At 38.4% G+C, this 57,358-nt stretch overlaps 2 protein-coding genes across 3 annotated transcripts; one reads left to right on the forward strand and one right to left on the reverse strand.

Annotated features, from left to right (window-relative positions):
• Positions 1–2,837: 2,837 nt before the first annotated feature.
• LOC134741469 (uncharacterized) lies at positions 2,838–18,608 on the forward strand. 2 transcript variants are annotated; one of them, XM_063674255.1, is made up of 3 exons: positions 2,838–3,016; positions 17,264–17,641; positions 18,412–18,608. In XM_063674255.1, exons 1-3 carry the CDS (start codon positions 2,867–2,869, stop codon positions 18,565–18,567), a joined length of 684 nt encoding a protein of 227 aa, XP_063530325.1. In that variant the 5' UTR covers positions 2,838–2,866; the 3' UTR covers positions 18,568–18,608. The 2 variants fall into 2 exon arrangements, with proteins under 2 accessions (XP_063530325.1, XP_063530333.1); XM_063674263.1 differs by lacking the exons at positions 17,264–17,641; positions 18,412–18,608 and adding exons at positions 13,819–13,920; positions 14,022–14,590 and having other exon boundaries at positions 2,839–3,016.
• Positions 18,609–23,227: 4,619 nt separating this feature from the next.
• Positions 23,228–48,685, reverse strand: LOC134746415 (syntaxin-like). The gene is made up of 7 exons (XM_063680785.1): positions 48,422–48,685; positions 47,739–47,849; positions 34,236–34,329; positions 33,608–33,862; positions 32,767–32,840; positions 24,197–24,445; positions 23,228–23,460 (listed from the first exon to the last, which is right to left on the reverse strand). The coding sequence occupies exons 1-7, from the start codon at positions 48,455–48,457 to the stop codon at positions 23,389–23,391; spliced, it is 891 nt and encodes a 296-aa protein (XP_063536855.1). The 5' UTR covers positions 48,458–48,685; the 3' UTR covers positions 23,228–23,388.
• Between the last annotated feature and the right edge of the window lie 8,673 nt (positions 48,686–57,358).

A 57,358-nucleotide genomic window follows, 5' to 3' on the forward strand; every position in this document is an offset into this window, starting at 1 on the left:
ATTTAATAAAAAATACCAAATTTAGCTTTATTTAATGATTTTAAGTCATAAACCTTAAATTCCATAAGACACATTTGTTTTTTAAAATGATGTTGAATGTAATTCTGAACGCACAAGTTGAGTCGATGCAATTTCAAAACGCATCGTCAGAAATGTCAACATTGTCAACAAAATTTTTCTCACCGACTCCGACACGTAAAAATACACAACTTCCAGAGTTTTCTGTTATAATATCGTATTATCGTAAAAAAAAAGAGTGATTTCAGTGATGAAGATGATCTAACGCCTGTGGATGTTGCACTTTCCTCGCTATAGTGAGGGGAAAAGTTTTGTGTTACACACGGGTGCAAATGTATTTTACTTCTCGTGTGTTGAAACACTCACTACGCTCAGGATTCTATTATAGAACCACTCGCTTCGCACGTGGTTCGACTATAGAATCCTTTCGCTTGCTCGTGTTTCAATTTCACACTCGCGGGTAAAATACAACTTTGCACCCTTGTATAACAAAAACAGAAATTGGAAAACGAGTGGCGATAAATTAAAACACGACCGCAGGGAGTGTTTTAAATCGACACGAGTTGCGAATTACCTATTCGCACGTGTATCGTACAACGTTTTACAGCAGATATGGCGCTTTAAACTTTCGACATATGCACGAAAAGTGCTCTTTTACGCACTAGTGCGAGAAAGTAGCACCATATGTACTGTAAATAACTATTTCATTTCTCATGCTCTGAAAGAGGGTCATTGTTGTTCTAAAAGGTGCGCAGAAAATGATACGTGTCTGCACTAGAGCATTTTACGTTCGAAGTACGACTTTTTTAATTTTTTTACGATACGCAATTGAAATTTGAGTTTAAATGGATTTGTAATAAATTTTTCATTTTGATATTTGACTCTCCATTCCATAAATAACGATACTTTTGTCTGAATTGTTAATTGAAAGTACCCTCAAGAAATACTATAAAAATGTATACTTAGTCATGTTTTAAAAAAAATACATGCATTTTACTTTCCTCGTATTCGAAATGAAAAGTAGAGTGTTTAACTCGGGTGAAAGGCATCATTTCTGCCTCGGACTATTGGCGCTCTCACTGCATTCGAGCGCCAAAATACCTCGGCAGAAATGAGTGCCTTTCGTCCCTTGGTTAACAATCTACTATTCTTTTACAATTAGCATTTTTAGGGGTTACATAAATCGTTGTTTATATAAATATTTTGTCCATGACTTTAATACGGAAATAGTAGTTATGCTAATTTTGAAAACAATAATTACATGTATTTGTTTACTTATTGTAAAATTTATAATTTTATAATCAAATTAGATTTAAAAAAAGCGTTTTAAGGTATTTATTCCCCGCAGGCTGGAAATCGTTTTAATAACTTCATTTAGTCCTAAATGCGTATAATCTGAGTTTGCTCCATCCCAGGAGGTGTGGATACATTTTGGGAGGCTTGGGAGTTACATTTTACCTTTGATTGACAAAACCACTCGATGTAGAAGGAACCCACCATCAATTACAATGTTACTACTAGGTTGTTGTGGATCAGACACTGGTGAAAAAAAAATTCTCGACCTTCAACGTATCATTTGCTAGCGCATATAAATTGGAATGATATTTTATTATATCCTTTTTGAAGTTGGTTTAAATTTTTTTTTAAGATTATTATTTTATTAGCCGCTGGCTGGTGTGTTTAAATATTAATATAGCCCGGTAGGTAGCTTGAACATGTCATGCTCGCTTAAAAGTCTTTTGCTTACGGTGGCGTCGTTAACGATAACTCACGCTAGACCGGGCCGTGCCCGGGCCGAGGCGTCCGACATGTCATTTTCTATGACGGCTGATCGGTGATCACGTGGCGCTTTCTGTAATGTTCTGTATTTACCACAGTCAAGTGAATCATACGATGAAATGTATTTACAACGACGTAAGCGCTCGTGATGCCAATACACTACACTTTCCATAGAAAACGAAGCTCCGGAAACTCCGGCCCGGTCCCGGCCCGGTCCAGCGTGAGTCATCCTTTAACCTTTTAGATGCCGTGTCAAACACATAAGCAGTCATCCTTTTCCCGTCCCCATCCGTTCCTAAAAAAATTCCCTTAGGAGGGGTGTTGAAACATTTTTTTGTATGGAAAAAAAATTCAAAACTGATCGTGTGTGGTATTATACGAAAAGGATTTAAAAATATACTACATCATTACATTTCAACCATTTATTTTAAATTAAAAACAAAAACATAGATACAGAAAATTAATTACACAAGTAGACATTTTATCGCCAAAACAAAAATAATTTTTAAAACATACCAAATTTGGGTTCCTCCAGATACGATATGGCTGATTTTTTTTTGTACAATATACCACAAATGATACGTGATATCCCGGATACGTGATAATATGGATATTACGTATCAGCGAATTGTAGCTTTCTAGTACTAAGGATTACTAATCTAAGCCGCAGATTGACAGATAAATAGGCAGGCCGATAAACAAACGGACATTTAAAATTATAAGGGTTCCTAGTTGATTACGGAACCAAAAAAATGATATAGTGAGATGTTGTACATGTACATGGCGATAAGATGAACGGTCTGACATTCACACTATGCCGGCAGGTATTGTTGACATTAGAAACTAATCGAATACAGTGACGTTCTGTTGATGTGTTACCCGGAAGGAACAATATGTTTTGCGTTTGACAAAATATTACTCATCCCTTAGAATAGCGTAGAGCTGTCTCTACGAGGCGAAGGCCGCTTCACCTCTACGGAGCATATGTCACCCCCACACAGCTCATCCCCCCTACGAGGCGCAGGCGGTCGGACGCAACGGCTGCAGCGGCAGTCTCCCGGCTAGCACCATGTCGCGCACACGTACCGCTCACGCCCACACGCGTTTCGTGGCGCTCACACTCGCGCTCTCGCTAGCGCTCGCTGCCGCTATTCCCTCGCACCCGCGGCCGCGCGCGCGCCGCCAGCTCGCAGAGGATAACTCGCTGCAGCCAGAACAAGTGAGAACTTCGCATGTGACTCACTAACGTAGTCGATAAGCTTACTAATTCAAGTGAATATCACCCATTCATGAAGTGATCTTTATCTGCGTCATGTTTCATACAGCTAAGTTACGTGCACGCTTCCTGAGTTTGACCCAATTTTGATAAACCACATATCATTTATTTATTATCAAACTTGAGAACCTTGCACGCTACTTTCATACTTCTACACTCCTCGCTCATCATAAATCGAATAAGCAACTTCATAAGTTCAGGCACCCGGTGATAACCACAACTACCACAAGAAACATACTCCCGGGCTATGTGCGCAGAACGGGCGAGCGGTCCCAATAGCGTTCATTCTCATAATAAAAAAAATGTGTCATCAATCAGATTGTTTAATGTCTTGTTGATTTAGGAGCTTGTCCAATTTGGTATTTGAGAAGGTCGTATGTCAAGTGGGTCATGTATGTATGTCGTGTACGATGTGCTCACGCGCAACTTCGCAACGCATGGTATAGGCACCGGCGCAAGGCGCAAATACACACCTTCAATGAATAAACTTATCTTTGTTCTTGAACCATCTTCTATTAAAAGAGAGAAAAGCTGATTGTTTTCTACTGTTATTTTTTTTAATTGCTATGTAGCTATTAACATATTTATGACTCAGTATAGTTCATACGTGCATTAGTTAATGAGAAGTAACAATCCATAATTTGCTGAAGCAGGCGTATTACCGCGTGCACTGCGGTCGGGGTCGCTTGGTCACTTGCTGGTTTCGCAACTCGTTATGTATTCATTACGAGAATAGCGGCTGGAGCGCGCTTCGGTGCCGATACCGGCGACCACTATCACGTGGTACCACTGAACGACCGAACTTAGTTATTTACCCTATCAATGCCCTGCGAACTCCAGGCGCGCCAAAAGAGCCATGGGAAATTTCCGGGACAACGTCAGGAAGAGATGACGACGGTTATGATATTTTTCATTAGGTACTTATTTACTCAAATGAAAAAACTCATTAACCTAAGTACCTAACTACTCGTACCAAGGCACAAAATATGAAAGTATTTTTTTCTAAGTAGCCCTCTATTTTACAATTTCCTGTTGGGAGTCCTGGTAGAATGAAATTAGGGGCATAATGCCTACGATATAATAACTATGAGCCGACATCAACACGCGACATTCATATATGATCTAGGTTTGGTTAGGTTAGCTAGTATAGTTAGTCTGGCGGCTTAGGGGTAAAGAGCCATAAAGATAAGCTAATTAGTTATCTATTGTATGTAAAATGAGCGTAAGTGATTTCTTACCTATACCAAAGACGATATAATAAGATAGAGCGGTACTGTCATAGTAAATTTTGTAACTCATATCAGTGAAAATGTTCTTTCACTGATATGCGTTAAAATTATAAATAACAAACAAAACCGTCAACGCCCTTTATACGATAATAGGCCAAAGCTAGTGGCGCCATCTGATCGAGAATCAAATTTTCTTGATTTTCGAGGCACGTTTTTTCCTTAGACTGTATCCATCTGTGACGGAGTTATATCTATCTTTGCCTATACAAAAAGCTAACGTAGTTTGTACTAAGGCTCAATGGCAAATGAAATCAGTAAAATTGCAAATGCACTAAAGAAAACCGGCGAAGTGCGAGTTGGACTCGCGCACTAAGGGTTCCGTACCATTACGCAAAAAACGGCAAAAAAATCAAGTTAGAGCCCCACTTAAATATTTATTTTATTCTGTTTTTAGTATTTGTTGTTATAGCGGCAAAAGAAATACATCATCTGAAAATTTCAACTTACGGACAGACAGACAGACAGCGGAGTCTTAGTAATAGGGTCCCGTTTTTACCCTTTGGGTACGGAACCCTAAAAAGCTTTGGAGGTTAAGGATCCAACAATCGGGAGTTTCAAACTAGTATTTCGTTGGTACTGGTTTAGTGATAATATTATGTTGTATTAATTGACTCACTTATTACAGTTTTGACAACCCTATGCAGTGTGAAGATATATTTTGTTTAAGAAACATATTTTTTATTTAAACTTTAATAAGTAAAAACTGTCTTTAGGTCGAAAATCACTTCTTCGTATCACCTTTCGAAATAAAAATGCTATAGTACAAGTTTTGTTGTTGTTTACTCTAACGCCGCCGTACAAACTATACCTATACATACAATCTTCAAAGGCCAATCAGACGTAATACATTGCATTTCATAGCATCTCCTATGCATAGGATCCTTTCACTTCACTATTCTCTTTGTAAAAAGTGCCTGCTCACAGCAGCCTCGGCCGACGCTTCTACTTTTTTTACCTCTACAGAAAACTTAAAATACATCTAAATAATTAAACGTAATCGATTATATTGATTGATTAACGAGTTTAAAGACTAGCGCTTTAAGGATCATCCCAATTCCGGAGAGGCTGCTATGACAGGTGTGCTTGACGCACTATGCCGGCTTTCATACATGCATTCCTCATTAAATGCGGCATTGGAACAATCACACATGTAACACATTTGAAACTTTCGCGTTTTGAATACATGTAAAAATATCATTTATTGGGGTCTATTGCGAATTCATTTTGTTATCTTTATTTCCAACGTTTCGACGCCGGTTACACTTGTTCGCGAATAACTGAATTGTCCTAGCAAAATATCAAAACAGAAATTTGTGTAACTACCATACCATAATTTGGGGGTAAACATCACAAATTCAAACCACCCACCACACACATTAATTATTGTCAATAGTCCGACACGCAACATTCACTACATCTGCGCACAAATCGGAAGATAGATTTCTTGACTTTAACTTCTGGATCACCAGCTCCCAAGTTGGCGATAAGTTAAAAACATTTTCCCTAGTTATTAAGATTTTCTGGGATGTTTCCTGATTTCAATCGCTTGTCGCATAACTCGTGGATAATAATGGCGTTCAACCCAACTTTTTCGTAGACTTTTCATCGGGTCGTTACACAAATCTTAGTTTTGACATTTTTCTGGGACCTTATTTGTTGTCTGCTAACAACACCAGTGTAACCTGCGTCGCAACGTCAAAAATAATGGTAACAAAATAAATTCGCTATGGATTGATATTTATGTTCTAATATGGAACAATCATTTTCCATCGCTTGGTTAAATTATTAATAGTTAAGTGTTATCGATTCACATCATATAGCATTTTTGAGATGAGTTTAATTTCGCATTTTGTATTTTAAACTTTATTTGGTCAATTATTTATTTGTTGTATCTTTGTTTGTATAATTGTTATTTGTGTTTGTTGTAGCGGTAAATGTTGTTGTTATTATTGTTTGTTACTGTATGAACTGTATTTCTTGATGTCGACGTTCTGTCTCTCTTGCTTCTCACGCAACCGCTAACTTTTGAACAATTAGGTAATGTATATTTTATGTAAATTAAAAGGAAGTAAGGAAAGCTATCCTATGTAACATTTTGCTAACGAATAAATGATGTTCAGTATATATTTATGAATTACAATATTGATCTTTTATTTATTATACGAACGGTACGGTAGGGATATACATAAGTAAATGCTTAGTTTTAGTTACCCCTAACTTTGATTCTGTCCTGTAACTATATATAGTACTACTTACATTACGTGCCCAGAACAGATGTGATAGCAGGCTATCCGGAGACACCATCAAGGTTGTTGGTGTCTCCGGATAGCCCGATGTAAAAGGAAAGCGCAGAATGAGCAATCATATCAAAATTACCTTCAGGGGAAGTTTGCGTATTAATCATATTATTATACGTTTAGTTTGCGGGATTTGCCATTCCGAGTCTATACTTGTATTTCTGACATAATGATAATAAGGCTATTATCTTTTTCCAAATGACTAGGCACAAACACGATTAATACCTGTCGTTAACTGGAGAGCGAAACCACTTTTTGTAAGTTTGCAAATTTGGACCCGCGCGACCTTGTACGTAATATAAAACATGTTTCGTAAAATTTGTCCTTATACGAACTACTTTCAACATAATTTACTGTACATAGTATACCAAATGATCACAAGCATTGTACTATCTTATGGCACCTCTGATCCCAGAATGTCCTAGAAAAATCTTAATGTTATTTAAGTGCTCGAGGTAGCTAGTTAGGACTGTTAAATTATTTTATCGCACGCTTAGCTCATTAAGTGCTAATCGCGGTAAATGCAAAAATTATGCATTTATCCATTGATAGTGCACCGCGATGCACTCTTACGCAACTCGTCTCATCCACGCGGAGGCGGGGCGGGGACGGGCGCGGAGCTTTTTGCACGTAATGCTAGTTCCCAGCCAGTGATGCAACACAATGCAGCGCAATTATAACAACCAGCAAATGCCGTGCAGACCCCGTGGCTTACTTTATCGACCTGGGCTTTTTGCTTACAAACATATTACACTTTGAGCTTTATATTTACAAACAATTACAACAACTATTAAACCGTTTAAATTCGAAAATAAATCATTACAAGTTGAAAATTAACATTAGCAAAACTAAATTTATGGTAGTAATCAAATCTAATACAACTCCACACATTTTTAGATTAAATAATATACCAATTGAAAAAATACAAAAGTATAGGTAGGTATCTGGGCTGCTGGCTGAACGAGAACTGCGACATGGAGCAGGAAATACGTGTCAGGATAGAGATTGCACGAAACGCCTTTATAAAAATGCAGTCTATTTACACCAACAAGGATATCAATCTAAAGCTTCGTTGGAGACTTGTGAAGTGCTATGTACTATCAGTACTTTTCTATGGCTACGAAACGTGGACTCTGAATAAAGCTATGGAAGAGAAAATAAAAGCATTTGAAATGTGGCTATATAGGCGCATGTTAAAAATCTCCTGGATCGATAGAGTTACGAATGTGGAAGTACTTAAAAGAATATAGAAAAAATTAGAGGTTTTGATCACAGTAAAAAGAAGTAAAATAATCATATTTTGGACATATATACAGAAATGACAAATATTTATAATATTCTACAACTAATATTGGAAGGAAAAATTGATAGCAAGAGGGGAAGGGGAAGAAGGCGGGTTACTTGGCTTGACAACATAAAAAAATGGACGAATGTGGATAACGCAGCCATACTGGCAATAATGGCTAAGGGCAGGAGAGAGATGGCAAAGGTGGTCGCTTGGTCGCCGACGTCCGTTAGAGCATGGCAAATAAAGAAGAAGAATATTACAGTCATACATCAAGAATTATTTGAAGGTAGGTATAAGTTTAGGCAACTACCACATTGGTAATGAAACGATACGGCTTCGTACGACCTGATTCTAATTTTAATATATGTCAAAAACTAGTTCCGGATACGATATGGATTGGATCTAATTTTTGACGTAGCTAAACAAAATAACAAAAAAACCTCTTCACGCTTAAACCGCTAAAGTGATTTTGATGGCATGTTGTATGCTGATAGTTTGAGAACCGTAGAAGGACAAAGTCATCATTCGACATAGACGAAAGATTTACCTGTGCATCACTGTGACAAATTGGATATGTACTCTTTGAACACGTGGGTGTCCTCGGTTGACACCAGGTCATGTATAATGGATAGCATTGATTATATTGATGTCCCTAAGCGGCATCAACAGAATGAGGCGTTGAGAAATTCTACACTGAGAGTGCTTACTGAGCAGTATGTCCAATTTCATAAAATATACACTGATGGTTCGAGGTGTGTACAAGGTGTTGGAGCAGCTCTGTTTGATCCTCAGTGCAATGTTTCACTCATGTGGAAGCTGCATGATGACGCGTGCGTTATGTGAGCTGAACTTGTAGCTATTAAAGAAGCTTTGTGTTATGCAAATAATCTAGCTAATAGTGCTCCAGTTGTAATACTATCTGACTCAAAGAGTGCACTTCAACACCTTAATCGTTGTGTTTATGGACAAAGAGGCATGCCTGTTGCATATGAAGCTCTACAGTTGATTCATGAGTTTATTTGTAATGATAGAGTTGTTAAAATACAGTGGATTCCTTCCCACGTAGGGTTAGTAGGAAACGAGGCAGTAGATAAGCTTGCTAAAACCGCTGTAATGGATGGCTCTGTACTCGATTCTATACCATATTCAAGTGAAGTAATTCCCAGAATTAAAAAAAGATGTTTACAGAAATGGGAATACCATTTTGGAGAACAAGCTTTATCAAGGGGTGTTGGAATCTGGTACAGAACAATTCAAGATAGACCCTTGTGGATACCCTGGTTTGATTCTGCCAACCTCTCTAGAAAAGTGTTAGTCTCAGCTTTCCGAGTCCGGTCCGGACACATCCCTACAAACAAATTTCTGTGCATGATGGGTGTTAAATCGTCACCACTGTGTGCAAACTGTCAGAAGACTGATGACTTGTCTCACGTGTTGTTGGAATGCGTCCGGAATTCGGACTTGAGGAAAAGAATTTTTGGTAGTCTGGGCTCCATGCACAATGGACAGATCAATTGTTGGTTGGCAGAGCCTATATCGGACAAAGCAATCAGTGTTTACCACTTTATTGACCTCTCCCTTGAGTAGGGAACTATGATAGCACCCATGAGGCTGACATGTTCACCTAGAGTGTCCAAAGCCTCCATAAAAACCAGATAAAAAAAAAAAAAGACATAGACGAAGCCTAAACTTGATAACTTTATGTTCCTATATTATGCAATACATTTATCTGCGATAGAAATATTCGCTTAAAAGACTACAATTATGAACATCAACAGTATGCCAAAATATGGTTCTGGATTATAAAACTCTGCAAAGTGATGGTAACATTATACAATACCAAAATATGTCAAAAAACTTTCTGCAACACAATAGGGAACCCGGAGTATTAAATTCTTTATTTTTGCATTTGCACAATGCTTTTGATAAAGTGTAAAAATTAATCTAATCAGTTCTCTATGTATGCGATTTAGCTAGTAACAAATATTTCCACATGTAACATCTAAAGTCTTGTGTTGCAAACTATCTCTCGGCAGCGCATCTCGAGCGAGCGCTAGACGGGTTTGTTGGGCAATTGGGCTCGGCCACGGGCGCTCGCGCGCGCTGGTCGGCCTCGACCCGCGTCCGCAGTATCCGCCACCCATCACATACTAATGACCATCTTTAGAGATCCAATCTATTCACCAATGTTGTTCAGAAAATTGACAAACAGATTATGGATATACGGGTCTAGGAAAAGAGTGAAAATTAAATCCTTACCTTACGAATCTTAACATGGTCCATCGTTTGAAAAATTAAAAATAAATAGGTTGGATTATTTGCTAACTTCTCAGGCCTCCAAAAAAAAAGATTGTGGCCGCGGATTATTTTTTGTTGAAAAATCCTTCATGCTGACGCGTTTAAAAAGAGGAAAAGAGGAAGTGCCTCTTTTTTTATTGTAATGTGTAATTTTACACGGCTACGTATGTAAAAATTACTTGCAAGTAAAATCTAATTAGGTATCTAATTATTTTTAATAGTCTTCAAAAGTTGTCACGTGATCTCTTTTCCATACAAACGTAGTCCTCATTTTCCTATCTGGATATTAATAATATAGAAAATACATACATATAAGCTAACGTAATTTCATTTATATTTTTTTACAACACAGCATTTTTTTAAATTATTATATAAGTTTAAAAATTAGTATGCAATTTCTTATTCGCTCCTAACTCCTATAAAAAAATCAAAAAATAACAAAGGGTAGTATATAGGTATAGTTTATATACCGAGTGTTTCCTGTAACAGGAGCAATAAATTAAGCTGTAGGCTGTACTCCTCAAACTGACCAACATTTGATCCGCAACTTTTAAAAATAACTTGTGTTTTGATTTTCATTATACTTTAAAGTTTATTCTAAGACGCAATGTATTGCAAAATTTGTTATGTTTAAAGCGTGACAAGCAACGTCAAACCACAGATTAATAAATATGGTCAAACACACAAATGGCAGCGTACATTGAAAATAATAATTAATTAGCATGAAAAAGTTATAATCTAAAAATTTCATCATTTAAAAAATTTGCTGAACTGATTGGTCAGTTTGAGGCGTACAGCCTCTAGTTTAATTTATTGCTCGTGTTACAGGAAACACCGTATATGTATAATAAATAGTGTAAAAAAAATTTCATTATGTCAATATCCTCCCGAGGGTATCGGGGTTTCCCCGAGGGGCTACATTATGGGGATCTTCAAAAAAGGTGTGTATCTATAGGTTTTTAAAGGGTCGGCAACGCGCATGTAATATCTCTGGTGTTACAGGCGTCCATAGGCTACGGTGACTGCTTACCATCAGGCTTGTTTGCCATCGACGTGGTATAAAAAAACCGGCCAAGTGCGAGTCGGACTCGCGCACCGAGGGTTCCGTACTTTTTAGTATTTGTTGTTATAGCGGCAACAGAAATATATCATCTGTGAAAATTTCAATTGTCTAGCTATCACGGTTCATGAGGTCCAGCCTGGTGACAGACAGACGGACAGCGGAGTCTTAGTAATAGGGTCCCGTTTTACCCTTTGGGTACGGAACCCTAAAAACCAGGGAGGGAAATTGGGACTACGTTTCTATAGAGCGGTCATCCACTATCGTCTTAAAATTCTTAAACAAAAAACTAAGTCTAGAAGACTAGAAGTATATCTATTTTTAAAGTTGACAAATTAGGTATTAACAACTGTAATAAGTATTAACGGGTCGAGTTATAAACCTGAATGTGGCGTTTTATTTACGCTGTGCATAATATATAGTTGGTATTATGTACTTATAATTATCGTAAACTGCATGCACGACATGCACGTCCACGCAAACTTTTTGAATAGCCAATGTCATACTGCTGCACCATAGTTTGCAACTTAGCATCTCACTTTTTGGCTCTTACCTATTTTTTTTAATGTATTATAAGAAAACATACTCCTCTACTTGTACCACGAGTCACTGACAGTGTCTACACTGACATATACGCCAACGTCTACGTAATTTACTTTCTATACATCTCGCTCCGCTAATATGCCTACGAGCTACTACTACTACGAGCGAGATGCATAGAAAGTAAGTTACGTTCACGCTAGCATTTATGTCAGTGGCAAACTCGTGGTAGCTGTTCTGTACATAGGTACATTTCTTAAATATATTTAGTTCGTTTTATGTAAGTTCTCGTTTCTTTGGCACACTGAGGCGAAAAGTGAATTTACGGTAAGGGCCCGGGCACACTTAGCGTCTTTCGAGCGTCGTCGTCTAGTAAACGCCCGCGCAGCGCCGACGCAACGTTCACGTTGCGACGCCGCGACGCCAGTGGCGTCTTTCGAACGTCAGCGTCTCGTTAACGCCCGCGTAGCGTCGACGCGGCGTCAATGGCATTTGTCGAACGTCGGCGTCTTGTCAGCGTTCGCACAACGTCACTGCGACAGACAGAGCGCAACGCAATCCATTGCATTTCAACAGCTTCAGTTGAAACATTAACGCCAAAGAGAATACGCGTTACGTTCTGAATTCGGTCAGTGTGAAAATGGATTCTGACGAAGAATCTGAAGAAAGAAACACTTTTGTTAATGTTACTTACGTAAGAAGAAAAAGCAAGCGTCGCGGCGCCGCAACGTGAACGTTGCCTCGGCGCTGTGCGGGCGTTTACTAGACGACGACGCTCGAAAGACGCTAAGTGTGCCCGGGCCATAACTATCTCCGACACACTTCAAACACAATAACTTCTACAATTTATTGACGTGGAGGCTAATTCTAAATGTAAATAGGTTATGAACTTAATATGGATTTGGTCTGTCCGTGTCAAAAGTGATATCACTTCAACCAGTAACGTTACCTTTGACACTAATAGATCACATCCTAAACCCAGATAAAATTCATAAACTGTTATTACAATCAGAATAAGCCTCTTTTCGCTTTCTTGCATTGTGCAATTATAGCGATATTAGGCGGCGGCGGTTTTTATGATTCGAGTTTACAATTTTAATATCACTGCTGTTATTTACTTCCATTCAATTATTTACATCAGAAATACATTTTAAATTAACATAAATGTTGATTGCTATAGAATGATGAATATTGTTTCTCCACTTTGTCAATTTACTCAAACTATCAAAGATTTACTTTATAAGAACTAATTAACAAATAAATTTGTTAAATAAAATAACAGTATCCGTAGGTCCAATTAAGGCAAGAGCTAGATTTTTGTAGAATTTTCTGCTCTCTTGATTGAGGTGTATGTATAAAAAAAAATATATAATTGAAAAAATGTCCCTTAAGGATGACTCACGTTAGACCGGGCCGTGACCGGGCCGGACCTTCCGGCGCTTCGTTTTCTATGGAAAGCATCACGTGATCACCTGTCATGTCATAGAAAAGTAAGCGCCGGAAGCTCCGGGCCGGACACGGCCCGGTCTAACGTGAGTCATCCTTTACACTAAACTTTGTGTGTCTAGTAGCAAATCAGGGCCAAATAATGATGTTATTGATCAATTTTGTATTTTGAAGTATTCACTAATTCCCTGAAAGTCTGCCTGAAATAACACCCTTTATTATTAACAAGTGTGATGAAATTCGCACTTCAGTCAACCATTTGCTTCTCACAGTAGGCAATAAACTCATTACAACATTTTATAGGAAGTATGTTGTACCTAGTTTCGCCGCTAATCTATTATTAAAATCGTTGATTTGAATGCTGTGAACTATTTCGGTGAACAAACGCTTGCAATTCGATGGGAACTAATTTTCTCTCGGTGCGAACGGCATAACTGGTGATGGCGAAGTGCTTTATGGTGTCAGTGTAGTGTTTATGTTTGTGTACACGCACCTGTTGACGGTCGTGTGTGTCTGTGTGTGTGCAGGAGGCGCAGGGCGAGGTGGCGGGGAGACCCAAACGAAAGCTGGAGGGCCTTAAGCAGGCCTCTTTTGGCATCAAAAACGCCGTGCTCGGGATCGCGTTCGGGGTAAGTACGCCCGCTAGCCTGCCGATGTTGTGTTCAATGTGGCTTTATGTGGCTTCATCACCACCCATATATTGACACTGACTTACGGCTCTATGTTGCAGAAAATCAACTCAATCATTGACGCGAAAACGAGGCTAGTGGATACTTTAGACCGTACCAACATTGAAAAGAATCGTGCGCTCGGCATTGAAACTCCGCGCAATGACGGCCTAGCGTCCCTGGGTGGGCTCGTAAGCCAGATAGCGGGCCCGTTCTTGCAGTTAATCGGGCCGAAGATCCAGGCCGTGTCCGGATTGCTGGGCGGTCTTTCTGGAGGCAGCAGTAGCGGATCCGGCGGCGTAGGCCAGGGCACCGGCGGCGCAGGTGGAGGTGGGCTGGGCTCCGTGCTTTCGCTCGTGTCGTCGCTGTCAGGCTCGCTGTCGGGCGGTGCCGGCGCAGGCGCCACTGTTGAAACTATTGACTCCTCGGAAGAGGAGGATGACTCCTCTTAATGCAACGCACTCTCCCTTATCCCTATCCTCATCCTTTCCCGTCCCTTTAGCCGCCTGTACAGTCCGTGGCTATCCCTCTCCTCCTGCTCACGCCTGTGGCGCCCTCTCGCCGCAGCACTGTATTTATATTGTAAATAGGTTTAGGTGAATGGTGGTGATATTAAACATATTCCTTCCAACTGTTTGTTTGTCTGCACTATACCTCTCCTCATCCCAGAGCCCTTTTGCTGCACAATAGTAGATTGGGAGTGATTTATGCCTAACTGAATTGCATAACGATATATATCATTATTTTCATGTTGGTTCGTCTTTTCAAATATAGAAATCGCCATAAAACATTCCCAAGACAGGGTGTAAGTAGTATGACCTATTTAGTGAAGTAGATATCAGTATTGTAGCTGCAGATTGCAACGTTAATCAATTTAATCATTAAATAGCGTGGAATGTATGTAACTACCTTACTATTGTATTATATTGTACATAAAAGTGTTTTAAGGGGAGCGAGGGAATTAAAGTTTTTGTAGTAACTATGACTTAAAAGCAGGCTTCATCGTCGTAGATTCTTAATTTGAGCGTGTAGGTACGTTAACTGTAGTTCAATAATACATACGCGTAGTCGGTCCGCTTTAAATTCTCATAATACTTTTTTTTTATACTAACGTCGGTGGCAAACAAGCATACGGTCCGCTTGATGTTAAGCAGTATCCGTAGCCTATGTACGCCTACTTGTAGCCGAGACTAAAAAAAAGATTTATATAAGCAAATATCACAGTATGCGCTGGTATTGAAGGATACGAATACTTAACCAACATTTAACTTTCTATTGATCCAGGCTTAATACTGTATTCGACTCATGAAAGTAATAAAAGGAATTGGTGCGTCTAATGACTTTTCAGTTCAATATTTTCAGAAACGAAAATTTAGTTGTATTTAAAGATGATCTTCAACTGACGATAAAAAAAAATAGATTGCACTCTTTATAGGTACTATTTGCTTTAAATTCCTGTGGTCATTTTTAGTTCAGTTCTTCATCCCGTTTTCATATTAATGTGACATATTTAGTTCTGAGGGAACAGCGAACATTTTTGTTAAAATATTTTGATGTATTTCTTGAGTAATAGAGTTAGACCAAGACAAGTCTGCAACGATTTTGATAGCACACGCAGTGCAAGTGTTATTTTAAACGTGAAACTTCTATGAAATTATGACGTATAAATACTAATTATTGAAAGGGTGAATGTAGATTGTGTGTATATACTTACAAAGGTACTAAATACTTTATTTAAAAAAATACTCATTAGTTTAGAAATAAGATATGATTACAAAAACCACAATGAATCCACAGCTACGAGATTTGAGTCCCTTTTATGAGCAGCCTGATTCGAGTCTTACCCTTAATTCGACACCATCCAAAATACTGGACAGCAATTGAATTGACCCTCTTTTTGCATTTTTCCCAACCAGAATCTTCACGATTACCTATTGAGGGCCAAGGAGGTGGAACCCACGACTTTCCCGTTATTGTGTTGATTGAGGGGTTAACTAATCCGTCGCTTGACACCGCTAGTCTACCCCTAGTCCTATAATCTTTTTAGTTATTTCTAGTCTTTCGCTAGTCTGTTGATAGTTTCAGCTAGTCTATGTTTGGTAACCCCTTGTGTCTAGCTACCCCTAGCCAATATCTAGTCCTCGCTAGTCTCTCTAGTCCGAGCCCTCGCCGCTCACCGCACCACTCGGCCTTCGCGCAAGGTGATCCGGCACGTTCACTTTTAGCACTGCATGTTTCACAGCCTACATATTTTGTACTTCGTAACTCGACTGCACGTAAAAACGTTATGATGCGCTATCGTAAGACAGGCAAAAGGAAACAAAACTTGTATAGATTATCAAAATGTTTCAAAGCGTATTTTAGCGATACTATGTACCTATAGTATTCTTTTTTGTGTGGCTTTTAAGTGCATTCTAGATAATACCTTTGCCTAAAGCAGGCGAAGTTATTGGTAGCGTATATTTAAAAATAATTGTAAATATGTATTTATGTAGTGAGTAGGTAACTGCTTTTCTATATATTTGCAAAATAAATATGCATTAAATAAAATAAAAAATTAAATCCTAAGTTAGATATATAGCTGATGATGAAAAGGTGACTATGCCAGAATAATTAAAGATCGATCAGCTCTCGCTCGTATTGAAACAAAAGTATTCAAACAATATATTGCACCGCCTGCCCAGGGGATGGTGTGTACGTGTAATAGTGATTGTAGCTCGCACTCAAATGTTTTACACATCTCACACTTTCTACACAAATGTCGCACACACAAATCGATCCCATACACCCAGCTCTTTCTTTCTTTGCACCTGAATTCACAGAAAAACTTCCAACCGTCCGACTTCGGTCCTAACCCGAAAAATATGTTGACATTACATTGAAGTGTGTGTTCGATATCTAATATATTATAAAAATATTGTATTGTATCAATAAAATATAATATATTACAACAATAAACAATGAATCTTTTTCTTCCTACCTATCTGATATTTTCCCATTTATGTTCCTGTTATATATCTTTCTTGTTGTTTACTTTCTTCCTCTCTCTAGATTTTAATTTTTTTCATGGAATATATCTACGTACCTACCTAACCCATTCTTGTTTCAAATATAATTATAGTATGTAACAAATGTACGTGACATATGTATCTAAAGTGTTAATTAAACACATCAGAAAACATCATCAATATACATACAAACATTATCAGACAAGTAGTAGGGAGCGATTGCGTGCAGAAGTTTCAGAAAAGAGGTTAGAGCGTAAGCGAGTGCGGATCGATGCGAGCCTGTCCATTATGTGCAGAGTGGCACTACGTCGAGGCGCCTGGCGAGGGCCACCCAGGGTCTACCGCTACCCCCTACATCAGCGCGTCAACAGGCGGAGGCTTCTCCGGGCCTACAGCAGGATACGTCATTTCATCTTCGCCCTTCGAGGGCTACTCAAGCGGATCTCCTAGTGTACCCTTTGTCACCGCCTCAACACCAAGCCGGGCCTACCTCCCATCCCGCAGCGCCCGCGCGCCCGCAGCGACAGACGCCAGCCAGCTCGACGAAGACTTCGGGAGACGACATCCCCGTCTTCGACCGGAACAAAGTGAGCCTGGACTTTCCCGGGAACCTGTTTGGACCATCCGTGTCGCTCCTTATCAAGACTACTAAGATCGTTGGAGACGTCATCCAGGTAATCATTTTACAATTTTACATTAACATTAAAACCTTATAACATTACGAGAGTTAGACTGACAACGAATGGAGAAACGGGCGGTACTAACTAATTACTTGTTACTACTAATTACTAATTACTTGTTGCCAACATTTGAAATTTCCATTTTGTCTAAACAATGATACGTAACTCAATGAATAACAATAAGAGTTCATGACTATAAGCCCCCATGAATAAGTCATCATCAGATCACTACAATAGCCTTATGTATTTTGTAATATATAATCGGGCACTCACCAGTATGTTAATTATCTGAAGGTCTCTAGACACTTCTTTAAATTGTTGGTTATTGCTTATTACTATTACTAGATATATAGCCACGGTTTAACAAATTAAATAACAATACATATGTATATGGTAGGTATAGGTATATAGGTATACCTACCATATAACGTAGTAATTTAAAAGGTTAATGTTTGTAGCTTCCTCCTTGACTCCTCATCGTGTATGTTATATCAAAATAAAAATACAGTTTCTAAATACGTTTTACAAATTTATAAATGTCATGTTCCACTTATTCGATATGCGCTGCGCGCGATGAAAACTACACTAGAGTAATTGATAGGTATTGCGCCGTATAATTTTGCACGCGTGTCCTTGAATATTAAAATAAAGGATAGAGACCCATCGTAACTGTAAAAGCGCCCGTCCGTCTGAAAACTGAAAAATAGCAAACAGCAATTACAATATGCAACGTATGAAAGTGATGTTGTATGTATGTGTTGCAGAACTCGGCGGTGCGATACCAGACGTTCCTGAGGCTGTTCCAGCCGCTGTTCCGCGGACCCTTCGAGATCAAGGGTCTCGACCCGCCCACCACCACCACCACCACCGCCGCCCCCGGGCCCGCCGACAACGAGGTGCGCCGACGCCGACGTGCTTGACGCCGACAAAGAAACAGCCATTTAAAATGTTGAGGCTTTTAAATTGAATTTAGATTATTAGCAAATAATTGATAGAAACGTGGCCAATTTGTTATGGTGTAGAATTGACTGACTAAGCCTTTTCATTTTCATACTTAATGAAAATAAGTTTATAAACATGTCTTCGTATTGAACAACATTCAAATTATTTGCGTATGTGTGATTTAACTACAAAAACAATCAGCAAAGTTGTGAGAGGTGCTTAGTAATCATTAGTAGTACCCTATGTACTATCTATGCTTTAAAATACATACCTATAATAATTGATTAAGTAAAATACAGTTACCAAAATGAATAGGTACCTTGATACGTTTATCGTAAAAACGACCATGTGCCGACATGCCATAGGTCAATATTGTTGATAACTTTAGTCTTAATTTGAATTATTCAAATATTTATTTGCTCGTTAGAATGTCTTGGAGTTCATGGTACTTCATATTATAAATAAAAGTAGGTAATTCTTGTGAATGGTGTGCCTTCGCCCTTCTTAGTTAAATAATTTTATAAATAAATCATATTAAAACATATTTAGTCTGTATATCCTTGTATCGTCCCTAAAATTACACCAATATTATAAGGTGAAAAGTTTCTTATGGGAGAGAAGTTGCAGATGTGTCCAGCTGTCAGCTATAAATAACAGTTCGAAATCTCTACAGAGTGGCGCTATAGGGTAGTTATATAGGACATGCAATGAACTTAGCCGTTATTGACGGAGTGCGCTGTCAGTGATTTTTTTGTCAAATATTCTAGGTATTGTGGCGCCACCTATTTAAGGTTTTTTAACGGCTACTTTTTCATACACAGAGAGTGTTCTCCTTACCTCTACCCCTCTATAATCGATGAGATGAATTTTAAGGTTTGTTAGGTAGCTTCAGATGCCCGAAGGGAAAACCGCCCAGAATAGAAACAAAGGGCTCCGTCTAGTTAAGTTGTGTGGTTTCGGTTTTTTAAGCCATGGTCACCCTAACGAAACCCACAACGTTTGACGTTGACGCTATTAAGCGCACTAACAAATTGCCTTCGGCAATTTGCAAACCGCTTCACATTTAGATTATTACGACGCCGTTTGTAAACGGCGAATTCTTACAAAATGCCTGCGACGTATGTATACATATTCACAAATAAATACTTCGGTTGTTTTATTAAAAGTAGGCAGTGAGGTAAAATCAAAAGATAGGTAAGTACGATATTGCTATATGTATTTGTTTTCAAAAAGTTCGAGGCCGATTTAAGTAATTATTCTCAAAAAGCCCTCATTAATATTGAGATGGGATTCCAATCCAGAAAAATCTGTGAATAATTCCTGGACGTCGTTTTATTGTGGAAATGCCACATTCATATAATTGGGAAATATTTCCTGTCCCCAGTTACCCCTCTTGACGGTTTCTATAAATACTTATGATTTCTCTTCACTGCCCTATTTGGATGATACAACCTGTACGAGTAGCGGTAAAAAGATATACATACAGGCTGGCCCAAAAATACGTTGACAAAGTTTTTTATAATTATTTTATTAAGTACTTACGTAACATAGTTGGTCAAGCAAATCTTGTCAGTAAATAAGAACGAAAAAACTATACTCATCCTTTTCTTTTGGGTGCTAGTACTCGTGTAAGAAAAAGATAGTATGATTCTCTCTGTCTATGTTTGAAATGAGACAGTCCTTTGACAAACTATAGTATAAAATAAGTTAAAGATTAAAATTACAGTCTTTTTGAAAACATACAAGCTACGTAAAGCACAACTCCTTGAGGATAAAGAAGTTCGCTTGGAGAGATATCGGTGATTAAGCAACGTGCCGCTACTGAAAAGTGGGAAAATGTACTTTTTATTGATGAAAAACTCTTTTGTATTGAACAGGCCCATTATCACCAAAATTACAGAATTTACTCTTCCAGTCGCCTTGGAGAAGCCGCAGTCATTCCTCATCGCCAAAAGCCGGATTAAGTTATGGTTTGGGATGGTAGGTATTTGCAGTAGTGTGCAGCAGTGGTGCAAATATAATTTTCCCGGATTCATAAGTTCAAAAGAGTGGTCATCCTAGTCGCCTGATCAAAATACAATGGATTATTATAGTTAGTGGTTAATCTAAGATACAAGGGCCTGGCCTTCTAAACACAAGTGTAAACGCTCTAAAAGCAACACTTACCAAAAAATGGGAAAAAATATTATTATATATTATTATTATTGGAGGAACTGCGGCATATCGTTGAAAATTTTAACAAACGTTTGCGTTTGTGTATCAGAGCGAAAGGACAATTTTGAAGACAAATAATTTTGTTGTTTGCAGAAATCGCGAAGCGTCTGGTTGACGTAACTGGTGAACGAAGAGCTGGCGGCTTCCTCGCACAACGTATCAGCATTGCGATATAGCGAGGAAATGCCGCCAGCATTCTTGGTACAATGCCTCAAAGCCTATTTTAGATTTAAGCTAGTTATTAATTTCGTTTACGTAGTACCACTGTGTATTAATTTTTGTTGCATAAAAAAGACTGTATTTTTAAATTTTCAACTTATTTTGTATTAGTTACGTACGTGGTAAGTACTTAATAAAATAATTAGAAAAAACTTTGTCAACGTATATTTGGGCCATCCTGTATATAAATAAAAACAAAAGTAACTTTATTCATGAAACTACATATTATATTTGGTATCATAACGCAGTAATTCCATTAAATTAATTATCACTAAGTATAGGAAAAGTGCATGAACTGTTTATTGGCGCGAAGTGTAGGTAAATGTGGAGCACAAGATGGCAGAACCTACAATGCATAAGAAAACGTACGTGAACTATAGAGGTTAGCACTTGCTTTGGCGTGAAGTGTCAATGTACAGTTTATGTTTCCGGTTCAAGCCACAAGATAGCAGACCCCGCAACGCGCATACCACTGTAGCGCCACCTATCGGTCGCATGTGGTATAGACATAGCATGCCTTGCGTTTGCCAAAAGCGCGCGATGTTTTCCAAACCTGACTTCGTAGCAGTCGCAATTTAAAGTGCTACCGATAGATGTCGGTAAGGCCATCTAATCTAGTTCGCTTTTTACGATTAGTTTTTTCTTTAACCCTTGAATGATGGTCCCTATGATAGTTCGTTTTTATATGGAGTAACTGACACCTAAAATGTTTGTAGAAATTTTTTGGAAGTTTTGCACATAAACATAAAAATACGGTAAATACATATTTTATTCTATTAGTTTATTTTCGTTTATTTAATTATTTTTTAGGATTCCATACCCAAAGGGTAAAAACGTGACCCTATTACTAAGACTCCTCTGTCCGTCTGTCTGTCACCAGGCTGTATCTCATGAACCGTGATAGCTTCGACACTTCGACACTTGAAATTTTCACATATGATGTATGTATTTCTGTTGCCGCTATAACAACAAATACTAAAATTACGGAACCTTCGGTGGGCGAGTCCGACTCGCACTTATCCGGTTTTTTATTAAATTAAGCCCAACCGAAAGAGACTTGATCATTCTACGCGAGAGGTACCTTGTCCGGAGCTTCGTGTTCAGTTCAGATAACGTGACTTTTTGTTTGAATAATGTATCATCTCGATACATTTTTGTTATTTTTCGACTGCCGTTTGTCGGTATATAATTGTCATTTTGGCTAGGTTAGGTTATATCAAAAACAGATTTTATCATACATGTTCGTTGGTTTATAGTTTTCGGTAGGTATGGCAAGGGAGCAACTTGGCTGGGTATACGCAAGATGCACTGTCGGGCTAGCACATGATTGGTGCGACAGTATCTCGCCGCGAAATAGACTACCGGTCCCTATTTAATTAATACAGTTAGAAAAAGACGGATAGTCTTATCTCGCGGCGAGATACTGTCGCGCCAATCATGTGCTTGGCCTACTGCAACCTGACGGTCATAGTCGTGTCAAAACAAATTTTAAATTACCGAGTTGGGTTTTGATTTCGACCACTTGCGCCAATTTTTATAACTGTTTGTTAAATTTTGTTTCTGTTTCAATTTATGTTTGCTGAAAAGTATACATAATATTATTTTAAAGGGAGGGCAGTGGCAGTGGGTGCGGCCTGGGTTCGAATCGATGATTCGCTACTGAGATAGCGATAAGTAATAAGCGTAAGAGGAATCCTCGTATATGGCGCGTGACGCCAACTACGTCATTGTCATCAGTGCCACAGAATAACTAATAGTACTCAGTGCTTATTATAGCAGTAGGAACGGTCCCTGCTGAAGAAGCAAATGTCCTAGGAGCAAATGATCCCTGAACATGGTTTTCGTTATTTTAGGTACCTAGTCGAGAGGTGGAACGTGGCCACCATTTTTTTTAAACTTAAGGATTCTTTAATCTTCTGTAGTCAGGACTCGAGCAATTTATTCTTTAATGGTCTTATGTCATAACACATTAGATTGCTAATATAGCTTTACATAGGGTTACGCTACAGGTGTGTTACATCGAGCTCAGGGATGATTCAACAAAAAAATTTTTATGCAAAACAATATATGTAGGTAGGTATCTATAAATCCAAATAGAGGCTCTCAACATCAACAAGGGTTTTTAAAGTTAATAAAATACCTAGACAATTATTTTATTATTTATTTTATAAGACTTATTAAATAAATTAAATTAGTGTATATTTTTAATATTGTCGAAATTTACTATAAGCGTCGCGTCGTTGAAACTGGACTGGACTGACTAGTTTAATGCGCCAATCTGCGCACGCGCTCATTATATCATGCAGCCCGACAACAGCACGGTGTGTGAGCGTGACAGAGCTATGCCGCTATAGCCGCCAGCGAGCCTACGTGTAGATAAGCACCAGCAGGACTATGAATACACCTACTGAGATGCATACAATCAAACCGATTTTTTTCTGAAAAAAAAAGCCGTTATATATTTATTTCGGATTTCATATATATGTGTCATTCTCAATTAAAAGGTACCACATTGTCTCTTATTGATTCCGAGATATCAGTGATTTTGTAAATTGACGAAGTTTTGTTTGTTTGTTGCGTGCGTCTAATGTAGGGATAATAGTAAAAACATGAAACAGCTATAATGTCAAAAGAACCTTTTTATTAAACAAAACAAAAATGTATGCCCGACAGGAATAGCAAGCAGGCCAATTCAAACGTATACTGACATCACAATGATATCTAAATGATGTCATTTAGTTATCGTGCATGTCGCTCGTAGTACTCATACTTGACCGTACATGTAGTGGCGCGAGCAAGACGCACTATAACTAAATAATTTAGATATCATTCTGATGTCAGTGTGCGCTCGAATTGGGCTGTAGGTAAGCAGCAGACATTTCGTTTAAGTCTCCAAGGACAAACTTTGTTCATATTAAAACACATTTAAAATCGGGTCTATCACGAATTTATTTTGTTACCTTTATTTACCGACGTTTCGACACAAGTTTCACTAGTCGTGGTCGCGGCTAACTGATGTCCCGATAGACCCGATTTTAAATGTGATTTAATATGTGTTCAAAACATCTTTCTTCAGTTCTATCTAAACGTACAAGTGGAATTTAGATCTTAAGCATCTATTTAACAACATACTATAATTTCTATGACCACCAAGCATACATGTTACGTGCTCACCTGCTTAGTCTTCTTGCGGAACACATTCCCCTTCAGCAGCTCGTGCTGACCAATGACGACGTGCTCCGTGGCCTGCAGCGCGAAGTACTCGACGCTGTCTAGCTGATCCTGCTGTGCGGCCACGAGGTGATGCAGCTGTCCAAACAAGTCGCGGACATCCACGAGGGCTGCTTCAACTTTTGCCAGCTCCGTGCGACGTGCTTCTGCCTCACGCAGGCCGAGCCGGGCCTCGCGCGTTTCTGCTTCGATCTGAAGATCAACCCACAAATTGCAATGCTGTAAACTTGCTCGGTATTTGCATTGCCTAAATTTTGCACATTAATCAGTTGCGTGAGTGTTGACAATATACTAAAACGGAGCAAAATTGATTAAACTTCATATATTTATGTAGTTTACAAGTAGGTACCTAACCATGACAACCATGTAGGTACCTCGTAAATTTTCATTTGGCAGGGGGCTGCCAAACATGGAAATTGCTCCACCGAGAAGAGTCTTACTCTTAAATATATGCCTATGATGATGATGACAAGTAGAGTAGCGCCAAGATAACTCTGCACAGGCTTTGCGTCAAATAAATAAACATTAAAGGACATTCTTACACTATTACTATGAAAGTAATTCATAATGGCTCATCCACTACTTAACTCTTTGTCATTTCAAAATCAACGCAGAGTTAGCTTGGATGGATTTTAACAATCCAAACCAAGCTGAGATTTTTTGGTTCGAATCGAAGAGTCTGACATACCTTAGGTAGGTTGCAAACAGTCTAGAAATTACAAGTTGATGTAAATTTTATCTCCTTTTTAACCGACTTCAAAAAAGGAGGAGGTTATCAATTCGACCGTTTTTTTTTGTATGTATGTTACCTCAGATCTCCGTCATTTCTGAGCCAATATGGAAAATTACTTTTTTGTTTGAATGTATACACGGTGTTTCACGACCCACTGAAAACCTAAAAACAGTTTGTTCAGAATCGATAAGAGAATCGATTGCGCTATATTTTAATGGGAGTAATTTTTTTATAATTTATTATTATTATTACATGCCAAGTCTACAAGTTTGTAATGCGACAATATCAATAACTAGCATTTGACACGTTATTTGTCAATGAGCAACACCCTTAACTGGCCATTGGTAAACCATATCTCGTTGCAGTAAGGTATGCAAATGGTCAGTTAACAGTGTTTACGATGGTAACTAGCAATTGTTTGACGTCACTCAAACGACGAAGTATCTTGTGTAGAAATACCAGTCGAATAGAATTGTTAAGAAAAGTAAACGACGAATATTTTTTTAAATATGTATCGAAATAAAGAATAAATACTCAAGGTGAGTTCAAAATAAAAAAAATCTGTTGGGGTGTCTCAGGTTTTCAGTGGCTCAAGTAACACCGTGTATATAGTCCCTAGTTGGTCCCGTTTTTGTAAAAACCCAGTTTTGATGAAGGGATCCATTAGGAATCCAGGGAACTCTTCAAATCTTATAGGCATACCGGTTTTAGTATTTTCATCAACAAACCAAGCACTTTCATCAAAACTACAGATGATGACCAGAACGGGACTCTTTAACAACGCATATTTCAATTTTGGCGATTTAAGTCCTCTTCGTTATATTTGTTAAACACAAGTAAGTTCTAAAGGAACATTTGTGTTAAGGTCTAGTTCTGATGATGGGTTCCATGAGGTCCAACTCCTCAGATCTTGATGATAGCTTAAAGCCAGACCTTGAAACTTACCCGAAGTGCAAAAATGTTTAGTGACAGTTTAGCCAGACACTGATACGTTTGAAGTCGGTGCCAAGCTAAATAGTTACAATACTGGTTCTTTTGTTCTTATCAAACTAAAAAAAAACGTATCAGTTTGCTAGCGCATATAAAACGAGAAAATATTTTATTTTTTCCCGTTTGAAGTCGGTTTCACTTTTTTTTAAGTTTAATTTTAACATCTTCGCTCGTGCATCTACGACTTAGTGCGAACGAGATGCACTGCGGTTAATAATACGTTCCGGTTCCGGTGATTGCAAAGTAAACACGTACGCCATTACGCTCCGCAAATAGTAATTAATATCAGTGTAAAAAGTGACAACCAAACGCGTAAACCCACAAAAACCGGTGAAGCGAACGATAACGAACAGTGTTGGAAGTTTTTACAGTGCAAAACGTGTTATCCACGGAATAAATACAAGAATTCAATCCATCCACTTAACCTCAAAGTGCATTTAGTTCAATCTTTATGTAGAATGGCTCCATCGATACTGTCGATGATTTCGCCAACGTCAAAGTGGGATTCACGTGGGATCGAGTTATATTTCTTCAATCTTGATGTAAATCAGCCAGTGTACGGTAAAAGTATAAATAATACAATTATGGCCTCTAGGGCTCTATCCAGATACGGTTAGAGGTAGAAATACCAAATGCTCTTAGAGCACGACGTTGTTCGGTAGTTGTGATATTATGAGCTCTTGTATAGCGATAGCGACTATACAAGGGCCACGTGGAGCTACTTGGCGTTGACGCCAAAACGGTGGATAAACTCGTATCTAGATTAATTCTTCATTATCCGCGCAAATCGGGATTTCAGAAGCCGAGCTGGTAGATTACGTGAAAGACACTATAATCGAATCAGGAACGTATCTAGACAGCCAAGAAATAAGTAATTTTTACAGAATTGGGAAGAAAATAAACAACAAAAATAGGCCAGTTGTCATCTCCATCACATCCACTTGGAAAAAACATCTGATTTTGAAAAATAAAGCAAAACTCCCGCAGGGTATATATGTGAAGGAAGATTTTCCTAAAGAAATACTTGAAAAACGCAAACAGTTACAATTACAAGTTGAGGAAGAAAAAAAGAAAGGGAATATGGCCTTCATTAAATGACACTCTGATAGTAAAGAAACAAACAGATAAAAGCAGAGACAAAAGGAAGAGGGAAGAGTCCGACTCACCGAAAGCACCAACTCAAAAGAAAGTAAACACAGAATCAACAAAAACTAGCTTAAATGCAAAAGACATCATAAAACCCAACATCCTCAATTTTGTTGAACGAGGAAGACCAAACAAACTATCAGAGGCCTCAAAAAACTAACTAAGACCAGCGGCAACCGGATACAAATTGAAAAAACCCCTAACTTATTTAAATCAACAAATGAAAAAACTCCCCCAAGCCGACTGGTCATCGTGGGGAAAGAAGACCACCACCCTCCAGCAAAAAAAGATACAAGAAGCTACACAATGAAAGAAATTCAACTCAATTATGTAGCCAGGCACAAAATATGCAACAAAATTTAACGTCAAACAAAAACAAGATCGATATTAAAAATAAAAACCCTTCAGCTACAAAGAATCAAACAAGTACTTCTCAAACAAAAATAGAAGAGAAAACAGTTCTTTCCATCTGCACTTTTAATGTCAAAACATTGTCTTCAGACGAAAAACTTCTAGAACAGAAAGCAGCACTAAAAAACATTAACTGCGATATTTTAGGACTATCAGAGGTCCGTCGCTTAGGAACAAATATCCTGGAAGACGAAGAAGACATCATATTCTACATAGGCCAAACTAAGGGTCTTCACGGGGTAGGCTTTATGATAAAGAAAGAACTCAAGAAGAATATTGTTAATTTTACGGGTATTTCAGAAAGAATATGCGTACTGGAGATAGAACTGGAAAATAACCAATTTACAATCATACAAGCTTACGCTCCAACAGAAAATTCCCCACAAAAAGACATAGAAATATTTAACAAAAACTTAGAAACAGCGCATAAGATGACGTCCACAAAAAACTTAATCACAATGGGCGACTTCAATGCTCAAATTGGAAAACCAGAAAGCTATGAGAACAAAGTGGTGGGAAAACATGGCATCGGAACAAGAAGCAAGAGAGGAGAAATGCTAATCCAATTTGCATATGAACACAACATGAAAATACTTAATACCATGTTTAAGATCAAAGATAAGAACAGATTTACCTGGGTCTCGCCTAACAAGAACACAAGAAACGAAATCGACTACATAATGACCACAATCCCACAACATTTCTCAAACTTTAAATACTGAAGTCTTTCTACTTCGCCTCCGATCATAGACTAATCAGAGCAACCCTAAACTTAACGACGAAAAAGAGAACTAGGCGTCAATTCTCAAGCACCCCAACGAAATTAAAATCAACTGAACAGATGTTGCTATGAATCATGATCCATGTCAAACAAAGTCAAATAAACACAAAGCTTTGTACGTAAGTGAAGAATGCTTCCATTGTATCCATCCGGTGGTCGCACGAAGTCAAGTGTCATCGCCTATTAATAACATAATTATGTCATCCTTATTAGTAATTTATTTGTTATCTCCCTGTATGGTAACATTGTACTGAATTATATCTCTTAGGTTCGTAAATATGTCCGTTTAAAAGCACTTGCACGATAACATAACTTTAATAGGAAACTATATTAATCAATTAACAAGACACCTTTCGTGAAAATTTATCAAAGCATTTACCACATCTGTTAAAGTCCCATGAAGATTACACCGTAGAAGAGTATAGCCGAAGGATTGAAAATTCTATAAAAGACAGTATAAAAAATATAAACAACAAGTCTAAAAGAAATAACATCTTATCAAATGAGACTGCAACTAATCAAAGAAAGAAGCGACTTACAAAATAAAGCATCACTAACACATGAAGACAAACAAAAATTGAAAACATTATACAAGAAAACAAACAAAGAAATCAAAAAATGGTACGAGACATATAGAATGTAAACTATCAAAAGACACCTAGAAACTACAAGGAGCACCAAGAAGGGACTCAGGGAACTGAATAAAACCAAAGAATGGATCCCTTGTCTCCATCAGCCTGGCGGCAACAAAAGTCAGTCGCGCAAGGATATTATAAACATAGCAACGGATTTCTACACCATGTAATATAGTCAGCCTAACTCTACACAAGTAGTAGAGACAAACGAACCAAACGCATCCTCATATTTACATTGAAATGAGATTCTCGAACAAATAAGCAAGTTAAAATATGAAAAGAGCCCAGGCACTGACGGCATTGCCAATGAGTATATAAAATATGGAAAAACACTCTTAATAACCCCACTAACCATCTTATTCAACAAAATACTCGTTGAAGAGCATGTACCACAAAGCTGGAAAAAGTCAGAAATCACACTCATATTTATACAAAAAGGGGACCCAACAAACATAGGCAACTATCGTCCAATAAGTATAATGCCATGTCTCTACAAATTGCTGTCCTCATGCTTACTGGAAAGAATATCACCAGTTATTGATAAATATCAGCCCTGCGAACAAGCGGGCTTCAGGAGAGGCTTCAGCACGACAGACCACATTCATGCAATCGAGCAGATAATAGAAAAGTACATGGAATTCCGAATGCCACTATTTATAGCCTTTATCGACTACAAAAAAGCCTTTGACTGCATTTCACACAAAAGTATATGGGTAGCTCTAAACAAACAAGGAGTAAATAACAAGTACATAAATATTTTAAAAGATATATACTCCTATAGCAGAAGCAGAGTCAAACTGGACAGATTAGGCACAGAAATAGACATTAAACGCGGAGTAAGGCAGGGCGACCCACTTTCCCCAAAACTTCATAGCTGTTCTCCAAAACTTAATGTGCGACTTACCATGGTCAAATAAAGGAATATATGTGTCAGGGAAATATTTGAACCATCTAAGATTTGCGAACGACATCATATTGCTTGTGCAAGCATTATTCATTCTCTCATCTCTCATTAAATCTGTGCATGAACAATCTAGCGCACATCGCCGTCGTCGCATGTCATCGAAGAGGTATGTGGATTCATTTTTGGTGGTTTGTGTAATGCTAGTACAGTTAAAGGTTTAACCTATGGTTTACAGTTAGCAATTATAATATCGAAGGCAAAAATACACAACATTGCTGTCTGAAAACCCATCTAAACTAGAGGCGATGATAAATGAATTAATGACTGCTAGCGCAAGTGTAGGGTTAGAGATGAATCTTGAGAAAACAAAATTGATGACCAATGAAAAACCGGTACCTATTTTAGCAAACAATATCGCACTCGAATATATCCAAAAATACATCTATCTAGGGAAACAAATATCATTTAACCCGAAAAGAAATACAGAAGAAGTGGAAAGAAGAATAGCCAATACATGGAAACAATATTGAGCTCACAAAGAAATACTCAAATCAAAACTTCCTGCAAAGCTAAAGAAAACAGTGATTGATTCATCTCTACTACCTTGCCTTACATATGGCTGTCAAACCTGGACCTTAAATCATTCAACCAAAAATAAACTACAGACCACCCAAAGAGCAATGGAAAGAAGCTGTTTAGGCATAAAACTAAAAGATAGAATAAGATGCTCCGACATTAGAAAAAGGACACAAGTAACTGATGCCTTACAGTTTGCTCAGAGCATGAAATGGAGATGGGCTGGTCATGTGGCAAGGCTTAACGACGGGAGGTGGACAGGAAAGGTGACCAAATGGAAGGGCCCCCCGGGCTCTAGAAAGAGAGGACATCCACTAGCCAGGTGGCAGGACGAAATTGTTGCCACTGCAGGCCAAAAATGGCAAAGTGTAGCACTAGATAGCCAAATGGAAACAGCTGGAGGAGGCTTTTACCCAGAAGGGGTCTACAGCAGAAAAATAAAATAAAATCTTAAAATATATGTATCAAATTCATATAATAATTCTCTGTAGAATAATGAAAAGCTCTAATAATAAACATTCTTCTTCAGAAAGCTGTTATAATGAACACATATAGGATAGTACGCAAATTCTTAGCTTTTGAAAATTAGGGTATTACATATCCTTCTATATTCGTTTGGCCAAAAGCCCGCGAATATGGAAGTAAAATCACCTCCAACCGGAGAGAAAAACAAATTGAAACAAATAAATAATAATAATAATAATACGAGTATGTTTATAATAGATTTTTTAATACAGTTGCTCAAAAAGTGCTACTTTTCGTGGCTGTTTAGCGTGCGGAAAGTTGGTTTTCGCGAACTAGTGCTTTTTACTTTTCCAATTTTTTTTAAATTTTTACTTGTTCCAATTCATGACTACTTATTGATGAGTGTTAATATTAGTTTCATTTAAACGTCGTAATCAACATAAAAACCTACTGTTAATGTAAGAATACGAAAATATGTATTTCATATTTTATTACTTACCTCTTCATCATTATAACACGTCTATTTTTTTATATATTGAATATTGAAAGACCGTTCTTAATAAGTTGTCTGAATGGAACGGAACGCCTGTCAAAGAAGAGGCGTTTTTTCTTTCTGCTCCAAAGGCAACATTCGTTATTGTTTTTATAAATGTACGATACACAAATAATCGTACAATTGGGTAATAATAGTACAATGTTTTATATTTACAATTGTTTCTGTCTTATAGAACATGCATTAAAAAAAGAACTTTAATTGAAGTGGGTTCAATAATAATAACACCCAGCTAAAAAAACACCTCTTCATAATGTCAATGTCAGTTATGTCACAGAATTAATAATATAAAAGTTTCGACAAGACTCGGGAGGAGTGATACTTTCCGCACTAGCATCGAAATGTACTATTACAGTACATATGGTGCCAATTTACCGCACTAGTGCGATAATTAAGCACATTACATAACTATGTACTATGTACTCTTCTTGTTCGTGTAAAGGGATCAAACTTCTTAAAACTAAATTTTTGTCTGCCAATGCCACTTCTATAGCTCTCGGGGTGTGGCCCTCAGGAGATTTAACCCTCTAACTCCCTTCGGTCGTGTTTTAATTTATCGCCACTCGTTGCGAATTTCCCATTGTTCGCACTTGTATCGTAATGTACTATTAAAGTGAAAATGCAGCTCTTTGTTTAGTAATTCATACCTATAGGCCTAAATAATCTCTATTAGCGGGTTCTTGGTATCGAATATATTAAGACTGGGTCAACCGTCCAGTGGTGCCCTCATTAGGGGAATTGTGTTTTCTAATAAACCAATAAATTTCTGTATAAATGTGTGTGTGTTTCTGTGTAATGTAAGTAAGAGCCGACCGTTCTCAGTCTTAACAAAATGATTATTAACGACCTTTAAGGACACATTGGAAAACCTCAATTAGCCTCATGCATGAAGTTTATATTTGAACGAAATATGTTTTATTCGGATGTTTGTTACCGTTATAACATGTTACAAATGCATTTCCGTTTTTAAATTACCATTTAATTACTTAAAATTATAAATAAAAAGTACAAAAATTTGCCCGCGAAAAGCTAGTGAGAAACGCCACATGACGTCACGCGTTCGACAGATTAGTGTCATTAGTAACAAACGTCAGTTGGGCCGCCCAACGTGTGACGTCATCACGCTCTGTCGAATTCGCGCCAAAAATTATGAGCGTTTCAACCGCTCAAAAATTTTCAACATTTTAAATATTTTTTAATAAAATAATGTTAAGGTTTACAAAAGTATTTTTATCATTTCCGGTGTTCCAACGATATAAATTATGAATCCAAAAATAAAAATAAATTCATGCATGGAGCTAATTGTTTTAGGAACTCACATTATCGACGAAAGCTTGGAGACGGTTGTCGTCCAACAGTCTCTCGCACTCCTCCTCTGTAATCTCTGAATTAGCTGAAAATAAATAAATAAATATTATAGGTTATAGGACATTCTTACACAGATTGGCTAAGTCCCACAGTAAGCTCAAGAAGGCTTGTGTTGTGGGTACTTAGACAACGATATATATAATATACAAATACATAAATACATATAAAACACCCAAGACTCAGGAACAAATATCTGTGCTCATCACACAAATAAATGCCCTTACCGGGATTCGAACCCAGGACCATCGGCTTCACAGGCAGGGTCACTACCCACTAGGCCAGACCGGTCGTCAAACATACAATAAAGTCACTATGTAAATATTAACGTAGGAAATTCGCTATATGCATGAGTTTTTTGGATGATATGAATATTATCAATCTATTCTACTTCCCGTGAAATTCATATTTATTATGCCTCAGAAACTTAATTTACTACTTCCAGAACACATTTTAATTTTTATGCAATACGTTCTTAAGATAGTTAAAATAATTTTGTGATTATTATTTAATTCAATCGCTAAAAAAATTGAATACAATATCGCATCGCTCTGCAAATAGACGGACTTAAAAAAACCTCTGTGAAAGTACTATAGAAATTACAAACAAAAGGGAGTATCTTTGCTGCAATTACGTCCTTTAACTAAGAAGAGCTCAGCAGGTCACGTTCGAAATAATTTTACATTTGAAGTCTTTGCGAACATTATTTCATGATATCGGCTTTTAACCAGTGCCTACTAACGGATTACCGAGCTAAGTCGCGGCCCGTTACTTTCATTTTCGGAAACTACTCACTAAGAGCCAGTTGATCCGCAAGCAATCGCCGCCGCGCAGCACGCAATTCTGCTAACGCACTGTGATGTTGCTCTAGCGCTGCCGCGTACCGCCGGCGGCAGCAGGCCGCTTGCAGACGTGCCGCGCGCGCCGCCGCTCCACCCACGCCCGCGGCAGCTGTGGTCGCGCGCTGCTCCAGCTGCCGCAGCGCTCCGCTGGCCTTCAACCCTAGTGCGTGCGCCTGTGTCACCACGCTATCAGCTTGCTCCTGCATTTCTGAAACGAGACGACACTAGATGGAAATAGATTGCATACCAACTGCACCGTCTTATAACGACTAACAACAACAATTACGAACTCTCGACATTTAGGCACTAATGTATGTAGTGCTATTATGTATATTAGGTTTAAATTGTGCTCTACAAGCTGCAGCTGGGATCTGGGATTCAGTTTTTGTACTATCGATCCCGGTAAAATATCGCTTCTACTGGATTCTGTTTTGGACTGAGTGAAGCTAGGTTCTACATTCAATTAGATGTGCATTTTGATACTTGCTTGCTTGAATAATTTGTTTAGATCCATATCTATTCCAGATCTAATTCATATCCTGCTATTAAAATTATAATGCGCCTGTATATTTAGGGCATACCGGGGCTGGTGTGGAAGGTAGGATGTGCATGCAGCGCACGCAGCCGTGCCGTCAGCGCCGCCAGCTCGCCCGCCCATCGCACCGCCGTCTCCGCCTGGAAAGTGAAACATTCGTTTTTTTTATATTTGTATGGTAACAAGATGATTGGAACTAAAAAGCTAACTAAAATTTTGAGATATTGTTGTAAATAAGTTGTAAGTAAATAAGTACTTACATTTTTATTTTAAGATTTGGGCTAATCTTGTTTGAATGTATCTACATCCACTTTTTATGTTATTCCACAAACAAAAAAAGAATTTAAAATGTTTAAAACTTTGTTGTTGTAACTTTTTTTGACAAGTGGATGCCATTTTTAACAGTGGTTTATTTAAGTTTTAAAGCGAAACCTGCTGTTCCGTGTGGTTAGATGGTATGTATCATTTCATTAATTAAGCACTGACATACATACGTTCGATGAAACGACATTATCAATTTATGTGATTCTAAATCGCATAACTAGAATACATACATACAGATTTAATTAATATTTATACAAAAGAGAGAATAAAGTAATATTTATTGCAAAAAGATTTCCGCAATGTTCCTTCAACAATTTCAAAATTAAAAAGAACGAATCAGCATTGCGATACAGCGAGGAAATGCCGCCAGCATCCTTGGTACAATGCCTCAAGGGCCTATTTTAGATTTAAGCTAATTTCGTTTACGTAGTACCACTGTATATATCTTGTATGTAAATAAACATGCCATATCAAAAACATTATAATTATTTATTAAAAGCACGAAGCATTTAAAACTAGCCTAAACGAGAATATTAAAATAGTTATTTATTTTACAAAATGGCAAAATTGTTGTTTAACCTCTCGTACAATTGATAGCCGAGCAAGCGAAATATTGCAAAATTGAACCACAAGCGTAGGGAGTAGTTCAAAAAATGGAATCTTAAGCGGTGCGAGGGCTTAAAGGCACGAGAGCTAAAGAAATTTTGCCACCGAGTGACAAAATTTTTCGTCACACCAACACAAGGAAAATACTAACTGTATAATTTAAAAAAAAAAAAACCGACTTCAATGGAGGATGCCGCTGAAAGTTCACTTATTGATGATGGTGCACTCTTAGATTCCAGACAATGAAATGATAAAGACAGCATGTTTTGCCTAATTATGTAGAAAAGGAGGTAAAACCACCCACTTTTCTAGTAGCATTTCGTTTTTGTAAGGGTCGCAGTTCTAACCTAACCTAACCTACTTTTCTTATAGCATTTCGTTTCTGTAAGGTTCACAGCTCTAACCTAACCTAACCTACTTTTCAGATAGCAGTTCTGTTCTGTGAGAATCGCAGTTCAAAACACACCCACCCACCTAACCCACTTTTCTAGTAGCATTTCCGGGTCCGGGTCTGGGTCCGGATCCGAGTCCGGGTCCGTGTCCGGGTCCAAGTTTGGGTCTGGGTCCATAAGGAAGAGAACAAATCGCCAAACGTGAACTATGTGTCATTGAAGAGTTCCATTCTGATCATCATCAGCAGATCTACTTCATCAAATGTCACTTTTTTTAATGTAAATGCTGGATTTGTTGATGAAAATACAAAAATCACTATATGTATGCCTTTCACATTTGAGGAGTTCCCTCGGTTCCTCGTGGGTCTCATCATCAGAACTCGAGCTTGACAAAAATATATCTTAAAAACTTAAGTTGCTTAACAAACATAAAGAAGAGGACAAATCGCCAAACGTAAACTATGCGTCATTAAAGAGTTCCATTCTGATCATCATCAGCAGTTCCACTTCGTCAAATGTCACTTTTTAAAATGGAAATGCTGGATTTGTTGATAAAAATACAAAAATCACTATTGTGTGCCTTTCACATTTGAGGAGTTGCCTCGTATCCTCATGGATCCCATCATCAGAACTCGAGCTTGCCAAAAATGTTTCTTGAAAACCTAACTTGCTTAACAAACATAACGAAGAGGACAAATCGCCAAACGTGAACTATGCGTCATTAAAGAGTTCCGTTCTGATCATCATCAGCAGTTCCACATCATCAAATGTCACTTTTTTTAATGTAAGTGCTTGATTTGTTGATGAAAATACTAAAATCACTATATGTATGCCTTTAACATTTGAGGAGTTCCCTCGATTCCTCATGGATCCCATCATCAGAACTGCTTTTTGACAAAACGGGACCAATCTGTATGTATATACTTACAATCAAAAAAATTTTTTTCAAAATCGGTCCAGAAATGACGGAGTTATGGAGTAACAAACATAAAAAAAAACATACAACCGAATTGAGAACCTCCTCCTTTGAAATCTTGAAGTCGGTTAAAAATATCAAACAAAATCAAAGCAAATCGATTCAACATGAATGTTATTAAATATAATATCATTCAAAATCATTATTTAAAAGTCAATTCTACCAGCCAACATGAGGAAACCACTTAAAATTTGCATTTGATTACTTTGCCCCACATGTGGATAAAATGCAACTTTCTCATCAGTTTTTGAACAATTAAGAGGGCCTTTACCTGCCGGCGTGGTGAAAATGAACTTATACTTAAATGATACTGCTACAGGTGATCCTCGCGTCTCGTGCAAATATTGGCCAGTTCAGTGCGGGAATGCCCCAGCCCTGCGTGAAGGAGGCCCAGGGGAATAACCATGAAAATTTACAAGTTAGCTTTGTATAGTATTTATTATTTCTATAAAATCATGGTACCTTGATTGATATGTATAGTGAATTCATATTAAGCTTCTTACCGTTATTCGAAGCATATTAATTATATATTGAGAGTGGCAACATTGATTGCTATGACGTTACGGTTGCTGAATAGTTGCGTTTCCCACTCCTTTTTCCTCCTCCACTAAATTTCCGTTTTTACCTGCTTGCCACCAGGGGCTCTCGCTTGCCTTCATTGGCATCTTGAATGCGAAACGGTACGGTCGCGCTTACAAATTGAAGAAATTTGTAAGTCAAGCTGATTTATTTGAAAAATCATAACGGTTTTACCGTTCGAAAAAGATTTTTAAATAAGTGTATTAATACTAAATTATTTTTACAGAGAACATGTCCGAATCTAGTTCGTCTAGTTCTGGCTCATCATCCGATTCTGACGAGGTTGCACCCACTCCGGGGCAGTCATGGGAGCCGATTCCGGGGCTATCATCGCAACAGCCGCTTCCTGTAGGGCCGCCACGTTCTTCTCATCGGCCTTCGAAAAGGAAAGCAAAGAAAACAAAATCCGGACTGAAACGTAAGCGACAACGAAGTAACGATGTCATACAGCAACTGGCAAACCAGGTAAATGAGATCCAAAATTGCATCAGCAATATGCTGCAATTTCAATCAACGGGTCCCGCAGACCGATCTTTTGATCAAGGTGACGAAATTGAGGGTAATGTGAGCGGCGAGTTATATGAAGCGGAAGAAACCGAAGCCCCGGCTCCTAATAATGATGTAGCAACGTTAAAGTTAGCATTCAATACAGTTTTAAAAGAGCCACCTGTTCCAAAATCCTTGCCCGCTCACGTTGACCTCTTAACGGCTGTTCAACATTTTGACTCGGAAAACTGGTCAAGCGTTAGATATTCCGAGGTACAAAAACTTTATTGCTCACAACCAGCCTTCACAGAATTAGAAACAAACGATGAATTAAAGCCTTTTGATAAGTTTTCGAACCTGAGCGTCCTTGAACGTGGTTTTGCGGCTATCACGCAAGCTTTGATCAAACAAGGTGAAACTGCCGAGACTTGCTTTGATTCCTTAGTAACGTGGGCTAGGACCACTACAGCACTTACTCCCGAGTCTTTGCAAAATAAAATTAAAGAACTTTTTATAGAGGGCTCTTTCCAAAAGATTTCAAACGATGTTTTGCAATTAGCATGTGGTCACCGTGCTGACCTTATACAGCAAAGACGGGACAGTATTTTACGTTCTGTAAAAGATAAATATTTCAAAGAATCCTTGAGAAAGATCCCCCCAAGTCCTCAATTCATTTTTCAAAAAGATTCGCTGTCTTCAGCAATCGAAAAACAAGGGGGAGTATCTAAATGTTTCTGGCCGGTCCGACCGCCAACCCAAAACAAACCTGCTGCGCAAGCAGGCGTCAATCAGACTAATAACACTCAAAGAGCACCCGCGCAGGGCGCTTACGACCCCTCAAGCTTGCTTATGACCATGCCTAGACCTTTCTTACCTATGCCTGCGCAAGGCCACTATAATTTTGCACCTATGGCTTGGCGCGGTCCTTTTCGCCAACCAAGACCAGACACATTTGTGGGAAGTCAAGGAAAGGCTCCACGCCAACGGGGCAACGGTTCGAGACCCCAGGGTCCGTATGCATATCAGCAAGGTGCCCGAAATCAAAGACAAGCGGGCCAGTACGTTCCGCGCAGGGACTATAACTCAAAACGGAAATACTGACTCGACAAGTTTTCGAGCGGGGCAGTTAAAGGAATTTGTGGAAAACTGGAAGCTATTAAATGCCCCTCCAGAATTAGTAAAATTAATACAAGGTTTTCAAATCCCCTTTTACATACCGCCCCCTTTGTCATGGCCCAACCTAAAATTTCAAACCCCTTACTCGCCCCAAATGCAAGAAGCTATACAAAAGCTAGTAAAGATGGGAGTGCTAGAATGTGTGAGCCCGGGTCTCAGCTTTGTCTCCCCTATGTTCTTGACCCCCAAAAGCGATGGCACATTCCGGCCAATTTTCAATTTAAAAAGGCTGAATCAGTACCTACCACAGCTGAAATTCAAGTTACCAAACATGCATGCGATCCCGGCATTCTTACAGCCTTCAGATTGGCTGATAAAAATAGACCTCTCGGATGCCTATTTCCACCTGCCAGTCGCATCAAATCAAAAACGGTTCCTAAGACTGATTTTCAAGGGTCAATTGATGCAAATGACCTGTCTGCCATTTGGCATCGCTTGCGCTCCGAAAATATTTGCCTCCCTGACCAACTGGATTGCCCAGCTCCTACGGGAAAGAGGATTTCGAATCATAGTCTATTTAGACGATTTCCTTCTTGCGAACCAAGACCCCCAGGTCTTAGCAAATCAAGCTTTAGAAGCGACACAAACCTTATACCAATTAGGGTGGAAAGTAAATCGAGCCAAATCCATCTTAACCCCTCAAAGGGTTATAGAGTATCTCGGAATATGCTGGGACCCACATTCGAACCGGAAATTCCTTCCGGCGAAGAAATGCTCGGTTCTAAGGCAAAAAATACTCAAATTACTAAAGCACAGCTCAGCCTGCCTAAAAGAGGTTCAAAGTATAGTAGGCTCCCTCAACTTTGCAAGCTTTCCAGTACCACGAGGCCGCTTGAACCACAGAGTCCTATTAAAGTTTTGTCAAAGCCTTCTTTACCAGCCCCCTTACCGCCGGCTTCCGGTTCCACAAGAGGCCCAGAACGAACTGTCTTGGTGGCTAAGCAATGTCGAAAACAAATCTATGATCCATTATCCCCCGGTTCGTCACTACTTGGTGACAGACGCATCATCACTAGCATGGGGAGCTCAACTGAACAATATAAAATTATGGGGCCATTGGACCAGAGCCGAAGCCAGTCTCCATTCAAACCAGAGGGAAATGCTTGCAGTACTTTACGCCCTAAAACGTTGCTGTCATTACCTAGCAAATTCATCATCGATGATTCAAAGCGACAACCGATCAGTAGTCGCCTTCCTCAAAAACGAAGGAGGAACCCGATCATCACCTCTGATGAATATATGCTACCAGATATTTCACCTTTTAGACCTATACAACATTCACGTTCAAATTCATTATCTCCCCGGGAGGTACAACTGCGAGGCAGATCGCCTGTCTCGCCTGTCGCTCACTCCGGAGTGGCATCTCCTACCCACGGTAACGGAGAAGATATTCTCAAAGTGGGGCACCCCGACGATAGACTTGTTCGCCTCCGCGACAGCACATGTGGTCCCCAATTACGTCTCGATCGACGCGACAGATCTTCAAGCCCAATTCCACAACGCATTCAGCCGAACTTGGTGCTACCGACTGGCATGGGTGTTCCCACCACCACTTCTAATACCCCAGGTGCTAGCCCACCTGAACACGGCCAGAGGGATATACTTAATTGTGGCCCCGCGGTGGCCGAAAACATTTTGGAGACCAGATCTCAAGAACCGAGCCCTAGCCCCGCCGTTTACAATACTTACTCTGGATATGGTATTAGTAGACACTGTCACGGGCCGACCGCCGCCCCAAGTCCACTCGATGAACCTGGAAGTATGGAAATGTGGGGGTGGGCGAAAAGTGTGAGTAATTGGTCCCAAGAGCAAAAGGATTTGTTGCTATCTAGCTGGCGTGAATCCTCCCGAAAAACCTATCAACCAGCTTGGAAAAGGTGGTCTTCATGGACCCATGATAATAAAGTCAATACCTTTAAACCATCAGCAGCAGACTTGGCCAGATTCTTAATAGATTTGCATCAAAAAGTCGGGTTATCTTACTCTACGATCCTAGTTCATAAATCAGCAATTGCCACCTTAACTGATCCCGATAACCAGGCTAACTTGAGTTCTCATGCTCTAGTAAGACATGCACTAAAAGCTATTTCCATTAAAGCTCCAAAAGCAGACAAAGTCCCTATTTGGGATACAGATAGTCTTATAAACTGGCTGAAAAACAGTACAATAGATGAAAATAGCTTTTATGAATGTGCAAAGCGGGCTGCGATTTTGCTCTTATTGTGCTCAGGACGCAGGGTACATGACCTCACATTATTATCTATAGATAGTGGTAATTGTATTGTGTCTGAGAATTCAATAACATTTTGGCCAATTTTCGGATCGAAGACAGATTCCGTTTCAAATAGACAATCAGGCTGGCGCTTATTTCAAAACAGTGAATATAAGAATCTAGACCCAGTGTTTTGGATCAAGAAAGTAATTTCATTGTCAGCCGACAGGCGTAGCAAATGTAATTCTAATAATCTGTTTATTACAGCCTGTGGGACTCCTAAGTCTGCTTCGCGCACAGTTATCGCGAACTGGATCAAAAAAGTACTGCTAGACGCAGGCATCCAGGCAAGCCCGGGCAGTGTGCGCCCCGCAGTGGCTTCTAAAAATTGGGTACAAGACCTTCCATTAGACGATATCTTAGCTCGCGGTAACTGGCTGTTTTTCACATCACATCACCCTTTTGTTAATTTATTTTCTAACCCCATTAGAAATCCTGTTTATAATGGTTGCGATTACAGCTGAGGGCCCTTGCCCACAAATCGTACACATTTTATCACTTATCTGATTCACATTGGCATCTGGCCACCAGGCGGTCACAGACAGATCTCAATATATAATTAATATGCTTCGAATAACGGTAAGAAGCTTAATAGCAGTGTTTTACCTACCAATAAAACACTTATTAAGCGAAATACCTTATTCGAAGCATATACTTGTAGGCCGGCCTGGCGGTAGATTGCAATGATCCACTGTCATCTTGGAATCCTATAATTATAGTTAAAACACTATTATATTGTCACTTTCACTTCACTGTAGTCGCTAATATAAAATACGAAAGTAATTACCTAATTACGCAATTATCCTATTGCTTTTTACGTGGAACATTGCAATAAATTGATAATAATCAAAATTGAGATTCAATGAAGGCAAGCGAGAGCCCCTGGTGGCAAGCAGGTAAAAACGGAAATTTAGTGGAGGAGGAAAAAGGAGTGGGAAACGCAACTATTCAGCAACCGTAACGTCATAGCAATCAATGTTGCCACTCTCAATATATAATGAATATGCTTCGAATAAGGTATTTCGCTTAATAAGTGTTTTATTGGTAGGTAAAACACTGCTATTATCACAATTTAAGTATACATCGTACGCATAAAACAGCACAATATTTAATGTGGGTACTTAAGCTAATCAACAGTATATATCAAACAGTTTAACAATAACAATTAGTTGACATACATAAATATGCAAGGGGTAAGATAATGTACATCGGGGGTCAAGTGCAGCAGATAATGGCGATGTCAGCGCAGACGCGTATTGTTATTACTATCGGTAGCGATCTGCAGTCCACTGGAATTAAGAGTAGGTAAGTATACTTACTACTAGTATTAATTTCAAATGCGATACTTTTCATAAACCACGACTAAATAATTTCATGGATTTGAAAATGACTGTGACTAGCAAATCACCTGAATTTAAACACTCTGGAATACTCTGGTTGCTCGGATACCTGTGTGGCATCTATTGTCCAATATTTAGTTTAGTCCAGTCCTAATTTTGGCCCATTTACCTACTAAATTTAAGTTTTAAGGCCTTGCAATGCAATGCATGGCATGCGATTTTAAATAATGCAAATCGCATGCGATTATTGGTGACGTTTGGAGTAAGAGCGGCCATTCTTCTTCTTTTTTAACCGACTTCAAGATTTCAAAAGGAGGAGGTTATCAATTCGGTTGTATGTTTTTTTTTCTTTTTTTCTTTTTTTTTTTTTTAATGTTTGTTACTCCATAACTCCGTCATTTCTGGACCGATTTTGAAAATTCTTTTTTTGATTGTAAGTATATATATACAGATTGGTCCCGTTTTGGTCAAAACGCAGTTCTGATGATGGGATCCACGAGGAATCGAGGGAACTCCTCAAATGTTAAAGGCATACATATAGTGATTTTAGTATTTTCATCAACAAATCAAGCATTTACATATAAAAAAGTGACATTTGATGAAGTGGAACTGCTGATGATGATCAGAACGGAACTCTTCAATGACGCATAGTTCACGTTTGGCGATTTGTCCTCTTCGTTATGATTGGTAAGCAAGTTAGGTTTTCAAGACACATTTTTGTCAAGCTCGAGTTCTGATGATGGGATCCATGAGGAATCGAGGGAACTCCTCAAATGTGAAAGGCATACATATAGTGATTTTTGTATTTTCATCAACAAATCCAGCATTTCCATTTAAAAAAGTGACATTTGATGAAGTGCAGCTGCTGATGATGATCAGAAATATCAGAATGGAACTCTTTAATGACGCATAGTTCACGTTTGGCGATTTGTCCTCTTCGTTATGATTGGTAAGCAAGTTAGGTTTTCAAGACACATTTTTGTCAAGCTCGAGTTCTGATGATGGGATCCATGAGGAATCGAGGGAACTCCTCAAATGAGAAAGGCATACATATAGTGATTTTTGTATTTTCATCAACAAATCCAGCTTTTATATAAAAAAGTGACATTTGATGAAGTGGAACTGCTGATGATGATCAGAATGGAACTCTTCAACGACACATAGTTCACGTTTGGCGATTTATTCTCTTCGCTATGGACCCAACCCCAAACTTGGACCTGGACTTTTTTTTGAACTGCGATCCTCACAGAACCGAACTGCTATCAGAAAAGTGGGTTAGGTTAGGTTAGAACTGTGACCCTTACAGAAACGAAATGCTATCAGAACATTGGGTTAGGTTGGGTTAGAACTATGACCCTTATAGAAACGAAATGCTACTAGAAACGTGGGTGGTTTTACCTCATTTTAGTTAGGCAAAAATGCTGTCTTTTTCATTTCATTGTCTGGAGTGCACCATCAACAATAAGTAACCTTTCAACGGCATCCCCCATTGAAGTCGTTTTTTTTTTCTTAAAAATTATTTGTACCATTAGATCTAAAGCGCATAGAAATTACATTTTATATAAATTACATCAAAATTTATTGTCGCCTTTAGATGATTTGATCAAAATTAGTTTAGAGACGATTCTAAACATTCAGCTAAGTGAGCCTTCCTGGTCTCAAGCGTCCCTCCCAATTCGGTTTGGAGGTTTAGGAATTCGCAAAATTTCCAGTGTGGCTTCCCCAGCCTTTTTGGCGTCCACTCATAGCACGTCTGGTCTCATAGGAAATATTTTAAGGGCTTTGCCCACAAACTGTGAGATTGCGGGCTTTGAGGACGCCAAAAATGCTTTTAAAATTGCTTGCCCGGGAAAACAATTTCCAGACAACCCAAATTCACAAAGGAGTTGGGATAATGTTTACTGTGATTTAACTTACAATATTCTCCTAAACAACTGTATAGGTCCAGACCGCGCGAGGCTTTTGGCGGTCGGAGCCCGGGAAGCGGGTTACTGGCTACATGCCCATCCTTCGCCTAATACTGGTACTTTCTTGGATCCGGCCTCCCTTAGACTGGCGACTGGTTTGCGACTCGGGATTTCGGTGTGTACGCCACACATATGCTCTTGTGGCACGGACGTGGACCGACTGGGACACCATGGATTATCTTGTCAAAAAAGTGCCGGCCGTTTTTCAAGACATGCGTCGCTTAATGACATAATCCGTCGGTCTCTTGCCACCATCAATGTACCCGCTCTTCTTGAGCCGACTGGCATTATCAGAGATGATGGCAAGAGGCCCGATGGGATGTCCTTGGTTCCTTGGAGCTTGGGACGGATGTTGGTGTGGGATGCTACCTGCGTAGACACACTGGCACCGTCCCACCTCCAACGGACTATTGTAAAAGCGGGCGGAGCGGCGGAAAGCGCCGAAATTTTAAAACGTAATAAATATAAGAGCCTCGGTAGAGAGTATCATTTCGTTCCATTTGGAGTTGAAACTCTAGGTCCATGGGGTCCCAGCGCGCATAAGTTGTTTGCAGAAATCGCGAAGCGTCTGGTTGACGTAACTGGTGACCGAAGAGCTGGCGGCTTTCTCGCACAACGTATCAGCATTGCGATACAGCGGGGAAATGCCGCCAGCATCCTTGGTACAATGCCTCAAGGGCCTATTTTAGATTTAAGCTAGTTATTAATTTCGTTTACGTAGTACCACTGTATATATCTTGTATGTAAATAAATTTGTGAAAATTAAAAGCGCATAACTTATTTAATGCAGCTTTTGTCCGTTTTCGTGTAAGCATATGCACTATCCAACTAGGGAACATATAAAATTATTTTATGAAATATTTTATATCCACTATATTTGTTGTCACTCACAAGAGGTCGTGTAGGTTCAGTGTGTGTTGTTGTTAATGGACGAGTCGTGAAAACAATTAATTAACGCGCTAATGAACGGCGCGATGAACAGCAATGCGTGATGCGTGGAGCATTCGTCCTAGCTACCAATTTCAATTCAAATGACATATTTGAGCGTGATGGAACATCCGGTAGTACAAAGTATTAGGTATTTGGAAATGTTAAGCGAAATAAGATACAATCTCAATTTGAAATAAATGTAAAATCCTAAAATGTACAGTTGATAGGTAAATTTGATTGAAATGTAACATTGTACGTATCAATACAAACCGGTACTTATTATAGTAAATCTGACTTGACATTGAAATGTATTAAATACAAAACGACACATCGTGTGTAAGCTTCTTTATAATTAATAGTCATATTTTGACTAAGTAAACTCGAGTGAAATCCCCTAGTGTGCAAATATGGCACTAAAATGGATAATATTATAGGAATGTGGATGTAATGAATATATGTTTATTACAGATAAAATGATGGAATATAAATGTTATAAACATATATGCTTATTGTGGTATTAATGATGATTACTAGCAGTCTATTTATTTGCAAGACTGTTTGATTAAAAAAAGAAATAGGGAACTGAGTTTATATAGAGATATAAGGGATATAAAAATTAATCTACATGCAGGATGGTTAAAATTGTAATGCACGTAAGTAGCAAGTATATACATAAAATAAAATCATTAAAACTTTGCGAAAGTTGAAGAAATCATTTATTATGTGATAGGTATAGTATATTGAATTGAATATTTTGTTGTAAATGCAATAATTATATTTATTAAAAACATTTTCTCTCTTGGGGGCTTTCACGAGGTCGTGACATGATTTGCCAGGATGGACGAATCTGTAAGCTTCTTTATAATTAATAGTCATATTTTGACTAAGTAAACTCGAGTGAAATCCCCTAGTGTGCAAATATGGCACTAAAGTGTTGTCCAATGGTTAAAAGTTATGTGTGTTAAATAGCAAATCTACATTATCATAAATATAATTCGATCAATTTAGACATATTCTATGAACGAATAAAATGATTTAATTCCTCCAATGATAATAAAGTACTGTAATTGACTTGGAATTGGTTAGCGGTTTCCGTTCGCGCTCTTTTATTAAAACGAAGTAGGAGGGATGATTTTTACCGGTAACCGATACCAAGTCCGAGCGCCATTCTGTTATTGGATTGCAAACTGTGAACAAATGATCGTAAAGTAAGGTGACCGAAATATAATCTAGTTATTTAAAGCAAAGATAGATATAACTCCGTAATAGATGGATACAGTCTAAGGAAAAAACGTGCCTCGAAAATCAAGAAAATTTGATTCTCGTTCAGAGGGCGCTACTAGTTTTGGCCTACAGTCGTATAGATGGCGTTGACGGTTTCGTTTGTTATTTAACAATTTTAACGCATATCAGTGAAAGAAAATGGGTCAAAATCATCAAAATAATTAATGCAAATAAAAAAAATCATTTATCTATATTTAAATACATTTTATCGTATTTTTACAAATCTTCAATTTTAGTTTTAAAGTGTGTCGACAGATGGCAGTGAATTTACTGGGGTTACAAAATTTACTATGACAGTACCGCTCTAGTATAAGTTACTCTATGTTTAAAGTGAAACCGTGGTTTGATTTATCTATCTAGCGGCATTGGGTTAGTGTGTGGTAGTGGTTTTACACGTGAAACAAAAGCTTAATAAATACTTTCAATGAAAACTATAGCGAACATGATTGATCTAGTCGTTTTAGAGTTATTGCAAAAAATCTTCTTATCTTAGTAAAAAGACGTGCAAAGCACTGCAATACTACTCCCTTATGCTTTTAATGTACATGATACTAACTAATAACCCCCGTTTGGCCTATTTTGACAGAATGGTAACTTTGAAACCCTACACTGAGCATGGCCCGACATGCTCTTGGCCGATTATTATTTAAATGACAGTCTGATATTGAAATTATTTGATAGGCAACTACACTCTTCACATCCACAATTCCTATCATTTTCAACGAATACCTACGTATTTATAAAAAATGCATGTTAATATTATGGCTACGGTACATATTTATTACGTCACATAAAATTGTTGACTCCACATAAATCAGGTTTTGTTATGCTTCTCAATAACCGTGTTAAAAACAGTGCTGAATAAAGATACAATTTATGATTTATGCTTTTACTTTATTTCATTTACATTCGATAACAACACACTCTCGAATTAATGTTTGCCTGCCTGCAGTAGTATTGAGCAACTAAGTATTTATATAACCTATGCAATAATAATAAGTTCAGCTTCAATTAGTTCTGCCGCAACAAACATTTACATAAATTCGCTCGTCCTGTATATCATTTTAATTGCTACATTTGATTTTTCTATTTCTAATAACTACGTAAGAGTACCCACCGACTCACTGGTAACAATATTATAGTGTAGTGTAATGAAATAGTTGACTAAGTACGTACATAACTAATATAACCTATTTGTGGTTTCTGATAAAACATACCTCTTGCAGCATTGCTTCCATCTCTGGCGGCAGGTTTCTCGCAGCCGAGCCCTCATCTTCCTCCACTGGTAATACCGTGTCCTTGTATACGCTACCCGACGCCTCTGCTCGCTGGAACATACAATGCAACGATCATAACGTACATTTGTCAATCATAAGAAGTTGTAAATTTTAAACCGCAATTATATGCTTGACTTAATAGCTGTAGGTACATCTGGCACAGTCAGCTATATACTATTCGCTTAGCACCTTTGCATATAAACTTCTATGCACGGGGGTCACTTTTCTCTGCAGCCGGCTGTACATATTGCTCATAGTGTAGCAGTACCTACGCGTGATTAAATCGATAGAATCTTGACTAGCCAGTACTGCAAAATAACCACTAAGAAGGAAAATAAATATCATATACCTATTTAGAAACATGCAGTATGACGAAGACCAACGGGCGGCTTCGGAGCGGAAGCTCTTGTTATCCTGTTACATTGCCCGCGCCCACGGATTAAGACACCGAGATTCACAAAAGAATGGCTATTACAGGCACTTTCCGTGTTCGGCTCCGTAAAGTCTATCTCAATATTTGCTCAGCTTTATTATGATGTCACGTTTAGCAAAGTGTTACACAGGTGTGTTTGTGAGCATACAAAATGTAAACACAGTGAGATACTGATGATGACGCTACTGACCTGCAGCAGCTCGGCGAGGCGATCCTTGCTCCGCATGGCGGTATAGCGGCTGGCTTGGTGCGGGCGCGTCGCGGAGTGCGTCCTGCGCGGTGCGGCGCGAGGTGACGCACTATCTTATCACACTGATAACACCTGATATCGAGATATTCAGCCGTCAGCAGCGGCACTCGCCGCGGGGTCGCGCAGCACTGAGCGGCGCTGCTCGATCGAGCGCGAGCGCGTGTGCCGGACTCATTAGCGAGCGGGTCAGCGTCCGCACCGCCGCGCCGCGCCGCTCGTGCGACGTTGTACTAACTGAAGCTACTGATATTAGACCACACTTAATCTACTTAAAAATATTTATTTAATAAAATAAAATAAAAACTTTTTAAGGTAATCAGAATCACGCAATTCGTATCCAAGACTAAAGTCACTACCAGTACCACAACTTGGACCACACTAGCGTCTAATAAAATTATTTAGAAATATGTATTTTTACTAATTAAATTGGTTATACGAAGTGAGACGAGGCAGCTGTAGGTTGTAGGTGCGCCGGCGCTGACCCCAGTCACCGCAAATCTTATAATAATGAGCTATTGTTTGTACGGAAAACTGTGTCATTCACCTATTTGCATAGAATTTAGGTACGTGTTTATTTTAGTAAAACTTCAATTTTGATTGTCTTTTGTATATTCGAACCTCGCCAAATCGATCGACTTCAATATTGTGAATTTACTTCTATAAATAACTATTCTATCCTATCTTTGATTTAACGTATTTAGAAATATATTAAGCAATCTCTTAGTAGTATGTTGAGCTAAGCGCATATTAAAATATAAGATCCCTGATCTAGATTGGAAATTCCCACTAAACCGGATGTCGACCACTTTACGTATAGTTAACGCTATCTCTACTGAGCTCGTTCACTTACCTGTACTAACAATGGCATTCTGTTAAACAAAAGCCATTATTTATTTTGTGTGAGCGCGTGGCCTTTGTGCCTGAGCGCGTGGCCATTGTGTGTGAGCCTCAGGCACAAAGGCCACGCGCCCACACAAAAGAAATAATGGCTTTTATTTAACAGAATGCCATTGTTAGTACAGGTAAGTGAACGAGCTCAGTAGAGATAGCGTTAGAATAGAATAGAATAGAATATAATAGAATACTTTATTCGTAAACACACACAGACAATAGACATACATTAAAAGAACATGAAAATAAAGTGTCACGAAATGGCCCCATCTCAGCATGCTGCTGGCGACTTCCAGCGCTGATCTTCCGATGAGACCATCAGGTGAGAATCACGGAAGGTAACAGACAAAAAGAAAGCAACATATAAGAAAGAGACATAAAATATGGCGAAAAATAAAATTACACATCGTTTACACAAACTAATACAAAAAGAGATACAATATGACGACATAAGAACATAACATAAGTATACATAACATTAAGTAGACTTACACGGATCAACCGACCGAACATGTGCCGGTCCGGTCGGCGGACCATATCGTGGCGCGACATTAAGCGTGCATAACTAGCGCCAGTGGTGGCTACATGACAGTAAATTCAATGACAATGACAGAATTGACAAACAAGCATAAAGATAGAAGTGAGGTGAGTGAATCTAATATTTTATTAATTCTAATCCGTTATTGATCATGAAAACCATAAAACAATGTTATAAAGTTGACTAACATAAACAAAACAAACAAGAAAACATATAATGACACACAGACAAAAGGATGGCATGTTTGGAATGATTCTACAACCCATCTCGGGCAGTCTTTTCGTCGTTCGATTGGTGTCGGCTCCAAAGTGGATGGAACAAAAACATTGTGGTAAGTAACAATAGCCATAGCAAAAGTCTACACTACAGACAACTTGTTTCTAATCTGCAGGTTTCCTGGCTAAGCTGGTGACTAAGCAGATACTGTTTAAGTTTTGTCCTGAAACTATGTATACTTTGCAGGTTTCTAACTGGGGGCGGCACGTTGTTCCAGCAGCGGGACGCAGAATATTTAAAGCTTCCTCGGAAAGCGGCTGAGGCATGACGCGGCGTCAACAGATGAATCCCACAATCCCGGCGTTCGCGGAGCTTCGTGCAAGATAATTTCTTGAAGAGATATGCAGGAGTTTTATAGTTCAGTACGCCAAAGAGCAAACAAGCCAAGTGTAGTTTACGGCGGTGTTGCATTTTAAGGATCCCATGGCTATTCAGATACGGGGTCACATGAGCTCTCAACGGAATATTGAAACAGAAGCGAGCACAGGCGTTTTGAACACGCTGTATGAGTCGCTTAGTTTTTGCAAGAAGTCTTGGCACAAACACAACATCCACATAGTTTAGCTTTGATAGGACGAGTGATGCAACTAATTGAATGCGCAGGTTTTCACTTAAATATGGCCGAATTTTATATAATACCTTAAGTTTATAAAAGCAACTCCTAATGGACTCAGCGGTATGTTTCTCATATCGTATCCGCAATCCATTATGAGACCTAAGTTACGCGCCTCATACACCCTTTCAACCGGTTCGTTCATTAGCATAACATCCACTGAGATGCTGGCATCGGCCAGTTGCTGCCTGCTGCCAAACACAAGATATTTTGTTTTGCTGGGGTTAAGCAGCAGGCAGTTTTCTGTAGCCCATCCAGCAATTCTGGTGAGATCTTCATTTAGTTTCCCTATGGTACTGTTGATATCGGCTGGCTTACATGATATATAAACTTGTACGAGTATGTCATCTGCATAGATGTGGTATTCGCAATGCGTGATGTGAGATGTAATATCAGTGGAGTATAATATAAACAGGAGCGGACCGATCACGGATCCTTGTGGAACTCCTCTAATTAGCTCGGATTTCCCAGGAAAAAGTGAAGAACCATCACTGAGATGCACTTTTACAATTTGCGATCGGTTAGACAGATAGCTAGCAAACCACATTACTGTTTTGTGGTCGAAGCCATAGTAGCTCAATTTCGATAATAACAGGTTAATATTCAAACAATCAAACGCCCTTGAGAAGTCGAGGAGTACTAAAAGTGTGCACATTCCATTGTCTTGAGCATCCAAAATGTTATCAGTGACATCCAGTAAAGCAGTCATTGTACTACGTCCTTTGCGGAAACCTGATTGGACATCTGGCAATATACTGTTGTTTTCTAGGTAGGTGGTTAGCTGTGAGCAGACAACTTTTTCCAATATCTTAGATAGGCAAGGTTATATGCTTATGGGCCTAAGGTCTTTAGGCATGGATGGGTTTGTTACTTTAGGCAAGGGGTTTACTAGTGCTAACTTCCAGATATCTGGAAAGGTGGATGTAAGAATAGAGGTATTTATTAGGTTTGTAATGACGTCAATTGTGTATGGGAAAGTTAAAATAAGCATATTTAAATTTATCCCATCAAAACCCTCGGCGTTAGATTTTAAAGATTTAATTATTTTGATAATCTGGCTACAATTAATAGTGTCGAAGTTGAAAACAGAGTCATTGTACTTATGGAACTCAAAATAAGTTAACTGTGATATAGTGACACCTGTAGTTCCCGGCAGCTCTAGAAAATGCTTATTCAAGATATCAGGGTTATTGAGAAAAGTAGGTAATTCTTTATCCTTTTTAGGCAAGACTGTAGATTTCAAGTTTTTCCATAAAGTTTTAGGTTCTTTTATTTTATTATTTATGTTTTGTTTGAAATATGCAACTTTTTCAAAATATAAAAGCTTTATTTACAACAGATTTGAGGTCTTTATAGTATTTCTTTTTGACATCACTGGTTTTTGTGAAAGTCTGCTGCAGCACTGTCACGCAGCCTCATCATAAGTTTGATGGTGTCAGTAATCCAGGGGTAGGATTGCGTTGTAACCAGGGATGTCTTTACAGGGGCATGTACATTAAATAGACTAAGTACTTGTTGATTAAAAGCATGAATCATGTCATTTACATTTCCAAGATTTGATATCAAGTTAACGTTAACTATACCTACACAGATTTCACGTAGTTATAGCACACATCCGGCCTTTATTGATAGTTGAGTAAATTATTTAGGGCTTAAGTATGTTAACTTAAATACTCTTTAAATTTAAATCCTTAAATAAGTAATTTGAAGTAGAGGTGCCTACACAAAATGTAACAGTAGCGTAGTAAATCGTGAAGTCAGTATTCTTTTTGACAAAAACAATACATAATTTGGTTTTATCGGCAACTGTAATTAACGAAATATAAATTGCGCCATTTCCATATAAATTGTTCAAAGGATCGGTGCAACTATATTTCGTGAGTTATACTTTCAACAATCAAAACTACTGCTCATCGAGACAATTCTAACAAACCTAAACTCAAGGAAATTACTTACTTTTATCACAGAGTTCCCTTGGCTCCATCATCAGATTAGCTTGATAATTCATTGCCAATTTGTCACAGTTTTTTTTTTCTTAATACATATCAAAATTTTAACTCAAAGCGATAACAACAAAATGTTTGATAAATGGTATGCAATTTTTGGAGGCAACTGAACTGACTTACTTACTTACAGACGAACATAGCAATCAGCAAGAATACAAAGGATTATATCACTACTAGCGACCCGCCCCGGCTTCGCACGGGTGCAATACATACAAACCTTCCTCTTGAATCACTCTATCTATAAAAAAAAACCGCATCAAAATCCGTTGCGTAGTTTTTAAGATCAAAGGGACAGGGACAGACAGACAGCAGGAAACGACTTTGTTTTATACTATGTATTGGTAAGTAAATGTACTTACAATATGGGAGGGTATGACAGCATATATAAAAAAACGGCCAAGTGCGAGTCGGACTCGCGTTCCAAGGGTTCCGTACATTACAAATTTTTTAACAATGTATTTTTAGGGTTCCGTACCTCAAAAGGAAAAAACGGAACCCTTTGATCACTCGCGCGTCTGTCTATCTGTCCGTCTGTCACAGCCGGTTTTCTCCAAAACGACTGAACCAAATAAGTTGAAATTTGGTATACATATCGACTACCGTAGGCTCAATGGGCGTAACGGACAAAATGCGATTTTTCAGGAGAGCCAAAAAACTATTTTATTTTGAGAAAAAAAATCATAACCTTTTTGTTTCTTTGAATAAACGGATGCCTGTTTGTGGCTTATTCTTAGCTTTCTGAGCTCTTTTAAACTCTCTTGTTGAACTTACGATACAATGCTTATTTACGAAAATAGCATGTCCGTTACGCCAAAAAACCCGAGTGTTTTTTAAGAAGGGCGTCCGTTGCGCCCCTTTTGCAATGTTAACCTTATTAGCAAAAGGGCGTAATATACAAAAAAGTAATACTTTTTGTCCCATTTGGCGTAGGTCCAACAAGTTTCTTACAATATTGGTATTCATTTTTTCATCATTTTATTATTTTGGATACTCAAACGTGGAAGTGGTAGTTCTTTAGCCACAATACCAATGACTATTTAATATAATGTTTAGTTTAGTAACCATGCGTAGTTTTTATTTCTGAATATGAATTGCTATAAAAAAAGTCACTGTTATAAATACCTACCGTCTATATCATTTTCAAATATCAAATATCGACTTTTACATGATGATGCAAGTAGTAGTTTATAATACTAAAACTTTTTAAATTTTTGGCCACCTAATCAATAAGAAGAAATCGATTGATGGAATAACAGTTGCTTTTATTATAACACAGTGAAGTGTTATAAATCTGTTTTCTTAATATGATAGTAAATTTCACTATTGTAGTACGTAGTAGTATTTAGATTTCGTACGTGATGAAAGTAAACACAAACCACTTAAGCGTCTGCATCTTAACAAGTAGCAAAATAGCTCCTGGCCACACTACTGCTCTATGCCTAGACGTACATGTCACTTCTACCTTTGTACTCTGTTGGATTGCGCCTAGTGTCATTGTGTCAATAGTTTTCTATAATTACTTATTATAATTAAAGTCGCATAGTAAAAGCCATTTCTTTTATTTCTATCAGGTTATGGGCGTCACGCTCAATAGTGCGTTATAAGATTTGGCTAAAAAATAAAGTTATATTTCGAAAAGTAAAAGTACATAACCTAAAAAAACACGCGGTCGCCGGAATTCTTTTCAGCATTTCAGATACTAAAATTCCAAAATGAGTTCGCAAAACGGATTATTGTCAATTGAAAAGCTTACAGGACGAGACAATTGGTGTACATGGAGTTTTGCGGTGAAAGCATATCTAGAATTGGAAGAATTGTGGGATCATGTACAAGGCACCGTCGTCGACACAAAGAAAGACTTGAAAGCGAAGTCTAAGATAATTTTATTAGTGGATCCTATGTTATACGTACACATCCAAGATGCAACTACGTCTAAACAGGTATGGGACAATCTTTCTAAAGCTTTTCAAGACTCAGGATTAGTACGCAAGGTTGGTTTATTGAAAGATTTAATTAACACCACCTTGGAATCAAGTAACAGTATAGAGGAATATGTTAATAAAATTATGACATCAGCCCATAAATTAAGAAGTATTAGTTTTCAAATTGATGATGAGTGGCTTGGAACTTTGATGCTGGCCGGTTTGCCAGACATGTATAAACCAATGATAATGGGCATTGAAAGCTCAGGAGTTAAAATAAGTGCAGATCTAATCAAAACAAAATTGCTTCAAGAAGTTAAATCTACTTCTGCACAAGATACAACTACAGCATTTTACTCCCATTCCAAGTCTAAACTGTCTAATCAATCCGTACAAAATAAAAAGTCTAAGGGTCCTCGTTGCTACAACTGCAATGGCTACGGGCATTTAGGAAAGCAATGCTGGCACAGAAAGAACAATAAAACTGCAAATGATAAATCCAAATTTAATAATGGTTTCATAGCTGCTTTTTCAGCGGCTCTGTTGCAGGATCACATGAATTGGTATGTCGACTCAGGTGCAGCCAGAAATACAACAATGCACCGTGAATGGCTGGACAATATAAGACCAGCACCTGTAAAATCTATAAGGATTGCCGACAATACATTTCTCCGAGTTGAATGCTGCGGTGATGCGACAATACGAGTCCCCGCTAAGGATGGATTCAACAAGATACTGGTGAGAGAAGTTCTTTATGCCCCAGATATAGCTACCAATTTATTGTCAGTAAGCAGAATATTAAAAGCCGATGGCAAGGTTGAGTTTACCAAAGGCGGTTGTACAATATTTAACGAAATGGGCCAAGAAATAGCAAGGGCTGATGAAATAGATGACACATATAGGCTAAGAATTTATAATGACACAGTAAATGCAATGTCAGCTGTAACAGAAGATGATACCTACTTGTGGCATCAAAGGATGGCACATTTGAATTTTACTGATGTAAATAAAATACCGGCATGTACTTCAGGTGTTAAATTGTCACAGAATAAAGAAAATTGCATATGTATCACTTGTATAGAAGGCAAGCAGACGAGGCAACCATTCCCGCACAATGGTTCCAGAGCTACAGATTTATTGGAGCTAGTGCACTCTGATGTATGTGGTCCCATGCAGGCGGCATCTTTTAGTGGTTGCAGGTACATAGTTACTTTCATTGATGATTTTTCAAGAAAAGTATTTGTATATTTTATGAAAAGTAAATCAGAGGTACATGATAAATTTACAGAGTTTAAAAACAGAGTAGAGAATGAATTAAATAAGAAAATAAAAACTTTTAGAAGTGATAATGGCAAAGAATATGTTAACAAAAATTTTAAAAATACAATGAAACAATATGGCATTTTGCATCAGACTAGTAACCCTTATACACCGGAGCAGAATGGTCTCAGCGAACGTATGAATAGAACCTTGATAGAGCGCGCTAAATGTATGATTCTCAATGCTAATTTACAGAACAGCTACTGGGCAGAGGCAGTAGCAACTGCGGCACACATCATAAATCGTTCGCCTACTCGAGCTCTCAATGACGTTACTCCGGAAGAAGTTTGGACCGGTGAACAGCCTGACCTCAGCTATATGAAGATCTTCGGGTGCAAGGCCATGGTTCACATTCCAAAAGAACGAAGGCAAAAATTAGATGCAAAGTCACGTGAGTTAATATTCGTGGGTTACAGTGATTGTACAAAGGGCTACAGATTTATAGACCCAAAAAGCAAACAGGCCATAATGAGCAGAGATGTTGTATTCTTAGAAGCCACCGTGAAACAAAAGAAGCTCCCTCCAGCACCTGAAAAGGAAGAAAACATATTAAATAAAAATAAAGGTGAAGATACCAACAAAGAAAAAAAAAAAAAAAAAAAAAAAAACTTACCATCTGATAAATGTGTTCAGAAGAAAGTTGTATACTTACCAATACTGGAAGATAACAGAGATTTTCAGGACACAGATGACATTGATGAATCCGATGAACAGAGCAGTTCAAGTTCTCCGAATGTTACTGTCACTGACAATTATATTACTTCTGAATCTGAAACATATGAAGTGTGTGAAGATGGAATTGATGAAACATACATACCTAATGAAAGTGTAAATGTTACCCCACCGCATCAAATGAACCTAAGACCACGACGACGGGAAAAGCCTGCTGAACGCGAACCTACAACATATCTTTGTATAAACGGTGAGTCAGCCATGAGTTTACTAGACAGTGATCCACAAGACCTTAATGAAGCGCTTCATAGCGACAAGGCTGAGAAGTGGATAGAAGCCATGAATGAGGAACATGAATCATTACTAAAAAACAATACATGGACTTTAGCTGACTTACCCAAGAATAAGAAAGTAATACCATGCAAGTGGGTATTCAAAACAAAGACAGATGAAAAAGGAAATGTGACGCGATACAAGGCAAGATTAGTCATAAAAGGCTATAAGCAAGCAAGAGGTATAGACTACAATGAAATATATGCTCCTGTTGTTCGGAACACTTCAATAAGATATTTGATTGGTTTGGCAGCAAAATACAAATTACAAATCCATCAAACAGATGCAATAACAGCGTTTCTACAA

Source organism: Cydia strobilella, chromosome 1 (genome assembly GCF_947568885.1).
Source record: "Cydia strobilella chromosome 1, ilCydStro3.1, whole genome shotgun sequence".
Taxonomy (NCBI): Eukaryota; Metazoa; Arthropoda; class Insecta; order Lepidoptera; family Tortricidae; genus Cydia; species Cydia strobilella.

Excerpts from the sequence above, each read along its gene's own strand:
- LOC134741469 (XM_063674255.1), top strand. The coding sequence starts at position 2,867 with ATGTCGCGCACACGTACCGCTCACGCCCACACGCGTTTCGTGGCGCTC. Across the intron at positions 3,017-17,263 it reads ACTCGCTGCAGCCAGAACAA|AGTGGCACTACGTCGAGGCG; the intron begins GTGAGAACTTCG and ends CATTATGTGCAG. Across the intron at positions 17,642-18,411 it reads TCGTTGGAGACGTCATCCAG|AACTCGGCGGTGCGATACCA; the intron begins GTAATCATTTTA and ends TATGTGTTGCAG.
- LOC134746415 (XM_063680785.1), bottom strand. The coding sequence starts at position 48,457 with ATGCGGAGCAAGGATCGCCTCGCCGAGCTGCTGCAG. Across the intron at positions 33,863-34,235 it reads TACCTTCCACACCAGCCCCG|AAATGCAGGAGCAAGCTGAT; the intron begins GTATGCCCTAAA and ends GTCTCGTTTCAG. Across the intron at positions 24,446-32,766 it reads TCCAAGCTTTCGTCGATAAT|ATCGAAGCAGAAACGCGCGA; the intron begins GTGAGTTCCTAA and ends GTTGATCTTCAG.